General features: G+C 39.8%; 5 protein-coding genes and 2 long non-coding RNA genes across 9 annotated transcripts in view; 5 read left to right on the top strand and 2 right to left on the bottom strand.

Annotated features, from left to right (window-relative positions):
* Positions 1–656, bottom strand: part of LOC104448076 (cucurbitadienol 11-hydroxylase) — a 35554-nt gene extending 34898 nt beyond the window's left edge. For both annotated transcript variants that reach the window (XM_039304353.1, XM_010061860.3), the window contains exons 1-2: positions 348–656; positions 1–242 (exon numbers count right to left, since the gene is read on the bottom strand). The exon at positions 1–242 is cut by the window's left edge and continues 86 nt beyond it. The gene's annotated coding sequence lies outside the window, so the exon portion shown is untranslated. The remainder of the gene's footprint in view (positions 243–347) is intronic.
* Positions 657–1472: 816 nt separating this feature from the next.
* Positions 1473–3823, top strand: LOC120289555. The gene is made up of 2 exons (XR_005547591.1): positions 1473–2349; positions 3606–3823. It is a non-coding gene; the product is annotated as an uncharacterized LOC120289555 (long non-coding RNA).
* A 9303-nt stretch (positions 3824–13126) lies between these two features.
* On the top strand, positions 13127–14089 carry LOC120290025. Of its 2 annotated transcripts, XR_005547900.1 has the most exons (4): positions 13127–13182; positions 13361–13411; positions 13493–13582; positions 13902–14089. It is a non-coding gene; the product is annotated as an uncharacterized LOC120290025 (long non-coding RNA). The 2 variants fall into 2 exon arrangements; XR_005547901.1 differs by lacking the exon at positions 13902–14089 and having other exon boundaries at positions 13493–13867.
* A 4371-nt stretch (positions 14090–18460) lies between these two features.
* Positions 18461–20410, bottom strand: LOC104448075 (protein DOWNSTREAM OF FLC). The gene is given in 3 exon segments (XM_010061859.3): positions 18461–18837; positions 18839–19014; positions 20144–20410. Coding segments are annotated over 3 exon segments (483 nt in total). The 5' UTR covers positions 20301–20410; the 3' UTR covers positions 18461–18687.
* Positions 20411–26280: 5870 nt separating this feature from the next.
* LOC104448074 (probable glucan 1,3-beta-glucosidase A) lies at positions 26281–29760 on the top strand. The gene is given in 10 exon segments (XM_039304477.1): positions 26281–26555; positions 26637–26672; positions 26674–26757; positions 26855–27040; positions 27198–27231; positions 27234–27355; positions 27861–28030; positions 28737–28892; positions 28986–29338; positions 29457–29760. Coding segments are annotated over 10 exon segments (1512 nt in total). The 5' UTR covers positions 26281–26366; the 3' UTR covers positions 29639–29760.
* A 3621-nt stretch (positions 29761–33381) lies between these two features.
* LOC104451239 (probable glucan 1,3-beta-glucosidase A) lies at positions 33382–38003 on the top strand. The gene is made up of 9 exons (XM_039305336.1): positions 33382–33492; positions 33622–33709; positions 33743–33774; positions 34147–34344; positions 34896–35060; positions 36632–36801; positions 36875–37030; positions 37103–37446; positions 37562–38003. Exons 1-9 carry the CDS (start codon positions 33382–33384, stop codon positions 37741–37743), a joined length of 1446 nt encoding a protein of 481 aa, XP_039161270.1. The 3' UTR covers positions 37744–38003.
* A 20041-nt stretch (positions 38004–58044) lies between these two features.
* LOC104451237 (probable glucan 1,3-beta-glucosidase A) lies at positions 58045–62318 on the top strand. Its single transcript, XM_039305335.1, has 8 exons — positions 58045–58209; positions 58320–58469; positions 58764–58961; positions 59493–59657; positions 61196–61365; positions 61447–61602; positions 61675–62021; positions 62137–62318. The coding sequence occupies exons 1-8, from the start codon at positions 58045–58047 to the stop codon at positions 62316–62318; spliced, it is 1533 nt and encodes a 510-aa protein (XP_039161269.1).
* Positions 62319–69981: the final 7663 nt, after the last annotated feature.

Here is a 69981-nt window from a genome sequence, read left to right as displayed (position 1 = left end):
GCAACTTCTCCCTAAGGACCTCCATGCCAAAGTGCTTTAGTACTGTGCTTCGGATATACTTGTGGACGTTCGGGATGTTGGTGCTGGCCTCGCTCTCTTGCGCGAAAAGCTTTGCGTACGTGTCTAGAGCCCATGAGTCAAACAGCTTCCCGTCTTGCTGAAGGACAAAATGGGAGAATTCCGGATCGGCCGAGACTACTATCGCCTGACCTGCCATGCTCGTCCGAAATGTCTTTCCGTACCTGCGTCGAAAGCACAAAGAATAGGGGCATTTCTAGGTATTGTTAAGAACTACGAAATGAAGTCGGCATTTTGATTGGAAATGGCCAATAAAATGGTATGGGTACCTTTGTATTCTCTTCTTGAGAAATGGAAGGAGGTCTAGAGAGTAACTAGGAACCATTAATTGAAGGGTCTCACCGATGAGAGGGAGCCCCCAAGAACCGGGAGGAAGAGAACCGTTGCACCGGGGTTTTCTCCATCGGTAAACCCGGTGAGCGAGCCAAACGATGATCAATGTCGACACACACGTTCCGATCATCCACATCACGTGTTTCTCTGAGAAGACGAGGAAGCAAATGGAGCGGGGAGGGTGATGATCCACACGAGTTATTGTCTCCCTCTTTGTAGAAGTATCTCTCTCCTTTCTAGTGCATGCTTTTGCCAAGTTTGTGTGGCTTTTATATATTTGCACGCGAAGCATGTGTTACGCATCACGAGAAGCTCACCTGAATATAATAATTGCAAGAAGCAGGCACGCAAGTGATGACATATGTGACATTATGAATTTTCGACCCGTCCCGATAAAATAAAATGTGCATCTTGTCAATGCGCCGATGGTCCTTTTTCTCTTACCTGATTACTCACGAGTTAACCAATCTATTAGGTGAAGCTGTTAAGAGATATAAACACGGTAAAATCCCTAAAAGCTATCCGATAGGTTGGATTGGACTAAAATCACATTCGGTCGATTTTAACCACAAAATTGAATTCAGTTTGGGAAATCGAACGTTCGAGCATGTCACGATTCATTTATAGAATGTCGTCTTGTCTTTCGGAGAAATTACATCGAGTTTGGGATTTTTATGGAAAATCACTTCGGACGTCGTAGAAAATTAGTGAAAATTCGGTTTAGCTAATTTGAAGGGAATTTTGACTTCTAAGCCAAGTTACTAGATGATGGGAATTTGTGGAGATGTGTGGGATTTGTCTTCGACGAAATTGGACTTCAAATTTGAGAAATTGAGAATGAAATTGAAGTTTAAATTGGTAAAATTCGGAGCTATGGGAGGACTGCATATATTGGCATCAAATTGGATTAATTGTGGAAATTGATTACAAGAAAGTAATGGGGGACAAGGAGATAGGCTTGTGGACTTTTGGAGAATAGATAATGATGGATTAGATATTGAATTTGATCTTTCTTCCCACTCACCCACGGCTTCTCGAGCAAGCCTCACGCGTCCCTCTCCTTCATCCGTTCGTTCTCTCTCCACGTCGGTCTCTCTCTTTTCTTTCCTTCGAAGACCGTCTTTAGCTTCTGTTTTCATTTTCCTTTTTCCTTTGACGCCGCAGCTTCTCTCTCTCTCTCTCTCTTGCTGCCCTTCTCCTCCACCGTTCGAACTCCAGCACTCATCTCACGCCACCTGCTCCACCATTTTTGGTTTCCCTCGGTCAACTCCAGCAGAATTCTCCAAGTGAAGCCCATTTGTTGACTCCGCAAGCCGCTCCACGCGTCCAAGCATCCCCACCGAACAGCTCAGCCCCACGATCAACTCCCCCTCAATGCTTCTGCTTCAATTTCATTTTTCCTTGCCACGTCCGAACCACTACCACCACCGACTGTCCCCCACATCGTGTCTTCCTTGCGGCTTCCCACCGAATCAACATATCTAGCCCGAAGTTGACTCTAGTAATCCACCGAAGCTGCTTCTTCGTATGCTTCCGTCGACGCCAGCACACGGGTCACCAAGCCAGCGAATTCTTTCGAAGTGGTCCAGTCCACCGAAGTCCCATTTCCATCGAAGACCTGCAGCTCACGCGAACTCAGTCAAGCCCAGCGGCCCATCTCCACTGAGTCGCAAGCTTCAGCCCGTGCAAGTCAATTCCAGCAGCTCAGCCTCCGCAAGCCCAGCCCGCAAGTCCAGAAATTGAGCCCCTGCAGCCCGTGAAATCAGCCCAGCCCATGCGTCTCAGCCCATCACTTAAAGCTCAGCCAAGCCCAGCAGTTGCTGTGGGCTTTACAAGGCCTTTTGGGCCCGGCCCAAGTGTCCATAGACGCCGCCGAAAGTTCGGGTTTCAGCCGCCGTCGCGTCGCCATCACGGTGTTCCGGTCTTCGCTTTTCACAAGTGAGTTTTGCTCACTAATCCCTTATTAGTATGCTAATGATGCTTAGGAGTTGATTAGATTTAATTAAGTGCAATTAGGTGGATAAATTATATTAGAATAATTAAATTAGGGTTACCTATGCATGTTAGGCAAATGATTGGTGTAGTTAGCAAGGAAATAGGCTCTATTATTTATTGAACGAGTCTTGGTAATTTTCCGGGCTCGTCTCAGATTCCAATTAGGCTATAACGGGCCTAAGTTGGATTTATTGCATTTATTTAATAATTTCCGTAATTATTTAATTATTTATTTATTTTCCAGAAAATAAGCTAGGATAGCCGACGACCGAAATTTTATGCTAATCATTGTGGTGTAGTCTGTTTATTTATTTGAGCGTTAATTTGTGCTAAATTGATTTAATGGTGTTTTTAGGATTTTATTCCTAAATTTATCAATTTTGGTAATTGATTGGAAATTAACCAAACGTTAGTTTACAACGCCAAAAATGCTTTGGTGGACCATATAAAATGGTGGAAATTGTGGAAGTAAAATTATGATATTATGACTAAGACCGACTGTGTACCCACACACGGCTATTTTTATCGGATATGATAAAAATGATGAAAATGGTATACTATCTTGGCCTGAGGGCCCTAATCTATCAGCTTTGGGCGAGCATATAAATAGTATATCATAGTATCAACTTTGGATAAGCATATATTATCAGCTTTGGGTGAACATATATAGTATACTATGATGGCCTGGGGGCCATAATCATTCAACTTTGGGCAAGCATATATACAATATACTATATTATTAGCTTTGGGTGAGCATATATTATCAGCATTGAGCGAGCATATATAGTATACTATGATGACCTGGGGGCCTTAATTATTCAGTTTTGGGCAAGCATATATACAGTATACTATATTATCAGCTTTAGGTGAGCTATACTATCCATTTGTAGCTTTGGGTGAGCAATCCTAGACTAAGGTCAGACTTTATAGATATTATTGAATGTACCGACCAAGGAAAGGCTGTGATGACATGAAATCGACTAAGTCGATTGATCGATTATTCAATCTAATTGGGTGAATTGCTGTGACTGACGTATATTTGAAATATATTGATTTGCAGGATAGAACTGAAGCTAAGGTAAGTTCTTTGACTCATGTTGTGCTTAGGCAGCCTAAGGTGTATTGGCTTCCTAATCGAGTCTTAGGAGGTAGAATTTGCTAAGACGTAGTCTTATCTCGGTTGTGGGACAACATTCCAGGTCCCTAGATGGCAAAACCTGAAGAGGAGTACCTAGAGGAGAACCCTGAGGATGATCCAGAGTAGGATCCTGATGATGATTGAGACTCCACTCCTGTCTGATGACTTTTGGCTGTGGAACCTGTTTGAGTAGAACTCGACTTTTTAGTATGGCTTGTATATGTATATATATGACTGAGTTGTATATAAGTATATAAGTGTGTTGATTTTCAGGTTCAAGTTTTTAGTCCTACCTTTCTATCCCATTGCTTTATTGTCTGGGGATTATTATATGCTTCCGCATGCGTATAAAGATAAAAATGATGAAAGGGTTGGTGATGCATCATGGGATGTCGCTATTAATCGACCAATGTGAGGGATGGGTGCGTACTCAAGGATCGGGGCATGATAACCTGACTATGGATAGGGGTAGTACTTTGCGTGTAATCACTGATATTCCATCCATATGGGGATAAACAATACCCTTTAAGATTCTGTAAAATCAAGCTGTTGTCATTGATGGAACATAACTCATACAATGCCACTTATCATACGTGTAATGAGAGAAATCGTTCTAATATGTAAATAACATGTCTGTTGCACGTGATTCATTAAATATCATTTTAAGAAATTGAAGATCTTGGATCCATGTTGTTTTGAAAGTATCGACGAAAACAAGTGATCAAACTACAATATAAATAGAATAAAGAAACGAATCACACGCCAAATCAACATGGTTCGGTTGGTGGACTTATTCCATAGGGAGAGCAACACAAACTTTTATTAAATATCAAGTGATATAATGGAGTTTACAACTATATTCTAGTCACTCAAACATGCTTAGTATTTTTTAGCTCTCGATTAAATCTATGAACTAACACAGTGTTTAATCCCATAATTTCTTATGAAATAATCTCTCAATCTTACAAGAGAATTACATAGATCTTGAAGTTTATATAGGCTAATGTGCCCGATTCCTTTCTTTATCACCAAAACATCTTGAATAACCTTTAGAACTCCACTCTCTAAGGTATATTGACACTTGGTTGGATCCAAAGCACTTAAGAAAATGAGGTTATTGCACTCTAGTCAATGTCTTTACTTTATATCATGCATTCTAATCCTAATATTGCCAACACCCACAATATCATTCTTAATGTTATTCACGAACTACACTTTACCATTATTAAGTAGTAAATTAGTTGCTTTTGGTGTAGCGTGAAATCAATAGCTAGGATCTGTAACTGTAATCCATCTATCAAACAATAAATCCTCAGTGACAGATCATTATAAAGGGACAACATCAGCAATTGCGGCAACATCATTAGTAGACTTTACTCTAATATTCTTACTCCTCTTGTTCTTTATTTTAAGGAAATCTATTCTAAGATGCTTCTTCTTGCCACAACTCCCATAAACCACATCGCTAGTCCTAAACTAACTATGCTTGTTGTGATTTGTATTGCTCCTACTAACATGAGCATTAGTTTTTCCTCTTATTTCACCTACTAAAGTAGCAAACATAGATTCATCAGATTCTCTTATACGGATATCTTCTTTCAGAATTAAATCATGAACCACATCAAATGTCTAGATTGTATCCCAACAAACAATGATAATAGTAATATCCCAACTGTCAAATAATAAAGATAATGTGATTAAAGCATGTATCATATCATCAAATTCAATGTCAACTAAACTCATTTGACGAGCAACAATATTCAATTCATGGATTTGAGTAGCAACCAATGCACTTATGCCCATATTTAAGTAAATGGACGTCACATTAGGTAGACCTTGTTAATTGTAGAGGGCTTCTTGTTTATGCTCAACATGGCATTTATTAGAACTGCAATAGTTTTTTTTTCACGATGTTAAATGTGACATTACAAGCCAACATAAGCTGAATAACACCACTACCTATCTATCTAGCAATTCCCAATCAAGTTGCTTCACCAATCTAGTTTCTCCTTCTACAGGGGTAAGTATAGATTCTTTTAGTACAAATAACACTCGATCTAAATCTTCCAAAACCAAAAAATCATTTTTATTAAATATGTTGATTTTTACTGTTCCTTATTTTGTCGTCATTAATTCATTTCAACTAAGTTAAAGTTTAGCTCTAATATAAATTATTGTGGAAATAAAGAATTGAATAATAAGATTAAAAAAAACATGGAAATAAATAGCACATCAAATCTACGTGATTTGGTTAGTGATCTTCACAAGAAGAGCTGTACAAGATTCCACTATAAATCAAGTAATATGACAGAAACTACAACTGCACTCGAGATATTCTAACACTCTTTGTGTTTCCTAGCTCACAATTAGACCGAATGACTCACATAACATTTAACCTCAAATTCCTTACAAAATAATCTTTCAATCTCATAAAGGAATTACACAAAGCTTATGTTAAAAAATGTCTCGAGTTTGAGTCCAATGCGAAATTACGAATATTCTGAATTGGATATGTTGCGGACATTTGAAATCGAGCAAAGAAGATCCGAAGATCAATTTCCTAAATTTGAATCTGTGTTTGAGAGTTTGACCGCTAAAATAGGAAAGTCAAACTTTCACTTGGATTTGGATTTTGTTTAAAACATACAGATATATATTTTGGATAAAATTGTTTAAGTTAGGAAACTGAATCCTATGAGAAGTTGGAAAAAGAATAGGGTCTCACTTATATATATATGGACTTGTGGCCATGGATGGAAGGAGGTTAAACACTGCGTGCGTTATTGGGTGTAATTGGGGCTTGGAAAACACCGAAGAAGTGTTTGAGTGACTTGAGTGTGTAATCTCCTTGTATCGCTTGATCTATAGTGAAATTTGCTGCTGCTCTCCCCGTGAACGTAGGTCTTTACAACCGAACCACGTAAATCCGGTGTCCGATTTATTTTCTTCTTTTGTCTATATTATTGTTTGATCACTCGTCTTTTCGCAATAAGTGGTATTAGAGCCAAGCTTGGCTAAGTTGAAGCAAATCGATGGTGACAGAAGAAGTAAAAGTGAGAATCAACAGATTTGATGGGAAGGATTTTAGTTTTTGGAAGATGCAGATTGAAGATTATCTTTATCAGATGAAACTGCACTTGCCCTTATCTGGGGAGAAACTAGAGTCGATGAAGCAAGCTGATTAGAATTTGCTAGATAGGCGAGCTATGGGTGTTATTTGGCTGACATTGGCTCATAACGTCGCGTTTAACATCTTGAAGGAGAAGACCACTGCTTATTTGATACAAGCCTTGTTGGATATGTACGAGAAACCCTCTACGATCAACAATGTCTATTTGATGCGACGTCTATTTAATTTGAAGATAAGTGAAGGTGCGTCAATTACAGATCATATCAATGAATTCAATGTGATTGTTAGTCAATTAAGTTTAGTTGAGATTGATTTTAAAAATGAGGTACGTGCTTTGATTCTATTATCCACATTGCTTGATAGTTGGAATACTACTATTACTGCCGTTAGTAATTCCTCCGGGTCAACAAGTTTGACGTTTGATGGGGTTCAAGATTTGATTCTGAGCGAGGATATTTATAGAAGAGAATCTGGCGAACATGTATCTACTGCTTTAGTAGGTGAAAATAGAGGAAGATCTATAACACATGTGGGTAAGAGTAGTACTAATATGAACAAACGTAGTCAATCTAGGACTGCTGATATTGTATGTTGGAGTCGTGGCAAAAGGGGGCATCTTAGAAGGAATTGCCTTAAGCTAAAGAATGAGAAGGGTAAGGAAATTATAGTTGATTCTGCAAATAATGTTGCAGCTATAGTAGATAATACCGATTATGTCTTGTTTGTCACTAATGATTCATTATTTGATGGATGGATTATAAATTCTAGTTGTTCTTTTCATGTCACATCAAATAGAAACTGGTTTATTACTTATCAGTGCATGAGTAGTGGTAAAATCCAATTAGGGAACAACGCTGAGTGTGATGTTATGAGTGTTGGTGATGTTAAAATCAGAATGCATGATGGCATTGTGAGGATATTGACTGGAGTAAGACACGTTCCAAAATTGAAAAAAAAACTTAATTTCCTTGGGTGCCATAGATTCAACTGGTTGCAGGTATTCTTCAAAATGTGGAGTTCTGAAGGTTGTTTGAGGTGCATTGGTGATAATGAAAGGAATCAAGCATGGAGGCCTATATAAACTTTAAGGTGAGACAGAGACAAATTTCGCTATGGAGACATCGGATGCATCTGTTCGAGCGTCTTTTGACTACTCGAGGAAGACCTAGGTGTTTGTGCCAATGCACAAGATGCTGATGTTGGGATCACGTGATTGAGAGCTTTGATTGAGACGGAGACGGTAAGTCAATCAAACATGTGCGGTGACAATAGCATGGAGTTCTCGCTTGGAGCTGGCAAATAAATTTTGCATGAAAGATGGCATAGTGAAACACCGCACTAGTGCCAGTAAATCACAACAATTTGCAGAATTGATGAATAGAATATTACTAGAGATGGCCCGAAAAGTTATCTCTAATGCTGGGTATTGCTAGGAGAATCCTAGCTAATTTGATTAGTACGATAAGCTGCTTGGTGAATAGATCCCCATCAATTGCAATTGAATGGCAGACTCTTGAAGAAGTGTGCTCAGGTTACGTTGCTGGTTATTCTATTATTAAAATGTTTGGTTGCCCGTGTTATTTTCGAGTGAGTGATGGTAAGCTCGATTGAAGGGTAAGGTGCATATTCCATGGCTATGCACAAGGTGAACAGGGCAATCGGTTGTGATGCCCAGATATAAATTCACCTGTTAACAACAAAAAAGTTACCCTTAATGAGTCTCCGGTACTTCGGCTAGGAGTAATTATAGCAGTATTCAAACGGATCTAAATGGTGTTTAGCTTGTGGTGAAGTTGCGACCAGAAACTCCTGAGATGGCGAGTACGAATACTAGGAAAGTAATCGACACGGATGGTGCTTGTAGTGAGGTGAAGCCTATAGAGTCAATGGTTGCCGTAACTGCTGAAATTAAGAAGGTACGTATTCAATCTCTGATAGATATGAATGCAATAATGGTTTTGCTTTATCTACGGTTAAGGAGGTTGTGTCGGAAAATCCTTGCGGAGTAGTTAAAGATGCATGTGAAGTTGGTATTCTAATGAGGTCCTCGGTTATGACGGCTTGAACTTGGATAATATCCATAGCGGTTGAGCCCATCGGGGTTATGGGAAAGTAGCGGCAGAGTTTGATTTTTGCGAAGTGATTGCACTTGGCTCAAACTTCGAGCCAAGGTGGAGATTGTTAAAATATGTCTCGAGTTTAAGCCTAATGTGAAATTACGAATATTCCAAATTGGATATGTTGCGGACATTCGAAATCAAGCAAAGAATATCCGAAGATCAACTTCCCAAATTTGAATCTGCATTTGAGAGTCTGGCCACTAAAATAGGAAAGTCAAACTTTCACTTGGATTTGGATTTTGTTTAAAACATACAGATATATGTTTTGGATAAAATCGTTTAAGTTATGAAACAGAATCCTATAAGAAGTTGGCAAAAGAATAAAGGTCTCACTTATATATATATATATATATATATATATATATATATATATATATATATATATATATATATATATATATAGATTTATGGCCATGGATGGAATGAGATTGATCATGAAGAAGTGTTCTTGAAGCGCCGTCTCGTTGTCGAGTGCTTGGGAGGGATTTTTTCTTTGTCGTTCTTGTTCGTGAATTACATCCAAGAAAATTTAGTGTTCAAGCCAATTAAATATTATGGTAAGATTTGCGTGTAATTCTTTCGTGAGATTGAGAGATTATTTCTTGAGGAATTTCGGGGCTAAACACTGCGTGCGTTATTGGGTGTAATTGGGGCTTGGGAAACACCGAGAAAGTGTTTGAGTGACTTAAATGTGTAATCTTCTTGTATCGCCTGATCTATAGTGAAATTCACTGCTGCTCTCCCCGTAAACGTAAGTCTTTATGACCGAACCACGTAAATCCAGTGTCCGATTTATTTTCTTCTTCTGTCTATATTATTGTTCGATCGCTTACCTTTTCGCAACAGCTTACCCATAAGATTTAATCAACTTCAACACTTTCGAATTGCTTATGGGTATAATTCATGAAAAACAGCCTCTTCGATGCTCTTCACAAAGAAGAATCGCTGCTTATGTAGAAAATATTTAGATAAAGAATAGAAAACCTAGTCAAACTTAGGAAACCTCCATTTAGATCAATTTTCCTTCATCAGCTCAAACTCAAGATATGTCTTCAATAGAGAATTTACAAGATTAGTTCAAACAGACGAGACACTTGAGGATCATTTTTTTTTTTTTTTCTAGTTGATAAATTTGTTCTTGAAACTGATAGTTTCCTACAATACTCTAGGATATGAAGGACCTATTATTTCTCATTCTGAATTAATGAGGTGAAAAGGCTACTTGAAGATCATAAATAACTTCATATTCCTCTTTTTGTATTTATAACAATGCGACCGCCTCCACAACCAGATTTGCAGTCGCAAGAAGTTGACCACAACCGTATCAAGCAACAAGTGCGATGGTGAACGCCACTACCATTAGCCTCTCGCGGGGACCAAAAAATTGCGAGTTGTGGCGGGAAATAGCGATGGTACCACGGATTGGAACCAGGGCAAGGTGTGCAGTGGCTGCAATGACTAGATTGGTGGGAACTGAAATGGAAATTACAACAAGCATGCAAGGAAGAAAAAGAAAAGAAAAAAGGTGTTCGTCCTTGAAATAGATTTTGAAATAAGATGGCGTTCCACGTCAATGATGATGAATATATATTATGGTCGCTTGGCTAACCACACCAACTATGAGATACTCCACTTTACAAAAGCAATACATTGAATCGATTTTACAAAGTCTAGGCACTTAATTAAACCAAAAAAGTATTAAATATCAAATCGCACACCAGCAAAACTACAGGTGTGTATGGTGTTATTATTAAAAAAAAAGCTTAGTATCTCGATGAAATTTGCTACACTATACTTGGATTAATGGAAGTGAAGAGAATTGAAGAAAATAATAACTCGGGGCTGGCTTGATATATATAAGACTAGATTAAAGTAAGTATTATCGTGTCCAATTTTTTTCAATGACATAGCCGTTCAAATTCTAATAAGAGAAAAGCCTAATCCTAATTAACTTGGGTCCATCAGCATTTGCAAAGTCGGTTCTAACATCCAATCATGGGCTTTCAACCTTTGAACTTGCTTGATTCGTAGCAAATGGGATTACAAAAATCAAAGCAGGATAGATTGCGAAACCACTAAAGCCTATTTTCCACAGTGGGAAGTAGAACTGCTCTTAACAATACAAGCTACCAAACGGTGATTCGTGATGTGCATACTCTGCTCAAGTTGGGTGGTTTTAAATATTTGCACTTGAAGCAATACGTGGGTTTTCCTTAAAATGCTCCACCAATAGCAAGAAGTTGATTATTATTATTTTTTTCTACAATTTTTTCTTGAAACGCAAAAATTTTCCAGAACACTCGAGCACACTAGGGACTAGGGGTGAGCGTGGTTCCGGGTAGAACCGGGAACCGGAACCCGAACCGGAGGAGGTTCGGTTCGGTTCCGGTTCTAAGGGGACGGTTCGGTTCCCGAGTTCTCTTTTTCCGGAACCGGCGGTTCCGGTTCGGTTCCGGTTCCCATAGGAACCGGAACCTGAGGAACCGGAACCGGCAAAGTTAAAAAATAAAAAACCTAATTCCTTCCACGCGATTCCCCCCCTCTCCCCGCCCTTCTATTCAACTTTCCCCCTTTCCCTTTCTTTTTCTCTCTCTCTTTTCTCCACTTTTTCCTCCTCACGTCACTTCCTGCCCCCACTTTTTTCTTTTCCTCTCTCTCTCTCTCTCTCTCTCTCTCTTCTCTTTCCCCCTCTCTCGGCCGAACCCCCACCTCTTCTTCTTCTTCTTCCTTCCTCTCGCCGGTTGCTGCTTCACCCACCACCACACCGCCGCCCCACGCCCTACTCACCACCACCTCTTGGCCACCGAGCCCCCACCACCCACTGCTCGTCCAACAAGCCGTCTCACCGTTGAGCCCGACGAGCTATCTTGCCGTCCGCGCCACCGTGAGGCACCGCCGCCGTCCCTAAGCCACCATCACCACCTCTTGCTGTCGCTTGCTAAGCCGTCCGGGCCATCGTTGCTCCGAACCGTCACCACCTCCACCCGAACTGAGTTCTTCCCCCCTTGGCCGTGGGTTGAGCCGCGGCTACCGCCGTCTTCGGTGCGCCGTTCATGCCGCCGTTGGTGCTGTGAGACTCGTGCCCTCGTCGCCGTCGCGCCACCGTCGCCGCGTGCTCGCCGTCGCGAGATCAAGAAGAAGCTGGTGAAGAAGATGAGCGAACAGGCCCATCCCTCACCTGGATTCGCATGCGGACCGACAACACCATCGGGTTCATATCCAATTCCTTCACGTTTTGTCCAAAAAAGCTGTCTTCTTATTTTATTTTATTTTTTTGTGGCCTAATTTTTGTCGCCGAAATCGTTCAGGTACAACGCGGCGCCTTGGCGCGCCGCACCAAGCTAGGGTTCCGAGGTGTTTTCATGGGAGGAGGTGCTTTTGTCCTCATATGTTGTTTCTTATACTTTTAAATTATTTGACGTTCATGGTGACAATATTAGATATATCACTTTTGATTTTTAGAAATATTACTATTGGGATTTTGAGGAAGCCGTATCATATGAAATGCATTATCACGGTTGTCGACTTTTGCTCTAAATCTATGTCTTGGTGTTGTGTGAGTTAGTATTTTCTTGCTTGAAATTATTTTGACTGGCTTAAATGCTGGTCTCTAGGGGGTGCTTTGAAGCCAACGGATATCGAGCCGCTCGGGTTCATGTCACATGCGCGTGGTTTTGCCACCGAAGTTGGCTTTGAATCATGAGAAAATGGAACCAGCCACTGGAGTACTTAGAATTCCTCCAACTTCTTTTTTGAAGGTAATCCATACTTATTTCGATTTACAGTTTTGAAGATTGTTGTTTCTTTGATGTGGTGGATTGTACTTATTGTGGGAATGATAAAAGCATTTAGCAATAGAGGAGAACCTGATTTCATAATAGCTTTATAGCAGCTTACTGTTCAGTTGAGTATTTGAGTTTGATGTTGATTTTGTTGTTTGTCTACTGCTTAGTTTATTTGCCATTAACTTCTAGATGCTCAGTGCTTCTTTTCAAATGCTTTTCTTTGCTTGTGGTGCAGAGTTGTGTAATATGTAAGCAGACTCATGGTTCCTGCACTCAATGCAGCAGATGTCCTACTTATTTTCAAGTTATGTGTGCTGCAAGAGCAGGACACAGCATGGAAGTAAGTCCTTATATAGATATATAATATTTTCATGACTTTTATCGTAACATTGGTAGAATTTCTTGAGCTGGATTTTTTAATCTATTCGACGCTCGCTCTTGCTTTCTTTCTATTTTCTTTGGCGTTGGATTTCAAGGAAGGATATGTTAGATAGATACTCATGTAAGTTTACACTGATTCTATATCTTTGTTTTCAGTTACACTTTGCTGGAGAAGAGCGGGAGTCAAATAACAAAGAAGTTGATATATTGCGCCGATCATAGGTTAGATTGGTTCCCCTTGTCTACATGTTTTAATTCTCTGCTTCAATCTCATGTCCAGAGCTGTTTTGTTAAGTCTATTGCCTAGAAGATTTAACAACTATGATCCATTGACTAAAAACTATATGGTGCATGCTGCCTTGTCCTGGAAAAATATGATTTTACTTGGATGATTATGCAGAAGGTTCGACAGCCAAGAGGTTGATTATAACTATGTCATGGTCATTAACAAGTACGTTTGCTCCTCCAATTTTATCATCGCATTTTGCTTGATGTGTCTTTCATAATGGCTAATATTAAATTACTGTTTCAGAGGACAGAAAAGCATCGAATATGTTTCGGTAAATCTGGTATACATGGATGGGGACCCTTTGCTCCAAGAAATATTCAGGAAGGAGAAATGGTACCTTCTCCTGAAAACTACCTCATTATTTGCATGTTATGCTTTAGTTGGACGGAAATGCTGTATTTGTCATTGTACTTTTCATTTATTCTTGGAAATGGAGGACATGATAAAAAGAGACAAGTACAGCGATTTATATTCTCAAATGTTTTTCGTTTTTTCATTACCATAAAGAGTGGAGTTTAGGAAGTGTGTTTCTTCATGATTTTCCCTCCCAAAGCTTTGTCTCTTTGGCTCATCAGGTTCATTGATTAGCATTGAAATCATGATCTGCATTATCTGTCAGTTTGTCTTCTAAACATGCTGAGACATTGTGCAGCTCTTCAAGATCAGTGAAGAACTTGTAATCGATGCCACAAATAAAGGGAATATAGCTTGGCTAATTAATCATTCGGTAAGTTCCAATAGAAGCATTTTTTTAAAACTAAAAATGAAAAAAAAAAAAAGAACCCGTTGGAACCTGTTGGAACCTGGAACCGACCCCGGAACCTGTGACAGGGTAGGTTCCAGGTTCTTGATTCTCACGGGTAGGTTCCAGGTTCCCAAAAATGAGGAACTGTGCAGAAAAGTAGGTTCCAGGTTCCAAGCGGAACCTGTAAGGAACCGGGAACCGCTCACCCCTACTAGGGACCTTTAGTTTTTCTCGTGCTGCGTTTGCAAGTCAAAAAGACTACTTGAAGATCACCAACGAATTTGCACGTCTCCTTTTGCATATACGACCACACGGGTAATTACGGCCAAGCCCGATCAAATTTGAGGTCGTGTCAAGGAAACCGCCACAATCATTTTTGAGATCTTCGGCCCACTTTTCCGACGTCTTTTTTTGTCTACAGTAAAAAGTGAGTATGGTCGTGTTTTCCGGAAAGCATTGATAATTTCCAGGAGTCTTCCTAATTTTTAGGAGACTTTGTATTGTGTTCGATAGTTGGACAAATATCCGACACACTTAATTACTAGATCTCAGAAAATCGACACGTCTAACACGTGATTCCGACATATATGGGATCAATTTTTAAAAAAATCAGTAAATGAATTGTTAAAATGTAAATATATAAAATAATAAAAGATAATAATAATAAAGAGAGAAATAAGAAAAACCTAATTTAATCTTATCTTTTAACTCTCACTATCCATGACCCAAGATTTTTAGTATAAATTCTAGACTCTTTTTATTGTTATTTATTTTGTGAATTTGAATTAAATTAAGTTGATTTATGTTAGAGTTTTCTATTTTTCAGAAATGATGGGTTAGCGTATCATGTCATTACGCATATCATATATCAAGATCGGTGTTACTTAGGTTTCATGAACCCATTTTTTAGAGTGAGTATGCGGTTGATTCTTCTTTTATCAATTGGTTTCATTTGGATCTATTTTTTAGAAGAAAAAGTTAGCCCATTTGATTTCTGCCCTGGCCAAACAAATAATGTGATTTTGCCACTTGGTCCTTAGATATTTGCTTTTCAAAAGTTGTACAGACAAAACTCATCGATGAAGATTTTGGTTCGAAGTAGGAGAATCATTTTTACCTTCATTTTATCGGTGAAAAGATGAAGATAGATGATCAGTGCAGCTGTCCTCTCTAACTGTTATTATTTGGGTCTCATACCATTCACAAAATATTTGATTTGAGGTCAAATTACTTAATTTACTACAAAAACCTTAAGTGGATTGCACGATGCTACATACTTGCGATATGAGATGTTACGTACGAACGAATGAAAAATGTGCTTGTGCGTGTATAGACGCAGCTAATCATATCCAAACCTGTCGTATTTTCACAAACAAAGTATTAGCTTGGATAATTAAATCAATAGGTCTAAACATATCATTAAGGGGCAATCAAAACGCGGCATGTTTATTATTCGCATATAAATGGGTTTGATCTGTTAATAAAACAAACTTGTCTAAATTAACACAAATACGCTTGCTTTCGTGTAGTGTAAATGAGCTGTGTTGAAAATCGCTATATCCGGCTAACGTAGTTCGATGGATATGCGAAAAATTAGAAAGTCTTCCTAGATGAGATATTGAATGCCCAAATCATACTTGAATATGTAATCTTGTGGAGGACAATGACACTTCTTTACTACTAGATTACCCTAGTAAGTGGTATGGAATCATCTATGTTGAAGATTATATACGATCCAAAAAACTCCTTGATCACCAATGCTCTTCTATTTGCAACATTGCTTTCTGTTTTCTGTGTTGATTCGTTTATTATTAACGTTCATGCTATTAGAGTAGGAAGTGAAGTGTGCTTTATTGCAATTTGACGACAAAAGTCGTAAGCACGCAACTGACGCGATGCTTTTGTTGAAATCCATTACACCCGATAAAGTGACAACTCGAGTAGGGATAAAAAAGGACATGAGAAATTGAACTCGAGATTTGCGAGTTTAGCTTGGAGAGAACTCGATCTATCCAAACCTACAGAAATTATTTAAGACGTACGACGATTCTTTCAAGGAGTGAACATCATATCCTTTTTTTTTCAGGACATCTTCGGCCAACTTATGACGTATTGTTGTCCACCGCAAAAGTAAATTATGGCCGTGTCTCATTTTCGGGCTGAACCAATTTCGAGCGTTTCTGCAGATAATTCTTATTTTATCAATTGGTTTCATTTGGATCCATTTCAAAACTTTTTAGCCCATTGAATTTCTGCTCTGGTCAAACAAATAATGTGATTTTGCCACTTGGTCCTTAAAAAATTCGCTTTTCAAGAAGAAAATTCTAAATCTAGTAAAGTAAATAATGCCATTCTGAGAACCGATTTTTCTTATATTTGCATTATATTAATTTGTTTTACTGGAATTTTTTTACCGTAAGCCAGTAAAAAAAAAAAGTTGTTTCTTGCTCAATTCTATTATGGGAGCCAAACGAACAATAGGAATACCAATGCCCTTTTGTATTTCCATTCTATTTTCCAATTTTTTTTTCGATATGACTCCATTTCTTTGGACCAAACACGCATTTGGGCCTTGTTTGGCGTATTGTTGAAGGATTTGAATTACTTAACTTCACCTATTATTGAGACTGCACCATCACTATTATTACAAAAAAAAGAATATAGCATATTTGATAAATACATTTGAAAAGGTTTTTAGCAAATTGAAACTAAAAATATAATCAAAAATAAACAAATACTTGTGCAAGACGTCGCCAATAATAAACTAGTGGAGGACTTGCAGACCGACACAGTTGATGATGGGGTGGTCCATGATGTTCAAGCCCATCAACCTCCATATGGTCTCTGAGCTTTGTCATGATCGGGGTGTGCGTAGTCCGGGCGGGTGGTTCCCGACCTAGAACTGAGAACCGCCCGCTAAGAACCGATTCCAAAAAATGGGAACCGAGAACCGCCCGCTAGTTGCATGGATCCACCCGGGAACCAGACCGCGCGATCCAGTCCGGTTCCCCGGTGGATCCATAGAACCGGTCCAACCTCCACACCTTCCCCTTTTCGCCTTCAACTGGTTGCGACCCTCGCTCCACTTCCATCTCGGCCACCACTACCATCTTGGCCACCGCCTCCGTCGTCTCCCACTCCTCCCTCAAGACCGACAATGAGGAGGACAATGGGGACGATGAGCCGTTCTTAGACCTAGACAATGGAGACAATGAGCAGAGGAAAAAGGGCGTGGCATTCTGCTCCTTGTGAGCCAGAAAGCTTTCGACTTGAGCTGCATTTGAAAGTTTCCCGACAAAGAACAGATAAAAACATGGTGAACGAGGAAAAAAGAGAGCTTCCAAAACTTACCAGCAAGAGAGAGAATAGAGAGAAGTAAGAAGAAGGAAAGAGGAAGACGCTCCATAATGCCGATGGGGGTTCTTCACGTATGCAACTGCGCACCCCCTTGGATCCCTGCTTCGCTCATTGAAAGCGCATCGCAGTGTCCCCTCACATTGAATTTTTTAATATTAAAAATTTATATATTATTATAATATAACCGGTCCGGTCCGTGGGCGGGTGAGCGGATGTGCCATGAAATCGGAAACCGGACCCAGTACCCACCGATTCCCATAAATTGGGCAGGAACCGGACCGGTTCTCTTAAAACCACCGGTTTCGGGCGGTCCGGGCGGATCCTGATTCTTTTGCACACCCCTAGTCATGATACATCCTTCGGACCTCTGAATTCGAATCACATCCTCAAGTCCTAAGTTTCGACCCCAAAAAAAAAGTCCTAAGTAACGCCACAGAACAGCACCCACCGTAGCCATGGATGTCGTCAGCCTCATGCGACTACAGCTCTGGGGTTGTGCAAGGGGCGCAACATCCGCTACAGCTTATTGACGGGATTGGCAGAACCCGTCATTCTAAAAACCGGCCAAGTGACAAAGTCGGGCTTGATGCCGAGGCAGAGTTTCTTCGCCCTGTGCAACTGTAATTTGGAGTCATACAAGGGGGCAACCTGGTTAGAACCTCAGGTTGATTGATAGATTGAGAATAAGAGAGAGAGAAGAGAGAGAGCAAGTGAAACGAGTGGGCATAGGATGTCATCCGTGTAAGGAGCCTTGACCGCGGGTATTCGGGACAGTGATCGCCAAGCAACGCCTCAGCAATGGGCGGACGTAGGCCATCGTCAGGCATCATTTTCCGTATAGACATGTCTAGATGTCTTGGGAAACAAGACCATAGCGGGTAAAACGTAGGGAGGAAGAAGGAGAAGCCACAGAAGGAGAATACATCTCCGCCCATTGAGATGCGTTCTTATAAGATTCCCATTCTAAAATGTCTAGCTGTGCAAGAATCGCTCCAACCTAAGAAAGATCATTAAGTTGAAATAGAGATGATTCCGCAGCAATTACTGTCGAGGCAGAAATATAGAGTAGGTCCAACGATTCTATCCTCAGGCTCGCATACATCACCATCTGGAAGAAAGAAATCATTCTAGTCTAATCGGAACCAAGCTATCAATGCAAACTTGAATTGATGGAAGAGAACACAGCATCTTTTTAAGTCCAATTCAGCAGAAAACAGAGTTCATATTACTACACGACGAAGATGACGCATCAATCAAGTAATATTCGACTGCAATCACTCCAAGTAATGCTATTATGTAATTAAATTAACAAATAAGAGGCTCCCAGATTGAGGCTCTAGACATCAAAGTCCTGGTATTGCTGAAGGACCTGGGTGCAGCCAGCCAAGGGCTGGTCCATCTCGAATCCCATGTTGTTGGCATATCGGGTGTCGGAAACGATCCCGTTGTAGCGGGTGAGGATGACACGGGCACGGTCACGTCCCTGCGGCCGGCTTCTGGCAATTGAGCTGCGGGCTGCTCAGGAGCATGGCATCGCAAAGCTGGTCCTGGTGGTCCTCTGAGACAAACAGCTTGTAGGTTCCGGTGGAGTCGGTGGTCGCCTCCTGGCTATACAGGAGCTTCATGCTGGTCCTGTCCTTGCATTCCACTTTTACCTTGGCACCTGTTGAATCAGTCCAACAGAAAATGCGGTTCAGCAAAGTAATCTCAAGAGCGACAACAGCCAAATTATGGGATGAGACGCATCCAACATCCACAATATAAGTCCTCATGTAAACTGGAGTCACAATTACAATCATGAGGAGAGTTGTGCAGGCAGGCAGACACCAAATGTCCTCTCATTCTCAACTTGCCAAAAAGCTTTCTTGCATATTCTAACAAGGCCAAAGGATATTGGCCTGGCTTTTCTCCTTCGCAGAATGGACTGCTTAAGAATAAAAAACTACAGACTGCAGCAAGCAATAACAAGATTCGCCAATTGGGTAAATCGATCGCCCCAAAAGATCAAAAGGGGACGCGTTAAGAGGTGCTATTGACAAGTAGTAGGGATTTGCAGTTCCAACTTCCATCTCTTTCCAACTAGCACCCACCGCGGCTCGACAGCCGCCATCGAAGGATCCACGTCCTGATTCAAATGCAGTTGAAAATGCCCAATGACGGTTTTCTTTCTCACTCAGTGAGCATAACCCGAATTCCAGAACTCCCAATCTACACCAGATCTACCCGACTCAAGACGATTTACCGAAGAAACGACTACCGTAAAGCCCTACACACGGTCGAACAAATCGCTGTCTTTCGAACAGTTCCAAGTCGCAAATCTGCAGAAATTTTCCCAAACTACCCTCCCACGCTACACAAAATGCTCAAATCAAACCCTCCTCCACAAGATGAAGCAACTTCACAAGGGCGGTCGAACGAAACGCCGATATTCAAAGTGACGCCACACAACTCAGCCGCTCCTAAAAAGTAGCACTAGCAATCAACTGGGGCGCGCTCACTATTCACGACTCTGCCATCCCCTGCACACTTCACCACACTACACCACAATCGCCACGGACGCAAGACTGCGGCGACCGTACACGCAGATCCTAACGTCCGGCAACCCGATCCGCGCCACATCTACCCCAGATCTAGACGATATACCATTACGCTACAGCAGAGTGACGGCGACAGTAACGGCAGACTGTGACGCTCCGCCTTCCTAAGAGAGACAAAAAAGAAACGGGGGCGGAAAAGGGACGCGCTACTGCTCAAAAGTCGCAAATGGGTCAGGCGAGACGGGGGCGCGTTACCGGCGATGTAGGTGGAGGCGGGGGTCTCGAAACCGGCACGGCAGGTGTCGCAGTAGACCTTCCCCGTCACGGTGAGCGGGTTCCTGGCGGGCCGGGCGGCGACGGCGATCGCCGGGAGCAGGCAGCAGAGGGCGAGCAGGACGGAGAGCCTCGCCATTTTCGTTCTCGAAAAAGATTCAAGCTTTGGGCTCGACGGTGCGGTGGAGAGAGAAATCAGAGGGAGTACGCAGAGGGAAAAAGCGAAGAGAGATGGGGTGATATAGAAGGGCAGAAGATAAAAAGGAAAGAGAGGGGGCACGAAAAGGTAAAGAACCGGGGGATCCGGTGCGGGAAGGTCTACGATGCGCCGGCGCTCGGGATTGTTGTGGGCCGCTCGATTTGAGGACCGGGGTGGGAGAGTCAACGGGCGGGGGAGCGCGGAGGGCGGGATGTGGGGAGGGGCGTGGTGGGGGAGGAGCAGGGGATAATCACGGGGGTCGTGATTGCGCATTGGGTGCTGGGCTGGCAGCTGTCGGTGGTCACATGGGGGAATCATGATAGCGTTGCCAATTTATTAGGAAAGAAATCCGTGAATCGAGCGGGCTCGTGTACGCCGTTAGATGAGATGGGACCCACGGGAACCCGCCTGATCTAACGGTGCGAGCCAGCTGGGATCTCCTGCGCCGGCGCAACAGGCAATGACTGCTCGACTGATGGGAGAGAGAGGAAGCAAAGGAGAGCTGTAATCCAGAAAGCCGCGTTCGGGCGGTGCGCAAAAGCGAGGTTTCAAACCGCGTAAGAGGTTTGAACGAAAGGCGTGGGGCCCATTCCTTTCCTCGTGGGCCAAGCCCAAAAGCGATGGGCTTTCAGCCCAGTGTCGCGATGGTATAATTTTGTTTCACAAATAATATGAACTAGGGGTATGTAAAAGAATTGATCTGCTTTGGATGCCCGAAATCGGATGGAATCGTCAGAACCGATGGTTGCGAGAGGGTGGTCCGACTTGCCCCGATTTATGAACCCGGTGGGTGCCGTCCAGTTCACGAATCTATGAACGGATCCATCCACCCACCTAATTGGATCGGATGATTAATTTTTAATATTAAAAAAATTAAAATTACTAATTAACAAACCTAACATCAAAATGATCAATAAAGTTCTAAGATCCACCATCTCTATCGCATTGTTGGTTGGGGTAGGTGTGTTATCATGAAACTTCCCACCATTAGCTGCGTGTATCCGTCTACTCTACTTTAAATATTCATTTACTCTTTTTTTTTTTCAGATGATTCATCAGCATTCGAATCTCAACTCCTGCCTTTAATTTTAAAAAGTAGCATTTTATCCATCATCTTGCATAGCTTGGTGTCGATGTCATCAACACACACTACTGTCTACTTGTTACTCCTCTCATCTTCAAATTCTAAATCCTCCCTCTGGTGGTTCTTCTTTACCCTAATTCCACTGAGAGGCAAAAGGTCGCTTTCATCCTCCTCCAAGTTAACCATATTCAGTGATTATTTTTCCTTAGACCATGAGTTTACTAGAAACTTTCTAGTATATTACCCGATATGAAGAGTTCTCATTGTGGGATTTAAAAAGTGATATTATTATTGTGAGACCGATTTTATGGATCCACCTAAAAACCAAACCGGACCGGTGGTCGGTTCCGGGTGAATCCATGTAACAAACGGGTGGATTCGATTCCAATTTTTCGAAACCGGTCATTAGCGGGTGGTTCTCGGTTCTAGGTCGGAACCGTTTGCCTGCACCATGCACACCCTAATATGAACATCCTTTTTCCCTAAAATCACTACTTGATCATAGCCAAAAGTAGGACCGTTTCAAAAAATAATTACCTATGTATCGCTTACAAAATTGAATGAAATTAAAATATTTTTATCATACATGAAGATGTTTAGATATAAGTTCTTATTGATGAGGGAGAAATTTTCATTGACTAATTATTATAATTTCCAAGCTATACAAGTGATTGTTGTTAAGAAAATATTTTCCAAACCACTTACTTTTAATGAAACAAACGAAACCCTAAAATTTTCAATTTTTCCCACACCTTTTAATACATTCCTAGATAGCACAAGAAAAGATATTTTGTCTCTTCTTTTTTATTCTTTTTTATATTGTTTTTAGTTTCTGGGAACTACGTTTTCGGTCAAGACGTGTACATGCCCTTATGAGTGGTCATCAGTCTGGCACGAGAGGAATGCGTACTCCTCCCGCTGGCACCTCAAATGGTGGGAAGATTGGAACATGGGGGGCGGCGGAATTGGTGGCGCCTCAAGTGGGCGGAGATCTATAGATAGAGATAGAGCCGGTGTTGGACCGCCGGTGTTGGACCGGCGGTGGCAAGTCCACCACCGCCGGTCCTGCACCCGTTTGACTCTTGTCTTTCCTTTTTGCTCTTTCGGAGCATTTGCATTGAGTGCTGGGCCAGCAGCTGGCGGTGGTCACATGGCGGGAATCATGATAGCGTTGCCAATTCATTAGGACAGAAAATCCATGAATCCAGCGGGCTTATGTACGCCCGTTAGATGAGATGGGACCCATGGGAACCCGCCTGATCTAACGGCGCGAGCCAGCTGGGATCTCGTGCGCCGGGGCAACAGGCAATGACTGCTCGACTGATAGGAGAGAGAGGAAGCAAAGGAGAGCTGTAATCGAGGAAGCCGCGTCCGGACTGTGCGCAGCAGCGGGGTTTCACACCGCGTCAGAGGTTTGAACGAAAGGCGTGGGGCCCATTCCTTTCTTCGTGGGCCAAGCCCAAAAGAGATCGCAATTGTATAATTTTGTTTGGCGAATTATATGAACATCTTTTTCTCCCTAAAAATCACTACTTGATCATAGCCAAAAAGAAAAAAAGGAAAAAAAAGACCATTTCCAAAAATGATCACTCGTGTCGCTTACAAAATTAAATGAAATTAAAATTATTTTTATCATATATGAAGATGTTTGGACATGAATGTTTATAGATGGTGGAGAAATTTCCATTGAACAATTATTATAATTTCCAAACGATATGGCGATTATTATTATCGTGAAATAAACGGAGCCCTAAAATTCTCAATGTTTTTCTACACCTTTTAATACAGTCCTGGATAGCATAAGAAAAGAAATCTTGTTTCTTCTTTTATATTCTTTATTTTTTTTTTATTGTTTTTAGTTTGAGACCTACATTTTCAGTCAAGATGCGTACATGCACTTTTGAGTGGTCGTCGAGGTCACTAATTGCTCTTATGGATTTCGCAACCAAATTACTAAATTATGATTTTGATCATTGAATAGGATTTGGACAACCAACATAGTTTGATTGAGACCCGATTAAATTACTTTCCGAATTTTGATGCCGTCGTTTGTGAAATGTTCCCCCAACGCCATAGCCGTAAGGAAAAACGAAACTTTTGAGGCACATGAAGCACATCGTTATAAGTGTCACAACTTGGCATTTTTAATCAGGGAAATTGTGTACTAGAAATGAAATGATCAAATTCATATAATAATATGTCGATTTCAAGGCAACGCATGAGGTATCACGTTGCGAAGCGTCAGTAGTATTACATTTTTATATCATATGCTCGAATGTGCACCTCGTCTGGACATTTACATCCCCATCAATGAAGCGACCACGATGACTACTGTATGCAAATAAATAATGTAAAAGAATATATATGGAACATGCATTGCCGCGTCATCTCTCCAATATTGAGGATTAACAACTGGTCAACGAAACCCTAATTCCCGGCTGAATACTTCTAGATGGAGAAGCACAGAGTCCAATTGGGATTAACTCCACTAGCACAAATGATTATTTTACTGCATTCTTTTGTGATGTGATTTTTTTTTTTTTAATAGGGTGATATTACCATACCCATACCGACGAATCTCTTGGAATGACGTATACTTTTTTATGGGTAACTAGCAGATGTGCATATGCGCGATGGGTGTGTGCAAGAAGCTAGACATGCGAGAATTCGGCAGAACCGAATTTATTACTAAATATTTTAATTATCAAATAATGAGAAGACATTATTGAACAAAAAAAATACACGGTTTACGAGGAAATATATGTGGAAAGGTACAAATATTCCCAGAATTGATGTCTTTTTCAGGAAGGCTGTTTTTTTATGGAAAAGATCCAAATTAATATTTAGCATGCGACGAGATTATATAAAATTTATAATGTTCTCATTTTCTCATGAATTTAATATTTACAACAGACATTATTAAAGACATTTTAGAAAGCTTAAATGGATTGATGTCCGTTTTACTTCTTATAATAGTATTGATTACCTAAAGGATAGTGGCAAAAGTTTCACGCGGAAATTAAATCGAAGTTAAATGGTGATGTGGTGTTGGCTTAGCATCTTACATGACTTTTAAATATTATTAAATATAAAAATGACAATATTTAAAATTCGAAAAAAATCCAAAATTTAAAAAGAAAACAGAGACCATGGATGCCAAAAACACTAACCCTTTTGCTAGAGCCGGTGGCCACAGTCTGATCACGGCTAGGATCATGTGAACAGGAAAAGATCTCTTGGGCTGGGCAACCCTGATGACGGATGGTCAGGGTTGAGCAAGCCTTGCGAGATCTAGCTTGTCGGGGTGGCGTACGGTTGGATCGATATGGGTCACTCAACCCGAGTTTCATACAACCTAAAAGGTGCCACCACTTCTCTCTCCAGCTCTTCTCCCTTCGTCTGAATCGGAGGCCACCAGGGTGGCGGCAGCGGCAGCGACTATGCCGTGGTTGGCTAGAGGTGGGCAAGCACTTGGTGGGCCTCGTCAGTGCTTTAAGTGGATAAGTGTCTTTCTATTAATTTTTATTTCGACTCATTCAATACAAATTAGTTAGTCATTACTTACGTGGATTTTCATTTCGTTTTCGTTTTTGTATAGAAGAACCAACTTGAATAAAAAGAAATATAGTTTAGAGATCACTTTATCCAAAAAAGAAAAAAGTAGGTATAGGGGATTGAACTAATTGGAACGATACTCTAGCGGTGTCGTTATCCCATTAGCCAAACGTCTCTGACCAATACCATTTTGGCCACATGATGAGATCCAATTTCAAGTTTCCATTACTACAAAAAAGTTAAACCTCGGGTTTATTCATTTCCTTAACTTTCAGAAGGTGCTAATTAAAAAACAATACTCTGTATATTAACATCAATTTACAATCGGGCAATAATGTTAGGCATATGAATGTGGTCGTTGAAATAAGATTTGCTTATTTCGTTAAGATACATGTGGAATGAATGTTAGAGAAGTCTTGAATTGAAGATTTGGTGCGTTGTGGAATAATTAATATGTTCACATCTCATGGGAGGTGGGGTTTGAGCAAGATCTCTCCCTCCCCTTCTTTTTCTCTTTTCATTGGCTAATTCGTTTTTCTATTATCTTATTATTGCTTTCATCTCATTTTGTGGAGCTTTTCTCTTCTGATCTAATCTAGAAGCTCATCTTTCCTGTTTTGAGGATATTTCTTTCCCAATCTAGTCTAGATTTGAGGATTTTGCGTGTATGATTTCGTGTTTTCGCTTCCTCGGGTTTTGTTGCCATACAAGTCCAGTTTCAAAGACAATTATAGGAGTTTTGTGAAGATTTTGCTCTTACAAGTGTAAGGTCCATGCTCGTTCAATCTTGTTTCTTTGAATGGGAATAGTGTTGGGGACGCTAAATTTAGGTGCACACTGGCTTGAAAGATAAAGTTATAGCAATAGATGGAGATCTTAGCGTGTGCTCATAACGAGAAGATAGATTTAGTGATTCAAAATCTCAAAATTATCTTTTAAGGGTGTAACTCCTGACTTTATTCTACTGATTCCTCTTATCATCTAGAGCTTGTTTTGTTTTGAAGATGTTTAGAATTATTTGCAGTTAGATTAGTATGTTTCTATCCTGTACTTCCGTGCAAATAATTGACATGTTACTTTGACCGAAAAAAGATAATTTGAAGTCAAGCCCACATCAAACTCCTTTAAAGTTGCCTTTGCCGACCAGCCGAATTAATTGTTTTGCGTTTCTTTCAAAAGTAGGAAGCGGTCAACTCCTGGCAGCCTGCATGTTCAGCCCATCCTACTGGCCAAACGTTTCTAGACTTCTGACTTCTGACTTCTCTCTCATTACTTTCTATATATTCTCTCCAATTTATCACCCCAATCGTACAGGAGACGAAGATTAAAAAAAAAAAATTAACAGTTACAACAAGAAAGGAACGACGATGTTCTCGAAGGAAGCAAGACAACTTCTCTTGATCTGCATTTTCATGCTATGTTCCGCCCCATTCCTTTCTCATGGGAGGGTCGATCCCAAGTACAAACTGAAAGCAGTCAACCTCGGAGGTTGGTTAGTCACGGAAGGATGGATCAAGCCTTCTCTGTTCGATGGAATCACCAACAAGGACTTCTTGGTACGTGCTTTTCCCTTATTCGCCAAAGTGTTGCGGCCTTTTCGTTTATGTTCGTTCATGAATCTTGCTGCAATATTCTAGGATGGAACTGGGCTTCAGTTCAAATCGGTGACGGTAGGGGAAGTATCTGTGCGCCGAGAGCGGTGGCGGGACCATCATAGTCGCCAACCGCACTGCCGCCTCCGGATGGGAAACCTTCAAGGTGAAAGAGCAGCGTCTAGAGAGGAATTTAGTTGCTCGATCCAAAGTGAAAGCAATGACTGAGGAGACGTGTATACCTTTTGTTTTTGTGACTGCAGTTGTGGAGGATCAACGAGACTCTGATTTTCAACTTCAGGGTCTTCAACAATCAGTTTGTGGGGCTGGACGCGAACGGGGTTGACGTGGTGGCCGTTTCGAGTCCCCGTCTCGACGTTCGAGATAATCAGAATTCAGATGACCCGAGCAGAGTCAAAATCAGAGCTTCCAATGGCCTCTTCTTGCAAGTAATGAGATGCTCCATTCTCAGTTTCAGTTTTCTTGATAATAAATAATGGCAATTTCATTGGGCGATAGCTGGTTGAACATCTAAGATCAAATCAATGTTGAAACTTGAATGAATCATATATTGAGATGGGTGTGCGATACTGGTGGTGGCTGCAGGCGAAGACAGAGGTATCGGTGACGGCCGACTACAAGGGGAGGGCGGATGGGGCGATGACGACCCATCCGTTTTTGTGATGACCTTTTCCGGTGGGTTGCGAGGCGAGTTTCAGGTCACTAACGGCTATGGACCGGAAAAAGCCCCACAAGTCATGAGGGTAAGAAACCAAGAACTAAGGAGCGCCATCATTCTACTCTTCTACTTTTCGCTTAATGACATTTTCCGACCGCTAGCTAAGCTGCTCGTATTTTCCCTTCGGTTACTTATCAAACGCTAAGTTGAATGCTTAGGTTTCCAACTCCCTTTCTTTTTCTTTTTCTTTTTTTATTTTCTCTTGGTCAAAGGACCGACGTGCCTAATTCAGAACAATCCAGCCCGTGCGACCATCTCGTCTTGATACTGACGATTTTTTTTGGATAAATGAGAAGCGAACTTGTCGACTTCTATCAAGATTTGAGCGTTTGACCGTTCCTAAGCACCGTCCAACTAACCGTCCGCGCTCAATTTTCAATACCCAGCAACGGAGGGCTGCTGCCTGTCTACTGCTAGTGGTTGAAATTTCAACTTATTTAATGAATATCGCCGTTGAACTAAAGGATCGCCTTCACATGCTTGAACTTGATTATTGCCTCTCCATATAACCAGTTGTTCTGGATTTTCAGGAGCATTGGAGCACATTCATAGTGGAAGAGGACTTCAAGTTCATATCAACAAATGGGTTGAATGCGGTGAGGATTCCAGTGGGCTGGTGGATAGCGATCGACCCGACTCCTCCGCCGCCTTACGTGGGAGGCTCCTTGGCCGCACTTGACAATGCCTTTTCTTGGGCACAGTACGTCCCACTTTCCTATGAAGCTTCGCACGTCGCATTCGCACTTTCCATTTCCATTTGCAGAGAACATGATTCCGCATTATTGTCACCTTTATCCTCTCCTTTAGCACATTCGATGTTGAATAGGCAACCGAAGATTTTGTCTCGCCATCGAGCGTGGTAGCCCAATGATAAAAGAGTCACGTTGTCTTTCATGAGGTCGGAAGTTTAAAGCCTATTGTAAGCCCAATCTCCGGTCTGCTTGTATTTAAAATATTTGCTAGTTACCCCTTATAGAGGTACTTCCTCGGTTCTGTACTGCCTATAGGACTCTAGGCGAGGGTTTCATATATTTAGGGATGTCCAAGTGTTTATGGCTCAAACCAAATGTTTCTTACCTTTTACCAAAAAAAAAAAAAAAAAGAATGGCACTACACTTTTTAACTCACTCTGAATTGATTACCTATGATATTCTAGAGGAATGAGTGGTACCCACTGCTTCACGATTGGCTAATAAACCGCACTCATCTAGGGTTTATCTCATCCTCACTTTACCCAACAGTAGGTATTTACTACATGGGCGATAGTTGATGCCAAATGTTCCGCTAGACTTGATATAACGCAGTCAATGATGCCCCTTCGTCCTATTATCATGTGCATGTAAAGAAGTTTGAAAAGGGCCTAAATTCCGCACTGACCACCTCTAATGTTTCTGTAATTTTGGTAGGAAATATGGTGTGAACATCATAATCGATCTGCACGCAGCACCAGATTCACAAAATGGGTATGAACACAGCTCATCGAGGGACGGATCTCAGGAATGGGGAGCCACCGATGCTAACATCCAGCAAACAGTAGCTGTCATTGAATTCCTCACTGCTCGGTAAAAACTTTTCCACCCGCTTTCTGTATCAAATGGAATCACATATATCAGGGCGAAGTCAGAAAATCTGGAGTTCCAAATGCCATTTTTCAGGTACGCAAAGAGCCCGAGCCTCTATGCCGTCGAGCTCATCAACGAGCCTCTCTCTCCGGGAGTAGCCCTCGACACCTTGACCAAGTACTACAAGGCTGGATATGATGCGGTGCGCAGGCACTCCCAAACGGCCTATGTAGTGATGTCGAACCGCCTCGGGCCTGCCGATCCCAAAGAGCTCTTCTCTCTGGCCAGTGGCTTGGCCGGGACCGTGGTCGATGTGCACTACTACAATCTGTTCCAGGATATCTTCAACAGCATGACGGTCCAACAGAACATCGATTTCATCTACACTAACAGGACGGCGCAGTTGAACGACATCACCATGGCGAACGGTCCTCTCACCTTTGTGGGTAAGTCCAATGGTGATGCCATTTGTCGATACTTTTCTACGACGAGATAGCTGAAAGCTGAACGGTATGAAATGCTTATAAAACTTTGTTGATGATTTGATTTGCGAATTGGGTGAAGGTGAATGGGTGGCTGAGTGGCAAGTGAGCGGAGCTACGAAGGAAGACTACCAGAGATTCGCAAAGGCACAGCTCGAGGTGTACGGGAGAGCATCGTTCGGATGGGCCTATTGGACCCTCAAGAATGTTAACACCAAGTGGAGTCTGCAGTGGATGATCAACAATGGCTATATAACGCTTTAATCAGTTTACCTATTCGAATTATTTCGGTATTTTCCTACGCATTGACGCTCATATAGTCGATGTTCGTGATGATCACCTCGGTTGGAGCCCATTAAAGTGGAATAAATAGCTTTTACTATTTCTGAATGGTTCATAGCCATAAGCAAGATTGATTGGAGGTCCGAAGAAGAAATTATGGACAAGCAATGATGCGAGGCCAAAACGTAGGCCTCGGTGTTAGATGATGCTTGTAGTCATGATCGCGCCATACTTCGACTAAAAATGATTGCTGCGTTGGGATTACTTTGTGGGCCGACTTAATCGGATCATGTTAAAGCTCAGATTTAACATACATAACGGAACTCGGCAGCATCGTGATGGCGTACTAACTCCTTCAAGGAATCAAAGCTTTGAGCTATTGTTATTTACCACCTGAAAGACTTTCTAACTTTTGACTAGGAGTAATCGGTTCCTAGTCTGGTTCTCATTTTTTGGGATCAGAGACCGGGCCGAATGGTTCTCGAACCAGGAACCAAACCACACTAACCGGTTTGGTCGAATGGAATCGGCCACTTAGCAAAAAAATTAATTTTAATTTAAAAAAAATATTAGAGTTATTACAATTTTAGGGTTTATTGTTATTTTTAAGAAATTAAAAAAATATATTTTTTAAAGAAAAGAGTCTCGGTTCAGTCCATAGGTTCGATTCCCCTCAAGAACAAAGAACCGGTTCCATTTTTATGGAACTAGGAATTGGACCGATATCCCTGAACTAGACCAAATTGGACCAAACTTTGGACTAGCCGGTTTGGTCCGAGCGTTCCGATCCGAGCGATCCAATATGTTCACCCTACTTTTGACACGTTAATGGGTTATAGTAGTAGACTCTTCAACTTGGACTTTTGGGTTATTCGGGAGCTAATTTAAACCAATCTATTGGGTCATATATGGATTACTTAAATTGTGAATAGCCTTTCTTAAATGGGTTAAAAATTTTAAAGGCTAAAATAAATTGGTATATATGGGTTGAGTTTATAACCCATTTTCAAACCACTAGGCTCACCCACACACTCTCTCCCTCTTGAACCTTATAATTAAAAAAAAATCAAAATCATAATTATTTTTAATTTTTTTTTTCTTTCTTCTTTCTTCTTCTTTCTTCCTACTATGGCTAGCCACAACAATGGCTTGCGATCGACTAGGTGAGGGATGAGCTTGTTGTAGGTTGGCAAAGCTCGAGCTCGCTAATCGAGCAAGGGCAAGACCTCACTGACGTTTGGTGAGGCTCTAGCCTTGCTAATTTGTTGAGATTCAAGCTCGCTAGCCTTAGGCAAGCTCCAGCCTCATTGGCCTGTGGTGAGGCTTGAGCTCATTTGTAACTAGTCACGCCCGTTACGTGGCTTGTGATCGGTGAAAAGAAGAAAAAGAAAAAATAATTAAAATTTTGATTTTTAAAAATAAAAAATAAAAATATTAAAAGGAATGCATGGAGGAAAATTAAATCAAAATTTCCATACCAAATGGTGAAAAATATTTTTCAATTTATTTTCACATTTTAAGCAACTATTAGAAAATATTGATATTTTCTAAAAAATGATTTCTTGAACAATATTTTCAGAAAAAAGGAAGCCTCGACTTTTTTTTTTTAATTATAAAATTGTCCACTAAATTTGTATTGTATAAAAGAGTTTTATCAATACCATTTTTTTTTTCCATAAGAAACGAGTTTTCCTATATTTGGTTAAATGGGTTGGGTCGAGTATGAATTGAAAAATTTGTATTATGATAAATGAATCGGAATTAGGTTAAATTGGTCAATTTGGTTCAGACCATCTATGATTTGATCCAAATCCAACCTAATCCATTAATTTGGTAGGTCTACTCAGATCAAATATTCAGTAATGGTGTCAGACCTTAATGACAATTATTCAAGGTTAGCTGCGCTGTTATTATTATTATTATTATTTTTGGGATCAAAATGCTGTTAATTGCAATCATAAGATCAAATATAAAAAAAAAGGTCAGTGTACTTTTACTGTTACACTCCAATTCCCACTAGATGGCGGGGCACTTAATAGTTTGATTCACCAGTACAATGACGTCAACGTAGTTGCTGGCGACTTTCTTGAATCTTTAAAAAAGAAACAATAGTGCAAAATGCAGAAGTGCAGCCAAAATTCTCATCGTATGATCCTATTGATTCGGGTCGTGACCCCAACAATCACGATCCGAACATTGCAAACGCCACAATTTACCCAAACGTCGTGGGCTGATGTGATTGTGTAATTATTTGCGGGCACCCTAACAATATAGAAAAACATCCTCGAATTGTTGAGATGTTTCCATTTTGTACGAAGCGTGTTAGCTTCCCACATGGCAAACATTAATAAATATATTTTTGGTAACAAGTGCTCCAAAAAGTTTCGTCATGTAAAATAACAAGATTTGGGGATAAAACGAAGATTCTCAAAAGCATAGAACCCCTCATCCTTTTCATTTTTGGAGATGAGTGATTCCTTTTTTCTTTGTCATGTCTTGCCCATTTCCTAGAAATTCACCTTTATGAATTATAAAAGAGTTCTTTGAGATATCATATCATGTGGACCCTGTATAATATTCACATTACCCAAAAGCTATTATTTACTCGGCTCATATGTATCGTTCCATAGAAGTATTGCTCAGCAATTAGAGATTTTTCTTTTTTTTAACCAATTAGAGAATGGAGGAGACACAAGAGGCAAGCAACGATATTTTAATAGAATAAAAGGATAAGCATGGAGTGCCCCTGAGATACTTATTAAGTATATTTTTTATAGAAGGGGTCTTGCTAATGAACGCTCCAGAGGCACTTATGAACTATGCTTTGGGAAATATTTTCATTTTTACCGGACTCATGACACATAACATGAAAAACACAGTATATTGGGAATGATAAATTTTCTTTATTGCAATGTTTGACAAGTGCCCCCGTGAAACTTGGAAATAAAATTTTATTTCATATAATACAATTTTGAAGGTACCTTTTCTGCATGACACAATGACAATCAATCTATTGGAAATTGAATTTTCCTTAATTAATTTCTCAATGAGCGTTTCGGTAACACTTTAACAAAACCCTTTTTGAAAGAGAGAACATAATTGGACAGATGAAAGAGTAGCTAGATATACATAAAGAAAGAAAAAAGATAAATGCAATTTTTTTTTTAATAAAATGTATTTTGCTCTCCGTGAGACCTAAGAAACGTTATCATCTTAAGAAGAATATAATTCAACGGCACAGGGACGGGGAAGTTCTGTCGAAGTTTACACGGAAACCATAATAAGCGAGTCAACAAGAAAACCTTAAGCACCAAGGAGACTTGAGAAATGGAAAAAGCTTAGACGACTGCACTGTTACTTTGTGAAGGTCACGAAAAATAAATAGGCAAACGCCTTGTGGCAAAAGTCAATCTTCACGCAGAAGACTCAGCTTTTAAGCTAATTGAGTAGGCAATTGTTGTCTGCCGTAATCATGCAAGCACGCATTGCATCTTTACTTAACCGTTTCGAGATTTTAGTATATGAACATTTCTTGTGCGAGTACCATTGGATATGTTTTAGTGATGTTTAGTGCAAATTTCATGTGTTCCTTTCGGGACAAGAGGTTGCATAACTAATGGCTGCTTTGTTTTATCTTGATTTTCGGATGGGGAAGTAGGCAAGCAGAAGGCGTGGAAGTCATCAGCAAGGGGGTCCAATCAATCGGCAACCATTCCGATCGAGAGATGGAGACTCGTAACACCAAAATAAGAGCGGTGAATCTGGGAGGCTGGCTTGTCACGGAAGGATGGATCAAGCCTTCCCTCTTTGATGCAATCCCCAACAAGGACTTCTTGGTACTCTGCTACACCCACATTCACATGTATTTGCCTTGTTTATCGCTTCATGTTTTCGTTGCTTTTTTGACCGATGATTCGGTTGGTTTGGGAAGTTTTTATGATTCTGAAACAGCGTCTAATGTGTAGGATGGGACTAGCCTTCAGTTGAAGTCGATGATGGTCGGGAAGTATCTCTGTGCCGAGTCTGGAGGAGGAAGCCGGGTAGTTGCCAACGGCATGGGGACTAGTGCAGTTGCCGAAACCCTAGCAGGTTCCGCTTCACATTGGGAGACATTCAGGGTGAGTTAGCTTTAAGCACATAAATAATCTTTTGCTAGGCAAACCCGTGATGTTAGTTTGGTGGTCAAGGAACGAACTTGTGTCTGTGGATTAGATGCACAGTAGACAAGTGCAAATAAATTACATGTTTGGCTCATCTCTTACATAGTTGGGATATGCGTGGAGTTATCTCATGGGCACTTAATATTGGACAACGTTAGGAATGGGAGATATTCTCCTGTCATTAAATTAAAACTCAAGTCGTTCAACTTGGAAATAGCGTTGATATATTCTTCTGTTGACAATAATTTTCCGACTAGGATAGGTGTCATTTTCAGAAAGAAAATCTCGTGCATTAAGCTACAGATGGTTTGCCGTGTTTTGTGGGTGTAGCTTTGGAGAATCAACGAGACGCTCTTCAACTTCAGGGTTGCCAACAAGCAATTCGTCGGCCTGGACTCTGGTGGGGACGGGGTCGATCTGGTGGCTAGTAGTGATTTACCCGAGAGACCAGAAACCTTTGAGATTGTGAGAAACCCAGATGATCCAAGCCGTGTCAGAATCCGAGCTGCCAATGGCTTCTTCTTGCGGGTCGTCAATCTCTTTCCATTCCCTAAATCTTACAGAAGATTGATGATAGGCATACTAAGACAGGTTGAAAAATTATTGCATGAACGTCATGCATGTATTAAAATGTATAAGAACCGTTAGAATTAGTCAAACCCATCTGAGACCCGCCTTCCAGTGCATGTACTAGGTTTCCTAAATAATTACTCAAGACTTGTCTACTAAATTAGATATTGAAAATGGTCCACTTATGTAAAGGTTTATAGTTTATCCTTCAATCTGTAGACCAATTCAGTAGACCAACTTTACTCTTTTACACAATAAAAATTTAGGTAAACACTGGCCGGCTGAAAATTATTCAAACCTTTTCGAAGAAGAAATTGAGAACAACAACAAAAAAGATCAAGAAAATAAAAACTTAATTATATCAAACGTGATGTGAATGAGCTTTTAAATGAGACCTTTTAACAATCGACCAATGGAGACTAAATTTTTGTGAGTACGGGTGCATTAGTGATTGATTAAAGTGCAATGAAGGAAATAAAGTGATTATCGTAATAGAGTTTGTTTTGCAGGTGAGGACAGAGGAACGGGTAACGGCAGATTATCAATGTGACAAGAGCAATGAGTGGGGAGATGAAAATCCCTCTGTGTTTGTGATGAGCTTCACTAAAAGATTGGAGGGTGAGTTCCAACTCACAAATGGTCTTGGACCACAAAAAGCCGCTAAAGTCATGAGGGTATGTAATTATAAAACTCTTATTGGAATATATTAAAGTTCACGCTTCTCGGCTGATCAAATTAACCAAATAACTTTTTCTATGCTTGATTATAGCTTTAACCAAACTCACTCCATGAGAAAAAAAAAATTAATTTTTTTTATTAGTTTGGTATTTTGACTTGTGAACGAGTATTTTTTGAGAAGGAACTAATTTCAACCGGTAGTTATTAGTGTCGCCATATATAGGAGATGTGGTAGTTGTTGCAGTTTCCTAGGTGTCTCGTATGTTGCTCATAGGGTTTTTAGTCCCGACAACGTACTACTCTTAGTTGGCCTTGATAATAGTAAATATTGCCCATGTAAAGTGATACAATTTATATTACAAAATATAGAATGAAAATCTGAATGGGACATCATATGATGCGCACAACCTACTCTTACCAAGCTCAAGTAAATATTTACTAAACTTAGCTAGAGGTGATAGGTTTGGTCATAGGGTCAATATTTATACGCCCCATCATCTTATTTGTTGGAATCTTCACAGTGGAAACATCAATTTGTGATCCGGATATGAGAAATTCTCATTTATAAAATACTACTTGACCTGACGTTTGGGTTCTTTCGTTGTAAATGTCACCCATGCTCGGATTTTCCTTGTCAATTACAACAAAACCGTGGGTCTGTAAAGTATGGCTATTATAAATAACAAAGTTGCAATCATGACAGCACATGGACAGAGCTACCCGTTTATAGACGAGAAATACCTGATCTAAGAATACTGAATTACAAAATTAATTTGTTGATTGGGGTGTCAAATTGTGATTAGGTGTTAAGCATGGTTTACCTATTTAAATGGGTAAGTTTTTCCTGAACTTGGATCTACTGGACCAATTCCATCATGGCTATCCACATAATGAGTTTCATAGGTGGAACCCACAAAACGGATATCTATAATTGATTCTATTCGTTGGACTTGGTTCTACACACAAGAAATTCTCCTATTTAAAGATTTATTTGCAAATTGAGATCACTTAGAGAACCGATTCGGCATGCTAAGTTTAATAACTCTAGCATTGCATTTATTCAACAGCAGAGAATATATATTTTTGAGCAATTATCTGTCCAAAATTTTTGAGCATTCACATTAGTCTGAGCACACTTCTTCTTCTTAAAGGTGACATGCTCTTCTTTATTTTCTTGTATCTTTTGAGCTCGTTATGCGAATCTTTCCACTACCTTTTAGTCACCCCATCTAAACTAAGTGTTAATATTGTATATTTGGGGAAGTCTCAAGAGTGATTAAGATCAATCCAGCAACCAAGAAATATAATAAAAAAAGGGTTTGTTCTCTTGATTTGATTAAAATATAATCCTATTATCTGATTAAATATATTGAAGCAATAATTCTTCGTAGCTTCATCGATCAATCATATATTTATGAAAGAATAAGGCGATCGTACCTATACTAATTCTGTTTGATGGATACATAAAATTATCTTTATAAGAAGAATTTGCGAACACGAGGTCTGCACCAGTGTGTGCATATCTATACCCTAAGAGACTTAAATAAAAGGTATTAATTAATAACAGGATCATTGGAGGACGTTCATAGTGGAAGATGATTTCAAATTCATAGCCGAAAATGGATTGGACGCTGTCAAAATTCCGATAGGTTGGTGGATAGCAAGCGACCCAAATCCTCCGCCACCTTACGTTGGTGGTTCGTTGGCCTTTTTGGACAATGCCTTCTCCTGGGCAGAGTGAGTCTATTGCCATCTCCTCTTCATCTCGTTACATACAATATAACGTATCGACTAAATTTTTCAATTGCAGGAAGTATGGGTTGAAGGTCATAATTGACCTGCGCGCAGCACCTGGTTCCCAAAATGGCTGGGAACGGAGCTCATCAAGAGATGGGTTCCGAGAATGGGGAGACACAGATGACACCATCCTAGCAACCCTCCATGTCATAGAATTCCTTACGTTCCGGTAATTAATTAATCTGTGGTTCACAAACCTTATTCCGAGTACTAGGGTTATCGTTTGATTTCGCCTATGTAGATACGGCAAGAGCCCCAGCCTCTATGCGGTCGACCTTCTGAACGAGCCACTCGCAGAGACGCTTCCTCAAGAGATTGTCAGCAAGTTCTACATCGCTGGTTACAAAGCTGTCCGCAAGCACTCCGCTGCTTATGTGATCATGTCGTGCATGCTGGAAACCTCCAGCGGGGAGCTACTGCTCCCCGACGCAAATAGCCTGGACAGGACAGTTGTGGATATGCAATGCTATTTTCTGTGCGACACAGAATTGGACACCATCCAAGATACCCTTCCTTTCTTTTACGAAGGCTGGTTTGCCCAATTGGAAAGTCTTGCTACATCAAATGGACCTCTCATTTTTGTGGGTAAGTCCAAACCTGTAACAAAATTGTCATGGCATTGATGCCATATATGTACTAATTTTCGCGTGTACATGTATATATAAGAAGTGTGGATCGATGATGTAATGTGAAATTGCAGGTGAATGGGTAGCGGAGTGGGGACCGAATGGAGCAACAGAAGAGGAGAACCAAGAGTATGTGGAGGCTCAACTGAAAGCATACGAAAGAGCCACGTTTGGATGGGCGTATTGGACTCTCAAGTGCGCAGAAGATCATTGGAGCTTGGAATGGATGATCAAGAATGGGTACTTTAAGCTTTAGATATTACCTATATATATATATATATAAGTCCATGCACTTTTTAATATATTGTAAGTTGTAAGCTCTTATTATCTTTCATCAAGTAAACTTTTAGCCATCTTTGAATGAAAAAGCTGTCTAGGCAAGCTTTAAGGCACATGCGACACACCTTATAGCCCTTATAGCATCCGTGAAGATTTTTAGTTAGGTAGTGGTAATCATGAGACTCTCATGACTTATAATAGATTTATTTTACTATAACATAGTTGCAAAAATCTATTGTTCCATGCCCAGGAATTTTTATTTTTTTCGTGATAGTAAATTTCAATAAGTATTGATAAGTGTTAAAAAAAGTTGGTAAAAAATACGATTGGTTTACTTTTTCCAAACTAACATATTGGTAACTTATTGATAATTGTAAATTTATCAAATTGTTTATTAACTTATCATCTTTAATTCCTATAATTTGCCGTTGCTTTGATTTACTTAATGTTATGTCAAATTATTAACCTACAAATCTAACTTTATCTAAATGACCAACAAGTTGTTTCCTATAATGTAGTTACAAAATTCTACTGTTCCATGCCCAGGAAAATTTTAATAAGTATTGGTAAGTGTCGAAGAAATTATTGGTAAAAAGGATGATCGATTTAATGAAAGAGACAAAAGAAGCCCATACCTTTTCTCTGATACATGAAGAGCTCTCCCAAGCTCTTCATCTCTTCTCCATCTCGGTCAAAGTCATCGTTGTTCTCCTTTCTTCGGAGAATGAAGCCAGAGAAGCTGGTCATTTTCTTCTTTCTTTACGCGCGTTCACATGGCCAAGCAATGTGCAGGGAGTGTATCAGCAAATGCTGGTACGAAGAAAAAACAAAGACGTCCACCATATTCCTCTCTTTTCATTTTTTATTCCCCATGCTGATACCATAGCATTTAAAGTCCGCGCTTCGCCTGTGCGGTAGAGAGCGGATCAGATTTTCTGCACGGATTCAAACTCAAAATATATTTTAAGTCTTTAAGGCACCTAACCACATACTTTGCAACAGGTAAAGGTGCCCTATAGTATAGCCTGAAGATGGTAGCTATATTGTTTGTCATTCCCTGTCCTTTCACCAAGGAAAAAAGAGAGAAAGAACCTAAGCTTGACTCACTGTGAATTAATTACCTATGATACTCCAAAGGAGTGAAAGTGAAGCCCATCGCTTCACGTTTGGCAATTAAACTGAACTCGTCTATGGTTTATTTCATCCTCATGTTACATAAGAATAAGCACATGCTCCGTGGGTGATAGTTGATACCACATCTTTTGGTGGGCTTGATATAACCGAGTGAATCATGCCTTCTTTTCGTTAGGCTTGATACCACATCTACACGCCGCACCAGTTCCACAAAATGGGTACGAACACGGCTCGTCAAGGGACCGATCTCAGGAACGGGGAGCCACTCGGTAAATACTCCCACTCACCTTTGGTATCAAATGCAATCGTATATGTTAGAGCAAAGTCAGGAACCTGAATTTCCAAATGCCATTTTTCGGGTACACGAAGAGCCTCTCTCTCCAGGGGGAGCCCTCGATGCCTTGATCAAGTGCTCCATGGCCGGATACTACGCGGCACGCAGGCACTCCCGATGGCCTACGTAGTGATGTTGAACAGCCTTGGGCCCTCCGGTCCCAAAGAGCTCTTCCTGTTGGCCAGTGGCTTGGCCGGGACCGTGGTCGACGGGCGCTACTACTATCTGTTCTCAGATATCTTTGACCACCTGACCCTCCAACAGAATATCGATTTTCATCCACACTAACAGGACAGCGCAGCAGTTGAACAAAATTACCATCGCAAACAGTCCTCTTACCTCTGTGGGTGAGTCCAACGGTGAGGCCATCGATCGATATTTTTTTTAAGAGGAGAAAGCTCAAAACCGAACGGTTTGAAATGGTTACCGGACTTTGTTGCTGATTTGATATGCGAATGGGGTGAAGGTGAATGGGTGGCTGAGGGGTAAGTGAGTGGAGCTAAGAAAGAAAATTTCCAAAAATGTGCAAAGCCCGAGCTTGAGGTGTATGGAAGAGCAACGTTAGGATGGACCTATTAAACCCACAATAATGTCGACACCAAGTGGAGTCGGCAGTGGATGTTCGACGATGGATATATGCCTTTTAATCAGTATACCTACTCGAATCATTTCGGTATTTTCCCATGTGTTTGCACTCAAATAGTCAAATTTCGTAATGATCAAGTGTTGACCTCGGTCAGAGCGCCTCAAGTGGAATAGACAGCTTTTACTGTTTCTAATTGGCTTGATTGGAGGAATGTAGAAGAGACTATGAACAGGCAATTGCAAGGCCAAGGACGGAAGCTTCGGTGTCGGACGGTGCTCTCTACTGAAATTACACTGTACTTTTGACTGAAAACGAGTGCGGCGATGGGCGCTCTTTAAAATTTGGATTTCCTTTTGGGCTAATTTGATTGGATCATGCCATGTCAAATTAAGATCTAATTTACGTATTTGGACTTGGCAATGCCGTGACGAAGGGTCAATCCCTTCGCCATGTCAAAGCTTTTGAGCCATGTTATGAGCATACTTGGTGCGAGGATGTCTGTTGTCTTATATGAAAAGATTTTTCAAGTTTTGACGGGTTGGTGGGCTACATTGATACACTCTTCAACTTCAGACTTTCGGAATGGAATCCGTGGGAGCTAAGCAACTATTGCTTCAAATCAAATATTCGGAAATGAGTATAAAGCCCTAATGAAAATTATTTGAGGGTAACTATGCTGTTCGTCTTTTTCACGAGTTTGCCAATTATAAAATGAAGGAAACTAAAGGTGATTTTTGGGAAATCAAGCGACGAAGAAAAAGCTTCTCCATTTTTATTTTTTTTCTGCTTTTTCTTGGCGACATTTCTTCTTGTTTTCGCCCGACCTATCTCCCTGTCTCGACACCGCCATTTGAACAGCTACTCTGCCGTTGGTAAGCTCAAGATGCTTCTGTACTTTTTTAACCACATTTTCTGTTGAAGTTCGTTTCTTTCGAAACTATATAAATACTCATCGGTAAGCTGCCCCGCGGCTACTACGGGAACGAGTTCGTGCTCAGGTGCGCTCCGGCCACCGTGAGGAACCTCGTCGGGAGCAACCCGGCCAATGCGATGAAGCTGGCGCAGGCGGCCAAGTCGCTCGTCGAGAGGCGCTACCTGAGGTCGACGCTGGAGACGCTGGAGCACAAGGCGGCGAAGACGGACCTGAACGCCAGCCTGGTGATATCACGGTGGGCGAAGCCGGGGCTCGAGGACGTCGACTTCGGGGAGGGCAAAGCGGCGTTCATAGGGCCGCTGACCGGCGACATGTACTGCCTGTTCCTGCCGGTCGTGGAAGAGCCTCACGCGGTGCGGGTGCTGGTGTCGATGCCATGGAGAAGCGACCGAGGAAGAGACAATTGAATAAAGACGCGTGAATTTTTTTTTTTTTTTTTTAATTTCATTCGACAAATTTCTTTTGCTCGGTCTTTTTATTTGATTGGGAAGAAGTTTGGCTAGCCGATGGGCCGATAGCGACGGGCACGTGCGTAGGTTGCTCCTAGCTCATTATCCCATTACCCTTTTGCGATTTCTTTGTTGGAGACTAATGGAGCTTTCAAAAAAATTATGTGGGCATCGGCGGGAAAATGTGCTACGTGATTTATATTAAATGTTGCTTCAGGAAATGTCACATGCGACCAACCGATGCTGCTCAGTGTTAACCTGCTTGATTCAAAATAATAAGGGAGAATGAGAGAAGATGTGCTCTTTTTCTTTTTCTTTTTTTTTTCTTTTCTGGATTCATTCATGAAAATTGTCAACCACTCGCTAGCAATGGTAATAATGCCACTTGATAGTTTTTTAATAGTGCATTAACGAGTTTACTACATGGAGGCTCGTCTTTCTTTTTCCTTTTCTTTTTCTAATATCATTACGGTCGACTTGTGGCATAGCTCCTGAGCTTTTCGGGCGCTTTTGGGGTGCGCATGACAAAATTTCTGGACAGAAATTGATTTACGGCCAGAAATTGATTTACGGCGAAAATTGATTTCTCAATTTTTATTTCAGAAACTTAGCTTCGATTTCTTCTTCAAATCTATTTATAGAATAGAAATGCTTTTGAAATAGAGAAATCAAATGCATTACCAAACGGTTGCTCCAAACTCATTTAAAAAAAACAGAGAAATCAAAAAACAGAAATTTTATCATGCGCAGCCTTGGTCGCGCATCCAAGTCATTCAGTTGGCCTTCGGCCTCTGGATACCTCGATTCGTCTGTAGTGCAGGTTTGGTCGTGCGGTGGATTAAGATAGCCATACCTCTTTACTTGGCCCACTACTTACTCACGGTCCTAAATGGGGAAATTGGGAAAAAAAAATACAAACCCTAGGAGTCGCAGTTAATAAAAAAAAGAAAAAAGAAAAAGGAAACGAACAAAAATCCAATGGGCAGCCGGACAAGCAAGTTGTGCCCTTTTCCTAGGCAAATGTGAGATGCGGACTCATTTCCTTTTTCTTTACCACCTCTTTTCCATGTCCTGCAAATTTCACATTTATAACTCGTGAAAAAAAAAATCTTACACGGGCCGGGAATTTATGAGCCCAGTAAATATGTGGGCTGTTGCATCGTGTGGACCGTGCATACGGAACACATTATTAAAAAGCTGTCATCACTGAGCTCATATATACTCGCTCCACGGTAGTATTGCTCACCAAATTAGAAACTGGAGGAAACGGGAGGGCAGGCAACGACAAGTTAAATGGAAAGGAAATTTTTTTTATAGAATAAAAGCAGAAGCATGGATTGTCCCTAAGATTCTTATTTAAATATGCTATATTTAGAAGCGATCTTGCCGATGAACTCTCTCAGGACACTTAGTAACTATAATTAAGGAAACATATTCCCAAAACATGAAAAAAAAGGGTATGTTTGAAATGATATTTTTTCTTTATTGCAATGTTTAAACACTTGTTAATATAATTCTATTTTTTTTTTTGATCAGCAAACATCATCACTTGATTTACTATTTAATATTAGGGAAAGTTACACTCAGAGCGTCAGTGCATAGAAGATCAAATAAAGCAGGGGGGATTAGCAATCCAGTTCTGGGGTAGGATGTTGGTTCGGCATGCCTTCGCTATCCAATCCGCGGATCGATTCGTGCTCCTATTGCAGTGGGCCATGGATAGGCCCGGCAGATGACTGAGTTGTGCTCGGGCCCGGTTCACGAGCGGTTGCAGTTCCCAAGTCAGTTCAGTCGAAGTCTTCAACGTGTGCACTAAAGGCAAACAGTCAGAATGTACTTGAGGAGAGAGAAATCCGCGGCTTTTGACAAATTTTAGGGTTTCTTCCATCGCGATCGCACGCTTGAAGAGACGAAGTGGCCTCGACTATCTTCGCAAATCCGTCGACGAGGAACCCCTTGTGATCTCTGCAAACATCGGCGATGGTTGCTCTGTGTCGGGGAAGTTCTCTTGTTTCGCTCAGTGCTTCGTTTCTGTCCAGATTTGGTTCGAAAGATGCGTCGAGGTTGATTCGAATTGATCCTGGAGGAGGTGGACACCAGGCTTCAGATAAGACTTCAATATTGTTCTTGCTTTTTGGTTTTTTGTTTAGATCTATGAAGCTTTCTGCGAACGCCTCTGCTCTGGCTATTGTTTCTTGCGATCTTAGGATTTGATGGTTGAAGATGCTCCGATTTCTTTCCTTCTAGATACTCCATAGTACGACCGTTATGTGGTTAAAATTTCCCGAGGTGACTGGGTTCTGTTTTATGCTACAGATCCAATCTTCAAATCAGGTGAGTCCAAACCTGGATATCCGTAGATGCAGAGGGGCTGACTTCCAAACCTTGGCTGTCCATGAGCAGAGGAGGAGAGTGTGTTCTAGTGTTTCTACTTCCAGTTTGCACAGGGGGCATAACGGAGAAGGTACGATCCTTCGGTAGTGTAGATTTTCCATAGTTGCTAGGGCATTGTTGCATGCGTTCCGGAGGAAAATTTTTATTTTGGGTGGGGTTGTGGAGTGCCAAATAAATTTCCAGAGAGATCGGGATTGGCTGTGTAAGATGATGTTGCTTGTGTGTTCTGTGATGAGACAGAGACGTTACGGAATGTGAAATAACCGCTTTTTACTGAATAATTGCCTGATTTTGTGTGCATCCATACCGGTTGATCCTCTTCATCAGGTAAGCCAATGGGTGTGGCTAGAATTTCCCGTACCGTTCTTTCGTCAAACATAGAATGTAGAAGAGGCTCATTCCATGTTCCCGTGCTGGATTAATGATATCGATACTTTTAAGGTTCATGGTTTGATGCTTGGCCTCCTATTATGCCGCTTTTTAACCACCTCTCTCTCGTTCCGATTGATGTTTTTTTTTTTTTTTTTTTCTATTTCCTATCCGGTTCATCACCTGAGGAGCAACTGAATCCCTTGCCTTGATGAGGCTTTGCCATCCCCACGAGGGCCGTGATCCTCTGCCAGCATGCCAAAAATCTCCATGTGAGTAGTAAAGGCCTTTCAATAATTGAGTTACCAGTAAGTCTGGATTTGTGATTATTCGCCACATCTGTTTTACTATCATTGCTGTATTGAAAGTCTGTAGATCCTTGAAACCCATGCCCCCTTCACTCTTCCTGGTTTTTATCAAATCCCACTTCTTCCAGTGAATGCTAGCCTTTTTCTCATTGCTTTTCCACCAAAACGCTGCAACTTTTCTCTCGATTGCTTTACAAATCGATGTAGGAATTTTAAAGATTGACATGGCATATTGTGGGATTGCTTGAATTACTGCTTTTAGAAGTATTTCATTTCCTGCTTTTGATAACATTTTTTCCTTCCAGCTATCCAGTTTGGAGTTGACCTGTGCTAGGATCCATGCGAACATGTCTTTCTTGGATTGCTCCCAGTCTGAAGGTATGCCCAAATACTTACCTGTCTTTGTAATTTTTGGTACTCGAAGTGTTGATGCCATGTTTCTCTTTAGAGCTGTAGGGCATCCTTTATTGAAATAGATGCCTGATTTGTTGAGATTTATTACCTGGCCAGAGGCAAAACAGTATTGATTTAAGATACCAGCCAAGTTCTGACATTCAACAATTGTTCCATGCAGGAAGAAGATAGAGTCATCGGCAAATAGTAGATGAGACAGGGTAGGGCAGTGGTTGTTCAACTTGATTCCAGTAAGTGAACCTTCCTGTACAGCTTTCTTCATTAGAATGGAGAGCACATTGGCGACGATGATAAAGAGGTAAGGTGAGAGGGGGTCTCCTTGGCGCAATCCACGAGTAGGTTTGAAGGAAGGTAAAGGCTCTCCATTTAAGTTTATGCTTTGAAGATACTTGTGCTCACGCATTGCATGATCCTCGAATCCGAAGTCACGAAGCCTAATTTTGTTAGACAAGCCTGTAGAAAGTCCCACTTGATGCAATCGTACGCCTTTTGCATGTCTAGTTTTAAGACTGCTTGAAATTTTTTCTTCCTGTTACTGGTTCGCAGCCTATGTAGCACCTCCTGAACCATCAGTATGTTATCCTGAATCTGCCTGCCTCCCACAAAGGCACTCTGTTCCTCTGCAATGATGTGTGGTAGAATTGGTTTGAGCCTGTTTGTGAGTACTTTGGAAAATTCTATTTAAAACAATGCAATTTTGAAGATTCTTTTCGTGCATAACACAACGGAAATCAATGCTTAGAAGCTGTGAAATCTCCTTAATTAGTTTCTTATTGAGCCTTGCAGTAACATTCTTTAATAGAATCAACATTATTGGACGAATGAAAGAGTAGTTAGATCTGTGTAAAATTTCGTTGAAATTGTTTTGTCTCCCTAAGATTTCAGAAACATTATTATCTCAAGAATAACATATTTCAACGTGTAGGGGACCGGGAAGTTTCTAAGTGTCTTCCTAACTCGAAGCTTCCGGACACCCACATTGAGTCTGAAAATAATATTTTAAGAAAAGCATTCACGCAAATATCAAATTCACCACGCCAAAAATATAAATAAACGAATGGAATTCTTCGAAAAATAGACTGGTGGATTGTGGATTGGGGTGAGTCACTGTACTCATACTCCCACCTCGCAAGCACGCACATCATCTCTGCATCGCCATTTTGACATCTTATGCCACAAACATTTCCTCTCTCCTTCCTTTCGCCGATGGCGGCCCTCGCCCCGGCCGTGGGCATCGCCGGGGAGCTAACAAGGAGGGCAAGCCCGGTGAGGGCTTCCCTCACCGGATCGCTTCTCTCGTCGGATCGGCGAGACCGACCTCGCCTAGGCTACGGTGGCAAAGTTATGGGTTTTTATATTTGATGGGTCTACTTAAGCCTATCCGCCTATATTGGGCCAAAACTCGACCCATAAGTGAAGGGCCCATAAAAGAGTACAGTTATTGTAAAAAAAAGAAAAAAAAAAGAGGGGGAATATTTGAGTGGTTGTGATATATGAACAGTTATGATATCTGAGCAATTGTGTTATCTAAGTTTGCGTTTTAGAAAAGAGAAAGACATTTTCTCTGTTTTTCTACGTTCTCTCGGTTTTTCCCTAAGAAATAGTACGCTCATTTTCACGAACAGAATCAGGGCTTCTAAGAATTCCTCATAAAACTATGATGATGGTGCTTAATCTGTGAAAACTAAGGTATATCCGACTACGTGATATACTTTTTGATTAGTGTAACATGTTTTTCTGGGCACGTTTTCCACGTTCATTTTCAATGTTTGATTGAGTATCATATCGTTTTTAGGAATTTGTTTCCCTTCATTGGTATCAAAGGGATGTTGTTCATGTTTCTTGATCATTGTTGATATTTATAAATTGCTTTTGGTTAAAATTTCGTGAGATGCTGCCGCCAGACGTTAAAGGACAAAAGTCCCAACACCCTGTACTGTACCCCCCCTCTTTGATTTTCCGTAAAATGCAACTTGTTTATGATAGTGTAGGGTCGTAGTTCTCGTCATGACGAGAAAAATGACGGCTCGTCGCCGGGGCCATTGGACGCGTCGCCACTCGTGGCCGAAGATTCGGCGTTGTCGGCACGTGCAACGCATGCGCACGGCAAGTGCTGGCGTGTGCTACACACGTGCCTGCATATTTTTTACCGATTAGCCCCTGTTTTCTCAAGAATATTACGTTTTTGCCATTGATGATTGTTTTTACGATTATACCTTTATTGTTCAACGTTATTACTATTTTGCCCCTAGCTAACCTGTTAACCTGACCCATTGACCAGTTGACTCGACCTGATCATCCGTTGATCGTTGACTAGAGTTGACCACCGTTAACCAGAGTTGATTTGTGTTGACCATTGTTGACTGGTTGTTGACTGGCGTTGACTGACCCAAAAAAATGGAAAATTATGTTTTTCCATTTTATTCATTGTGGATTATAAGTAATCTCTTTTGTTGTGCATTTATTGCAGGAACCATGATGCATTTTGTACGCATGCCTATATTTCGGAGAACGGACAAAGAAAATGCGAGACTTGAAGGGTTAAAAACAAAATTAGCTAATTATTGGTGGAATGACGGTGATGTAGTATTACACGTGGTTAGTGTAAATCAAATCATACAAGAAATTATATGGAATGGTTATCCTATGTCAGATTTTGAGAATGTGCTGGCCCTAATGAACACTTTTCCACCTGAATGGCAAGTAGTGTTGGATCATTTATGAGAGGTCAACATAGTCCCGGATTATAGGAGGCTTGCAATAGCTTTTGTAAGAGAATACTATAAAATCGAGTTAACTAAAACTTTAACCATTGGGTTGAGTATCACATGGCACAAAATGAATGCGCCTTGGAAGAGCCATAAGAGCTCTCCAAAGGTCTTTTCGTGGTTGACTAATGTACCTTCAAAATTCTCAAAGAATTTTACTAAGAGATTAAAAAAGACTTTCCCAGTTGATGAGATAAATGAGATTATTTGGGTTTAATTATTTATTTTTCTTAGATTAGTTTGAGATATTTTAGGTGTAAATATCTCTTTCTATGTTGATATTTTTCCTCTGAATATATTATTTATTGTAAATGACATATTTAATTATTGAAAGTTCAATATTATCTATCGTTGGAAATTAGTATGCTAATTTACAATTCTTTGTGGGAAGTTTAAGAAAGTTTTAGTGACTTTACTGAACTTATTTTTGCATGAACGATTATGTTAATGATAATTTCAAGTTAGAATTTTGGATGATGATTGGAAACATAGTGACCTTTTGATTCTGAAACATTATTTGAAATTATTCATTAATATGATAAGTTTATGCAAAATTGATGTATAAATGATAAGCATTAATAATTCGTGTATATGTGTTTGATGTGTTCAGATCCAATGGCTTCAACAACTAAGAGTATAATTGCTAAGTTGAACAAAGAAGAGAAATTGAACAGTAAGAATTGTGAAATATTGAATATGAAAATTCAATATATGCTTGAAAAGCAAGAAACGCTAAAAGCTCTTAACCATGTTATGGAGGAACTTGAGAATGCTGTGCGCCACCTTGAGCTAGCAGAGAACCGCCTAAAGGCATTTGAGCGGGAAACAAATATTTGCTGTGCTGGTTCTAGCTTAGAAGGGGCTTTGAGCTCTAAGTGCAAGCGCATTGATTCATTCAAAAGGTGGAAATGTGAGGGATCAAGTCATTCTAACAAGAAACTAAAATTTAACTAACATAAGAGAGGAAAACAATCTCAAGTGAAGAGAATTTTAAGGGTGAAATGTTATAATTATGATCAGAAGGGTCACTATGCTCGTGACTGTCGTGAGTCAAAGAAGGTAGACACCCCTTATACTTTTAAAAACTTTGCTTATGTATCAAGTTTTGTATTCTTAATTGAATCTAATCATTTGTGGACTATAGATTTGGGAGCAACAAATCATGTAGCAAAGGATAGAGAATTCTTCGTGGAATTTCAACGAGTACCGACTTGAATTAAATGGATTTATGTAGAAAACAACTCTAAAGTTAAAGTAAAATGAATTTACACCTACCAATTAAATATGCGTAGTAAAAGCACCTTATTCCTACATGATGTATTATATGCTCCAGATATTCGTCGGAATTTAGTGTCTGTTTTAGTGTTGGTAAAGCTTGGTTTTAGTATGAACTTCCACAATAATGGTGTGGATTTATATTTGAATACAAACTACTATGGTTGTGGTTATTTTCTAGATGGTTTTATTATATTGAATGTTGACTGTGGTAATATCAATGTTTGTTATTCCCTTTTCATATTTTCTAATTCATATGATAATGATGTGAATGTATCGTATGCTAGACTTGGTCATATTGGTTGTCGCGACCTACCCGGGGGAGGGAGCGGAGTTTAGGGTATTTGCTTTTAAGGGCGGGCCTAAGGCCCATAATTAGACACGAGCTCCCAAGCCCCATACCCGTGACGTTGAGATATTCTTAAGAAATTTTGCATAAAAGGAGTCGTCACTAGCCTATTGGGGTCGGCTAGAAACCAAGTGAGGCATGGGAGCGTGCCTCACTTCCCTACGCAACCAGAGAGTCTAGGATCGGGGACTTGATTACACTAATTAACTAATTAGTGCCCTTTTGGTACCTAATCTTGTTCATTTTAAAAGAAAATGATTTTTGTCAAGCAGTCTTGATTGATTTTATACATATCCACTAACATGTGATGTGATCATACGGGTGTACAATCATTAAAATAACAATTAGCAACTAAGGAAAGCGATTAAATAAATTGCATGAAAGAGCAAAAATTCAACACCAAGGAAAAGATATATACCAATCCTAACTAAATTAAAGAAGCCAAAATCAGCATATCAATATTATGCATTCAAACGCATTTGTCCCTAAGGACAATTGAAACCTTAAGATAAAGCTCTAAAGGCTTAATCAAACTTAGATATGCTTCCGAATTGAAAGGTTTCCTATTTTTAGGAGAAAATTACTCCAAAGCTTAATTTCAACCTTTTCAAGGAAATTTTTTTTAGATTTTTCTTTTCTTTTAAAAAAGGAATTTTCGAATTCTCCAAAAAAAAACTGGATTTTTGCAATTTTTTTTATTTTTTTAAGAAAAATCGAATTTTTAAAATATTTTCTGGGTTTTTTAATTTTCGGAATCTTTTTGAATTTTATAATTTTTAGAAATTTTCGGTTTTTTCTTTTTGAAAATTTTTGATATATTTTAATATTTAATATTATTATATTCAGGAAAACAAGTCTAGACAGGATAAAACCGATCCGACCTACTAGCCCAATCCGACGACCCAAACTTACTCTAAAAAAGACAAAACCTATTTAAAAAAAAAAAAAAAAAACTTTTTTTGCCTTTAAAAAAAATAATAATGTTTTAAAAAAAATTTAATTATTTTTTTTTGTCTTTCCCTATTTTGTCTTTTCTACTGCCCTCCCCCTTTCGACGACTCCTCTGCACAAGCCAACATTTGCTTTCCTTTTCTCTTTTTTTTTTTTTTTTTGCTGCACTTTTACTTCTCTTGCTTTTTCTTTTGTTTTTTTTTGTTTTATTTTTTTTTCCCTTTGGTCTTCTCCTCCGCGTGCTTTCTTCTTCGTGCATCTTCTTCTTCCCCGACGTCTTCATGAACCCCTTTCCATCCGACAATTTCCCCCACCAAACCAGTGCCAACGAACGTCATAACTTGCAAAGGTTCACCGGTGTTTGGACCATTATGGCCCGTTGGTCATACCGCTCGACCGGCGGCGACCGCTACCGACCACCTTTTCCGACGACCGATAACCCGTTCACCGGAACAAAGAAAACCCTCACTCTCCCGACTACGCATGATTATTTCACGAAGGCCACACCAAAACACAATAACCATACGAACAAGAAACATGATTCAGCAGCTACATATGTAAGCAAGGATCGATTATAAGCTAAAACAAGAACTGACTTTTCGGATATCTCTGAGGCATTTTGTCGAACAGTTGGAGGTGCAGTACCAAATTTCAAGGTTTTTTGGCTCGATCGAGCCTTGAACGTGCCTTGGGGGTCTCGAACACAACATACAAGGAACATGGGAACGAAACGCAAGGGCGACGAGGGCCAGAGCTTGCGCGAGCCGGACGGCCGCGAGCTCCAGCTCGGTGCGCCTAAAATGGAACAAGGAGGAGCCGAACCTACCTGGTCAGCTCGAGGATGTCGCCGGGAAGGTCTTCGGACAAGCCCGTGCGTGACTGAACCGCTCACGGTTGCTCGTACCGCTCTCTCAGTTCGCCGGCTCTCTCCGCTCGATTCAAGCTTCTCACCCTCGGCCTTTCTGTCTTTCCCTCTTTCGGTTTTTCTTTTTCGGTTTCTCTCTGTCTCTCCGTGCTCCCCTAGGCTCCTCCTCAGCTCTCTCGGTTTCTCACAGTTCCAGAAGAAGAAGGTCAAGAAGCGGGATCTCGAGCACTTCTCTTGCTCCAGCTCTCACTCTCCAGGACTTCTCTCGCCCCAAGCTCTCTCTCCGTTCTATTCCTTCCTTCCCTTGTGGAGTTCTTCTTTCTTTTCTTTTTCTGCAGGTATTCCGAGCGAAGACCTCCTGCCGTGCCAGCTGGTCGATCGGTCTACTTCCCTGACCCGCGGATCGCGTCGAAAGCCCTGCCATGCCGATCCTCTGCCTTGCCTCCTCTTTTCTTCCCGTTTCTTTCCTTTTTGCGCTCTTTTTTTTTTTTTTTTTTTTTTTTTTCTGCAGGAACCTGCGCGAAGACTACGGCCAAGCCAGTTGCCGGCCGGGTGCTCCCAACCCGCGGATCATGCTGCTCGCCTGCCCCTTGCGATCTCCTGCTCCTCTTTGTCTCCGCTGTTGTTTCTTCTTTTTTGCAGGTTTGAGCTCAAGAGAGAGAAGACAGATGGGATGGGCCGCGAAGGAGGAAAAGATGCCGGGCTGGGCCTAGGCCCATGCGAGGGTAAAAGAAGAGGAAGGAAGGGGGCAGGCCGGGCCATGGCTGGATTCGGCCCGACCTAACCTCTAGACGTTTTTTTTTTTTGTTTTTTTTTTAATGTTTTGTTTTGTTTTCCTTTACTTTTTTTTTTTGTTTTGTTGTTTTTTTTTTTAGTGACTAATTTCTAATTCTGTACACGATTAAGTCCTAAATAAAATGACGAAATTTAGGTGTCAACATTGGCCAACAATGTATGAATAAGCTAGCCAAAAATGACTTATTAGGTAATATTGAAAAAGTCGATTTGCCTATATGCGAGCATTGCTTGGTAGGGAAAATAACAACGAAACCATTTAGAAAATGTAAAAGAGCTGATTTTCCTTTACAATTAATCTATTCGACATCTGTGATTTAGTGAATATAAAAGGAAGGCATGAGATTGTTTATTTCATTACATTTATAAATAATTATACTTGATTCGGACATGTCTATATAAATCTGAAGCATTGAGTTGTTTTAAAAAATTTATGAGCTTGGTAGAAAATTTATTAGATAAGAAAATAAAAGTATTGAGATTCGATCGGAGTCGAAAATATTTATCTAATAAGTTCAATCCTAATGACAAATATTCGAGGGTAGCTGCGCTGTTAATTTTTCATTTTTCATTTTTTGATCAAAACGCTGTTAATTCTCCAGTCATAAAATAAAATATAAAAAAGGTTAGGGTGCTTTTCCTGTTACACTCCATTTCCCAGTAGATGGGAGGTGGACTTAATAGTTTGGTTCACCAGTACAGTGACGTCCGCGTAGTTGCTGATGACTTTCTAGAATCTTAAAAAAAGAAACAATAGTGCAAAATGCGGCAGTGCAGCCAAAATTCTCATCGCATGATCCTATTGATTCAGATCGTGACCCCAACAATCATGATACGAACATTGCAAATGCCACGATTTACCCTAACGTCATGGGCTGATGTGATTGTGCAATTATTTATGGGCACCCCCTAACGATATGAAAAAACATCCTCCGATTGTCAAGATGTTTCCATTTTGTACGAAGCGTGTTGGCTTCCCAAATGGCAAACCTTTATAAATATTTTTCTGCTAACAGGTGCTTTAAATAGTTTGGCCATGTAAAATTACAAGATTTCAGGACAAAACAAAGATTTTCAAAAGCATAGAACCCCTCATCCTTTTCATTTTTGGAGACAAGAGTTCTCCTTTTTCTTTGCCACATCTTGCCCATTTTCTAGAAATTTCACATTTATGAATTATAAAAGAGTCCTTTGAGTGGACCCTCTATAGGATTCACATTACCCAAAGACTATTATTTACTGGGTTTTTTTTTTTTTTTTGGACGAGTATTATTTACTGGGTTCATATACATCATTCTATAGAAGTATTGCTTACGAATTAGAGACTTTTTTTTTTTTTTTTTGGCCAATTAGAGACCTGAGGAGAAAAAAAAAAAAAAAAGGCAAGCGACGAGAAGTTAAATCAAAAGATTAGATTCTAATAGAATAAAGGATAAACATGGAGTGCCCTTGAGATACTAATTAAGTATATTTTATATAGAACGGGTTTTGCTAGTGAACTACCTAGAGGCACTTATGAACTATATTTAAGGAAATATTTTCATTTTTATTGGACTTACTACACATGCATGAAAGACACAATATATTGGAAATGATAAATTTTCTTTAAGAAGGTGAATGGGTGGCCAAGTGGCAAGGGAGTGGAGCTACGAAGGAAGACTACCAGAGATTCGCAAAGGCACAGCTTGAGGTGTATGGAAGGGCGACGTTCGGATGGGCCTATTGGAGTCTGCAGTGGATGATCAACAATGGCTATATACAGCTTAAATCAGTTTACCTATTCGAATAATTTCGGTATTTTCCTACGCATTTACGCTCATATAGTGGATGTTCGTGATAATCAACTGTTGACCTTGGTCGGAGCCCATTAAAGTGGAATAAATAGCTTTTACTGTTTCTGAATGGCTTATGGCCATCGGCAAGATTGATTGGAGGTGTATGTAGAAGAAATTATGAACAGGCAAAGCAAGGCCAAGAAAGTAGGCCGTGTGGGATGGTGCTTAGATTTCCTTTTGGAACAATTTGATTGGATCATGTTAAGGTCTAACATACGTAATGAGACTTAACAGCCCCATGAAAACGGGACCACTCCTTCACAATGTCAAAGTTTTGAGCCACGTTATAAACACACCAGTGCCCTGGAAATTTGCTTCCTTGGGAAAGGCTTCTTGACTTTTAGCACGCCGGTGCGTTTTAATGACTTTTCAACCTCGAACTTTCGAGCTCCATGTGAACTAACTAGCCATTACTAAAAAAGAATGCTCATGTGACTAACTTTAATCCACTATGAGATTAACAGCCGTTTTGGAAAAAAAATAAGTGACAGATAATTAGAAATTATTATGAAGTGTATTTTTTTTAAAGGTTTTATGGCTTACAAAATGCTATTATTTTTACAGTGACCTAACAACTGTAATTTTAGAACAACTGTTACTCAAATCATATATTTCATTACGGGTGTTGGACCTTTATGGCAATTATTTGAAGGTAGCTGGAGTTGTCCATCTTTCCGCACCAGTTTGCTGATGATAAAATCGAAAAAGGTAGGAAAATTGTTCAATCCATCTTAAATCGATTGTACAAATGTCAATTTAGTCCTAAACTTTTCAATTTTTCCAATTTATTATTAAATCTTTGTGCGAAATTTCAATATAATCATTCTATCAAACTTTCGTCGAAAATCGCTAATGTAACAATTTAGCCATCATCAATCGTTTACGTGACACACTATTATGTCAAGGATTTTTAGTGAAAATTGATTAGTAGGATTACATTGGACATTTGCATTAAAGTTTATGACAAAACTGGTGAAATTGAAAATTTTAGAATAAAATTGACATATGCATAGTGAATTTAGGATTGAATAGATAATTTTCCCCAAAAAAGAAAAGGCTAAGGTATTTTTACTATTACAATCTAAATTCCACGTGTGGCATGTGATGTATAGTTTGGTTCATAAGTAGAGTGAAGTGAATACAATTGATGATGTCTTTCCAGAATTAATGATTGCTAAGATGTTACCATTTGGAACGAAACCTGCTCTTCCATGACTAGGATGACTTTTGTCTGTTCTAATCTAGTAAAGTCTTTTCTTAATGTCGTCAAAAGCATTCAATCCCCCCCCTCTTTTTTTTTTTTTTTTTTTTAACACTTCTTGCTCATTTCCTAGAAAAGAAAGAACAAAACAATTATTAAAAAATATCCCCGTCAACGTTGGCCATGTCATATAGGGCAATATATGTCTACAATAACAATTTTTATTTTAAAAATGTTTATGACTAAATTTACATAATTAAAATGTTTAAAGACCAAATTGGTACAAGACAATAGTTTTATGATTTTTATTTTTATAATTTTTGCGAATTATTTAAGGGTAATTGGGCTGTTAGGGCCCGTTTGGTTCGACTTTGGAGAAATGTCTTTGGCCAAATGCAAATATCTTTAGGATAAAGGGGTTTTCGGGAATGCTCGATCGTTTGGCAAATTACGCATTAGAAAGTTGCTTGTGCAAAAATACCGTTTGGCAAAACTTATTCCAAATGGGCTTTTTGCTTTTAATTTTTTTTTTAAATCTGAAAATCGAATCCGACGGCGGCGGTGGTGCCGGGCGGCTAGATTTGGCTGTCCGCGACCAGATCTAGCGGCCCGAGGTCATAGAAGCCAGATCTGGTGGCTCGAGGTCCACGCGACCTCGAGCGACGCGGACCTCGGGTGGCGTCGGCGGTTCCGAGTGAACCCGGGCGACGAACCGCCGATGCCGCCACGAGGTCCCCGCGACCTCGGGCGACGCCACCCCGGGTCCGCGCCGCCTAGGTCGTGCATCACGGCACCCCAGGACGGTGGTCATCGGCGATGCGCAACCCTCGGGCGGTAGCGGCGGTGGCTACCGAAGAAGCCTGGTGGCCGGGAAGAAGAAGAAGAAGACGAGAAGAAGAAGAAGACAATGGGGAAGAAAAATGATGAACAATAACCATGGCATTTCCCAAATGCCGAATGCCGAATGCTGCCCCTCCCCAGCTTTGAGCATTGAGCATTCCAAATGCTCATATTTAGGTAAAGGAGTTTCTAAAAAATTTGCCAAACACTAAAATTTTTCTCCAATGGGCTTTGGGAGCCCAAAGCCCCTTGCGAATGCCTAATCAAACGGCCCCTTAGTTTGCCAACCGTATAATAAGGAAAAAGAAGAAGGTAAAGGTACTTTACTGTTATACTTCGATTTCACATTGGATGATGGGGGACTGACGGGTTGATTCACAAGTACAATGACGTGAACGTAATTGCTGGTGATTTTCTAGGATCTTGGGCTGATGTGATTGTGTAAGTATTTGTGGACACCCAAATAATATGGAAAAAACATCCTCGGTTTGTTCCATTTTGTGCGAAGCGTGTGATTCCTAAACAGCAAACATAAATAAATATTATTTTGGTAACAGGAGCTTCAAATATTTTGGCCATGTGATTACAAGAGTAGGGGACCAAAAATGAAAATTGTCAAAAGCATCGGATCCCTCGTTCTTTCTTTTCCTTTTTGGAGACTAGTGATCCCTTTTTACCTTTACCCGGTCTTGCCCATTTCCTAGAAATTTCACATTTATAAATTATGAATCTAATATTTATGAGCTCAATGAATTTGGGCTGTCACATCGATGGACACTTTATAGGATTCACATTATTCGAAGGCTGTTATCAAATATGTTCATGTATATCGTTCCACAGAATTATTGCTCACAAATTAAAGAATTGTTTTTTTTTCCAACTAATTAGAAATTGGAGGAGACAATAAACGGGCAAGCAACAACAAATTAAATTGAAAGGAAAATATTTTAATAGAATAAAAGGATAAGCATGGAGTGCCATTGACATACTTATTAATTATATTTTATTTAGAAGAACTCTTTGAAGGCACTAATTAACTACATTTAAGGAAAATATTTCATTTTTATTGGACTCATTACACGTAACATGAAAAGCACTGTATATTGAAATGATAAATTTTCTTTTCTGCAATGTTGTTGTTATAGATATATTTAATAAAACACAATTTTGAAGGTACTTCTTGTGCATAACATAGTGAAAATCAATTTATTGAAACTTATGAAATTTCCTTAACTACTTTCTTAATAGGAAAAGTATTAAAAAGTTTTAAACCTATTACATTAGTGTCAATTTAATCATAAACATTTTAATTATGCCAATTTAGTCCTAAACATATTTATATAGTGCCAATTTAGTTCTTTCAGCTAATTATTGCCAGATATTATTAACATGAACACTAGCCTGTCTAGGTAACATGATCAACGCTCATGTGAATATTTTTAAATAATATTTTAATAATATTTTAATTTTTCTTTTTCCCTTTCTTTTTTCTCTCTTTTATTCTTCTCCTCTTTTTGATGGTCAGTGGGGCTGGTCACACCTAAACGAGGGTGGCCCTTGCCGCCATAGGCAAGTGTTGGACTCCCTCGGTGAGGGTGGCCTTGTCGATACTCACCCTTGCCCCAACGAGGTCGACTCTTGCCTAAGGTGGCGAGGGCCACCCTTGCTCAAGTGAGGCTAGCCCTTGCCAGCCACTGGAAAGAGGAGGAGAAAAAGAGAGAAAAAGAAAGGAAAGTGAAAAAAAAGAAAAATTTCAATAAGTATTAAAATATATTCATGTTAGTGTCGACTATGCCATATAGGTCGATTGATAACCACGTCAGCAATATCCGACAAAATTAATCGGAAGGATTGAATTAGCATTATGTTAAAATGTTTTAAATTAAATGGAGATTATTAAAAATTTTAGGATTAAACTGACACAAATACAATAGGTTTAAGACTTCTTTTTTTTTTTTTTTTTTTGACAATTCTGCCTTTTAAAATGAGCACAGAAAAGAAGGTAAATGTAAAATTTCGTTAAATGTATTTCATTCTCCGTGAGAGCTAAGACACGTTATCATCTTCAGAGAAAATGAATTCAACGGGCGAGGGACGGGAAGTTTCTGAGTTGAAGTTACGCGGCAATCCATGCTAGGCGAGTCCGCACGAAAAGTCTAAGAGAAATGCACCAAGTCAACCAGAGAAATAGACCAGATCACTAAGTGTGAATAGACAAGCGGCTTGTGCCAACAGGCAGACGACTTAGGCTTCAAGCTAATTACGTGAGCGACTGAATTCTGCCCTAGTCATGCAAGCACGCATTGCAGCTTTACTTAACCATTTCGAAATTTAAATATATGAACATTTCTTACACGAGTACTCTGGGATATGACTTAGTGCGAACTTTATGTGTTCCTTCTGAGGCAATCGGTTGCATAACTGCCTGCTGCCTCTTTTATCTTGATTTTGAGCAGGGAAGTTGAAAAACAGAAGCCATGGAAGTCATCAGCAATGGGATCCGATCAAGCCGCAGCCATTCCGGTCACCAGATGGAGAATCGCAACCCGAAAATAAGAGCAGTCAATCTGGGAGGCTGGCTGGTCACGGAAGGATGGATCAAGCCTTCCCTCTTTGATGCAGTCCCCAACAAGGACTTCTTGGTACTTTGCTATACACACTAATCACCTCAGTGTTCTCGTTGCTTCTTTTAACCGATGATTCGTTCGGTGTCGACGATTTTTCTGGTTCTGGAACCATGTATAATGTGTAGGATGGGACCGGACTGCAGTTCAAATCGATGATGGTCGGCAAGTATCTCTGCGCCGAGTTTGGAGGAGGGCGCCGACTAGTCGCCAACAGCACAGGGACTCCTGCTGGGCGTTGCCCAGCAGGTTCCGGCCCCCAATGGGAGACATTCAGGGTGAGTCAGCTTTAAGAAGATAAAATATTAAAATAACAATTGACTGTGCAAACCCGCGATGTAAGTTCGGCGAACTTGCGTTCCACGGTACCCAAGTGCAAATGAGTAATATTTTTCGGCTACCACCATCCGAATTTTCGGCTCAGGTATTGTATTGTCATCGATGTCATTGGAGTTATCTCACGGGGACACGGGGACTAACATCGAACAGCGTTGGGGACGGAGCCAATGCGATTACGATAACTGGCTTGTTACTTTTACGTAAATAATTCTACCAGTGCTTTGTACTTGTAGCTGTGGAGAATCAACGAGAGACTCTTCAACTTTAGGGTCGCCAACAAGCAATTCGTCGGCCTTGACTCTGGTGGGGATGGTGTCGATCTGGTGGCCACTCGCGATTCGCCGGGAACCCTAGAAACCTTTGAGATCGTGAGGAACACAGATGATCCAAGCCGGGTCAGAATCAAAGCTTCCAATCGCTGCTTCTTACAGGTCAGCAATCTCTTCCCCTTCCCTACATCTTTTAGAAGAATAACCACAAATAACCTAAGACGGCAAGAAATTATTGGACGAGCATCATACATATACTGAGATGTACCTGCACCGTGAGAACTAGTGAAACCCATATCGCCCCCGCTCCTCCTCCTCCCCGCCCAGATTTATTCTAGCGCATGTGTAACGTCCACCAAATAATTGCTCGAGACTAGTCTACTTAAATGGATGTTAAAAATAGTCCATTTAATTAAAAGGCCATCTTGATTACGATTCTAGTCCATCGCATCCGTCATAAACATATTGAGTAAATAAATGTTATCCCTTACATAGTAACGTGTTAAGTAAAGACTAGCGAAGTGAAAACTTTTCGAAATTTATTTGAAGCAGAGATTGAGAGAAACAACAAAAATATTAATAAGATAACACTTCATAGCATCAAGTGATGCGCAGCGCATAAGATCTTCTAACAAATGATCAATGGGGACTTAATATACAATAAAAAGAGAGTGATTAGAATGTGTTTTGCAGGTAAAGACAGAGGAACGAGTGACAGCTGATTATCAATGCGACGAGAGCAATGTGTGGAGAGATGAAGACCCATCTGTGTTTGTGATGAGCTTCACTAAAAGATTGGAAGGCGAGTTTCAAGTCACCAATGGTCTTGGACCACAAAAAGCCCCAGAAGTCATGAGGGTACGTAATTATAAAACTCATATGTGAATATAGTCAAAGTTTGCACTTCTCAAATTGATAATTAATCAAATTATTTTTTTTATTGCCAAATTATAGCTTTAACTAAACTCATTCCATTGTATTTATTTATTTATAATCTTTTTGGTATTTTGGCTTGCGAACGAGTTTTCTTTTTAAAGGAACAAATTCTAACCGGTGTTTATTAATATCTGTCAGAAATAGGAGATGCAGCAGCTGCTAGAGTTTCCTATGACTCTCCTATGCTCCTCATAGGGTCTTCATTCCCGACAGCATAGTAATCTTACTTAGCATATATTGCTATGTAAAATGATGGAATATATAATACAAAATGACATCATATGATTTGCACAACCTACTCTTACCAAGCTCAAGTAACTAATTACTGAACTTAGCTAGAGGTGAAACGCTTGGACATAGTGTCAATACTTATATGCCGCATCAACTTACTTGTTGGAATCTTCGCAATGGAAACAGCAATTTGTGATCCTGCTGCGAGAAATTCTCATTTACGTAATCTTGACCTGACGTGTTGGGTTCTTTCATGGTACATGTCAAGTATAGCGAAACCATGGGTCTGTATGCCTATTGTCTGTAAAAAGTAGCAATCATGGCAACGCATGGACACAGCTACCCGTTTATAGACGAGAAATACCTGATCTAAGAAGACTGATTTATAAAATTAATTTGTTAATTAGGGTGCCAAATTGGGATTAGTTGTTGAATATGATTTTCCTATTTACATGGGTAAGTTTTGCTTGAACTTGGATCTACCGGACCAATTCTATTATGGCCGTCCATGTTATGAGTTTTATATGTGGAACTCACAAAACGGACACCTATAATTGACTTTATTCATTGGACTCAGTTTCATATACAAGATATTACCCTATTCAAAGGCTTACTTGCAATTTGACATATAACTAAGTAAACTGATTCGATATGCTAGTTAATAACTCTAGCATCGCACTTTTCCAATAGCAAAAAATAAATTTTCCTAAGCAATTATCTGTCCAAAATTTTTAAGCATTTTCATATTAGTCTGAGTACGCTTCTTCTCCTTTTATTTGTTTTATTAAGAGTGTAACCATGACAGGCTTTTCTTTCTTTTCTTTTCTCTCTTGAGCTCGTTATGCGGACCTCTCCATTCCCTTTTAGTCACTCCATCTAAACTAAGTGTTAATATAGTTTACTCGGGGAAGTCTCAAGAGTGATTAAGATCACTTCAGCAACCAAAAGATACTATAAAAAAAAAAGGTTTATGCTCTTGATTTGATTAAAAGATAATTCTCTTATTTGATTAAATAACATTCTTCTATCAAAGCAATAATTCTTCTTCACTTCATTATTCAATCAAATATTTACAAAAGAATAAGTCAATTGTACCTATTACATTTCTGTTTGGTGGATATATAATATTTTAAAGTATAAGAAGATACCGCTACGAACACAGGTTATGCACTAGTGTGTGCATATCTATAATCTTGTAGACTTCAATAAAAGGTATTAATTGATTATAGGAACATTGGAGCACGTTCATAGTGGAAGATGATTTCAAGTTTGTAGCTGAGAATGGATTGAACGCGGTGAGAATTCCCGTGGGTTGGTGGATAGCAAGCGGCCCAAATCCTCCACGCCCTTACGTCGGTGGTTCCTTGGCCTATCTAGACAATGCCTTCTCTTGGGCAGAGTGAGTCTGCTGCCATCTTCTCTTCATCTTGTTACGCACAAATGCAGTATATAACGTATCAACTACGTTTATTACTTGCAGGAAGTATGGGTTGAAGGTGATAATTGACCTGCGTGCAGCACCTGGTTCCCAAAATGGCTGGGAACGCAGCTCGTCAAGAGATGGGTTCTGCGAATGGGGAGACACATATGACACCATTCAACAAACCCTCCATGTCATAGAATTCCTAACTTCGCGGTAATTAATTAACCTGTGGTTCACAAACCTTAGTCCGAGTACTAGGGTTATCATTCAATTTTGCCTATGTAGATACACCAAGAGCCCGAGCTTTTATGCGGTCGACCTTCTGAACGAGCCACTCGCGGAGACACTCCCTCAGGAGACTGTCAGCAAGTACTACATTGCCGGGCACAATGCTGTCCGCAAGCACTCCTCCTCTGCTTATGTGATCATGTCGTGCATGCTGGAAACCTCCAGCAAGGAGCTGCTGCTCCCCGACGCTACCAGCCTGGACAGGACAGTTGTGGATATGCAATGCTATTTTCTGTGCGACACAGAATTGGACACCATCCAAGATACCCTTCCTTTATTTTACGAAGATTGGTTTGCCCAATTGGAAAGTCTCGCTACATCAAATGGACCTCTCATTTTTGTGGGTAAGTCCAAACCTATACCAAAATTTTCATGGCATTGATGCCATATATGTACTAATTTTTGCGTGTACATGTATATATAAGAAGTGTGAACCTATGATGTAATGTGAAATTGCAGGTGAATGGGCAGCGGAGTGGGGACCGAATGGAGCAACAAAAGAGGAGAACCAAGAGTATGTGGAGGCTCAACTGGAAGCATACGGAAAAGCCACGTTTGGATGGGCGTATTGGACTCTCAAGTGCGAAGAAGATTTTTGGAGCTTGGAATGGATGATGAAGAATGGGTACATTAAGCTTTAGATATTCTCCCTCCCTCCTCTCCTCTCTCTCTCTCTCTCTCTCTCTCTCTCTCTCTCTAAGTCTATGCACTTTTTAATATATTGTAAGTTGTAAGCTCTGATTATCTTTCATCAAGTAAACCTTTAGTCATCTTTGAATGCAAAAACTGTCTAGGCAAGCTCTGGAGCACATGCGACCCACCTTATAGACCTTGTAGCTTCCATGAAGATTTTTGGTTACATAGTGATAATCATGAGACTCTCATGACTTATAACAGATTTATTTTACTATAATGTAGTTGCAAAATTCTATTATTCCATGTTTGGGAAAATAGATTTTGATGATAAACTTTAATAAGTATAGGTAATTGTCAAAAATTATTGGGGGAAAAAATGATTGGCGTACTTTTTCCAGCTAACATGTTGGTAACTTATTAGTAATAATAAAATCATCATTTTGTTTATTAACTTATCAACTTTTATTTCTATAATTTGTCGTTGCTTCGAGTTACTTAATTTTATGTCGAATTATTAACCTATAAATCCAAACTTTAGGTCTAAATGACCAACAAGTTTTTTCCTTTAATGTAGTTGCAAAATTCTACTGTTCCACGCCCAGAACATTAGATTTTTTTTTTCCGCGATGGCAAATTTTAATAAATATTGGTAAGTGTCAAGAATTTATTGATAAAAAAAGCCGGTCGATTTAATGAAAGGGACAAAAGATACCCATACCTTTTTCTCTTTGATGCACGAATAGCTCTCCTTAGCTCTTCGTCTCTTCTCCTTCTCAGTCAAAGTCAGCAATGACGGCTGATGATCAGTCATCGTTGTTCTCCATTCTTCGGAGAACGAATCCAGGGAAGCTGCTCGTTTTCTTCTTATTTTCATCTCTTTCCATTTATTGTTCCGCATGCCGATACCATAGCATGTAATGTGCATGCTTCCAGTCAGCATATATTTCTTCACTTGCGGCAGACGGGTCGAGTCCTATATTTAAATTCGAAACATACTTTAATAATATTTATGGCTCTAAATCAAATATTTTTTGTAATACGTGAAGGTGCCCTATAGTATTGCCCAAAAATGGTAATAGTGTTGTTCATTCCCTGTCTTTTCACCCATGCCCAAAAAGAAGAAAGAACCTAAGCTTTCGTCTCACTCTGAATTTATTACCTATGATACTCTAGAGGAGTGAAAGTGGAGGCCATTGTTTCACGTTTGACAAATAAAGTCAACTCGTCCATGGTTTCCCGTATGTTACCTAAAAGTAAGCATATGCTACATGGGTGACAGTTGATACCCAATCTTTCTGTAGGCTCTATATAAGCGAGTCAATCATTTTTTTTTATTTATCCTTATCATCCTCTTCATGCAAACGGGTTCAAATGAGCCTTAAATACATTAGACCAGATACATGGAGGAAAAATTGTATTGAATTATATGATCTTGTATACAAATACATTGACCTATTTATAGTGTAAGAATGAGACCAAAAAAAGGAAACAATAGACAAGGATTTCTAATTTCTATTTACTGAACTAATTCAGGATTAATTGAATCAATTAGAATCATAATCAAGGTCGAGGGCACAATCAGAATCTTCAATAATATCCAATCGTATTTCCAACATCCATTACAATCACCCCCGTATGAGATTCAATCTCGGTGCTCTATCTACACAACATAGATCAATGACAACATGAAGTTCGCACAATTCTCTCTCATAAGTCTTGCATTGACCGCACTTAATATTTCCGTAATATTGGTACGAAAACTGGTGTGAAGATTATGATAAATCTGCACGCAGCACTGGGTTCACAAAGTGGGTACGAACACAGCTCGTCAAGGGACGGATCTCAGGAATGGGGAGCCTCTTGGCAAATACTCCCACTCACTTTTTGTATCAAATGCAATCATTTATGTTAGAGCAAAGTCAGGAACCTTATGACCGAAAAAAAAAACAGTCATGTACCTGAGTTTCCAAATGCCATTTCTCAGATACGCGAAGAGCGTCTCTCCAGGAGTAGCCCTCGATGCCTTGAGCAAGTACTCCAAGGCCAGATACGATGCGGTGCACCGGCACTTCCCAACGGCCTATGTAGCGATGTCAAACCACCACAGGCGCTCCGATCCCAAAGAGCTCTTCCCACGGGCCAGCGGCTTGGCCGGGACCGTGGTCAACGTGTATTGCCACAATCTATTCTCGGATATCTTTGACCACCTGACCATCCAACAGAATATTGATTTCATCTACACTAACAGGACAGCGTAGCTGAACAAAATTACCATGGCAAATAGTCCTCTCACCTTTGTGGGTAAGTCCAACGGTGATGCCACTGATCGATTTTCTTTTCTTTTTTTCATGACGATTAAGCGCAAAAGCGAACGGTTTGAAATGATTACCAAACTTCCTTGTTGATTTGATTTGCGAATTGGGTGAAGGTGAATGAGTGGCTGAGGGGAAAGTGAGTGGAGCTAAGAAAGAAAATTACCAGAGATGTGCAAAGGCCGAGCTTGAGGCGTATGGAAGAGCAAACGCTAGGATGATCTACAATGTCAATATAAAGCTTTAGTCAGTTTACCTATTCAAATTATATCGGCATTTTCCTATACATTTTCACTCTTATAGTCAATTTCGTAATGATCAACTGTTGACCTCGGTCTCCGGAGACCCAAAAAGAAACTGTTGACCTCGGTCAGAGCGCCTTCAAGTGGAATAAATAGCTTATTTTACTGTTTCTAATTGGCTTGACTGGAGGGATGTGGAAGAAATTATGAACAGGCGAGCGCGAGGCCAAGGACGGAAGCTTCGGTGTCGGACGGTGGTCGTTACTGAAATTGCACTATCCTCCCGACTAAAAATGAGTGCGGCGATGGGCGCTTATGAAAATTGGATTTACTTTCGGGCCAATTTGATTGGATCATGTCATGTCAAAGTAATATCTAACTTACGTAACCCGAAAGGTCAATTCCTTCGCCGTGTCAAAGCTTTTGAGCCGTGTTATAAGCAGAGCTGGTGCCATTTTCTTTTGAAGTCTTGAAGTCTTGATTGCTCCTGATGTTCCCATTTTGTACGAAGGGTGCAAATTCCACGAACTCATGGTTACTTTTGACCAGTCCACACTAGTGAAAATCTTTTCAGATCTTGTCGATTAGTGAGGGCAAGACGTGCTTTAGGTGCCCAAATATTTATAATTTTTTTTTTGTAACAGTTGCTTCGAATAATTTGGCATGCCATACAAATTTATTAGGAAAACTATCTAATCAATTCTAAATCTATTATCCAAATATTTATTCAATACTAATTTCTTTAATTTTATCAATTTAGTTTTTTAATCGTTTCGGTCAATTCTCGCCAGAAACCACTAGCATGGAAATGCTCCATTGATAATTTCTGACGAAAGTTACAATAAAATTCCATAGAAAAATTAGGGGTTAAATTAATAAAATTAAAAAGTTTATAATTGACTTGGTTTCGATAGCTGATAGAATATTCCCCAAAAAATTATTTGACGGCAAGAGTACGGGATAAACGGACGCTTCTCAAGAGCATGGAATCCCTCTTTTTGACTTTTTGTAGACTAGTGATCCTCTTTTTCTTCACCACGCGTCGCCCATTTCCTAGAAATTTCACGTATTAAAATTCAAAAGATCCTCACACAGTCTAGGTGTTAAGGAGCTCCATGGATTTGAGCCGTCGCATTGGGTGGATCCTTCGTCGGGTTTGTTGACTTGCTGACTTGACTTGGGCGTAAGAGAAGGACAACATGCTAAGGAAAAGTGTATGAAAACCTATTTATTTGGAAGAAATCTTTCGACGAGTGCCATTGAAATATATATTAAGTATACTATATTTAGATGAGCCTTATTAATGAGTTTTCTCGGGGCACTTATAATTAGGAGTGAATATAGTTTCAATGTAGGATCGGAGACCAAAGAACTAAATTAGTTGAAACCAATTCAATTTTGGGTTCTAGGGAGAAATTGTCTGATTTCCAATTTTACTTTTATAGGAACCAAGAAGTGAGAACTAGAATTGAAACTCGGAATTGGACTGGGAACCCTAAAATCCATAACTATCTTCCTTGACTCACTTGTCTTTCCTTTCTACTTCTCATCTTCTTCTTTATATTGTAATTCCTTTTTATATATATTAAGTGAGCGAATCTTTTATATAATCTTTTTTAGATATGGATTGTCTTAATAAAGTGAATATCATCTATACATAACATGAAAATACAATGCATTGGGAATGATAAAATTTTCTTCGTTGTAGTGTTTAACAAGTGCTTCCATCACACTTGTTGATGACATTTAATTAAGAGTAATTCGGTCTTTGAGGTACTTTATGTGCATAACATAAGGACAATAAATACATTGGAAATTGTGGAATCCGCTTAATTATTTGCTTTAACAAAATTCTATTTAAAGAAGAAAATATAACTAGAGGTATAAATAATCGTTAGATCTAGTTTTGTCAAATAGGTGGTCGGCTTGGGTTTGGGTCAGGTTGAAAATATTTCGACCTAAATTGATATGTTTTAAGCCATATCCGACTCAACTCATCACATTTATTAAATATAACTAACTTATATAATAATTTAGTCTATCAAATATTAGTTTAGAAATGAGTTTATAACCTATTTTAATGGTCTAGTTACATTTATGCAAAAAACCATAAAAATAAAATTGTGGGATCTATTGTTCATGGGAAGAATTAATAAACATTGCTGTCTGAAGGAGAAAGGACATCAACGTGCAAGTGACGAGGAAGTTGCTGAAATGTTGAGCTAAGTCAAGCTCAAATGAAACCATATTACGGGGGTCAAAGTCAAGAAGAAAATCCCAAGAAAAGCATTCACGCTTATACCAAATGCACTACTAAGACCAGAGACTTAGAAAAAGCATTCACGTTGATACCAAATGCACCACTTAGACCAGAGACTTAAGTATAAGAGTCAATATCATGAAAATCTCAAATTAAATATACTTATGAAAAATTTATTTCAAATTAATTTTTTGATCACAAAAAATCCAAAACCGGTATACCTTTGACAAGTTTATTCCAAATTAGTATATTTATAACAAATTTACCATCTGTTAATTTTCGTTAAATTTTACTGTTAAATTACTGAGTTAAATGACATATGCTAGTTGACTGGTGTACCAATTTGAGATTTATTTTCCGTTTGTCATAGTTGTATCGGTTTTGTGATTTTTTTGTGATATTAATCCAATTTAACAAAGGGTATATCTGTCACAAAGATATACCAATTTTGGTTTTTGGTGATAAAAAAAAACTAATTTAAAGATAAATTTGTCACAAGTATATTAGTTTAGGATTTTTGAGGTCATTTAGGGTAAATTTATCATAGGTGTATTGGTTTGGGATTTTTCGTGATCAAAAAATTAGTTTAAGATAAATTTGTCAAATGTGTACTAATTTGACTTTTTTGTGATATTAATCATAAATATAAATGGGAAGATGATACAAAAAAGAAGAAGATAAGTGTATTAAAAGTCCTAAAAACTTGTCACGAAAGTAAAATGGAATCCTTAAATTTTCAAAAAGTGCAATCAAGTCATAAAACCTGTCATAAAATGCAATTAGTCCTAAAACTTTCAAAAAGTATAATCAAGTCTTAAAACTTATTACGAAAGTGTAATTGTGTTCTAAAATTTTCAAAAAGCGTTATCAAATGAATGACTTGATTTGATCAATTTGACAAATTTTAGGATTTTATTGCATTTTTTGAAAGTTTTAGGACTAAATTACGCTTTCGTGACGAGTTTTAGGACTTCCAATACACTTTATAAAAAAAAAAAAAAAAAGACAAATGGTTTGGAGCAAAATATCTCATACGCGGCAGACAACTCAGCTTTTAAGCTAATTGAGTGGGCGACCGAACTCATACCCCATCTTGCACGCACGCCTTCGCATCTTTGCTTGACCATTTCGAAATTCTATGACATGAACATTTCTTACACGAGTACTGTTGGATATGTTTCGGTCGTGTTAGTGCAAATATTTTGTGTTCCTTTTGGAACAGTTGGATGCATAACTAACTGCTATTCTTGTTTTGTCTTGATTATGAACAAGGAAGTATGAAAACAGATGCCATGGAAGTCATCAGCAATGGGGACCAATCAACTCGCATCCATTCCGGTCAAGAGACGGAGAGTCGGAGCCCAAAAATAAGAGCAGTTAATCTGGGGGGCTGGCTGGTCACGGAAGGATGGATCAAGCCTACCCTCTTTGATGCTATTAACACCCAAAAATATCTGATATTTAGTTATTATCAATATGCAATGATTATTCGGAGAAGAATATGAAATACATGCATTTTTTATCATCTGAGGAGCAAGGCAGTTAGATAGGTATAGAAAGCTCCATTGTCTTTCTTGATATTATTTGGTCTATGCGATCTAATAGTTGAATGGATATCGATATGAAATACACACATCATTGCATTCTTATCAAAATGGACAAAGTGAAGACAAATGCTTGATAGTTATTAGACCAAGAGGTCGTCGATGAGTGTGCTGCCGTGGAGAACAGTTACAAGGTTCAGGCATGTGGACAAGTGAAGACAAATGCTTGATATTTATTAGACCAAGAGGTCGTCAATGAGTGTGCCGAATTAGGAGCAGTTACAAGGCTATTTTGAAGTCGTGGCCGCTATTTTGAGGGATAGCAATTACAAGATTCAGGGCGTAGAGAACAATTATTAGGCCAGAGTCGTTGATGAGTGCGCGGCCAGAGGTTGTGGCTTCTATTTTGAAGGACAACAATTGCAAGGCTCATGCACATGGAGATCCACTTAGGAAGATCGTAGATAATAGTCAACCAACGTGGGGAGTTTGATAACTGCTTTGAGCAGGAGACTCGCCAACGTGGGAATATGGGCCTGAATTTTCGGAGCCGTGGAAGCACGGTTACAAGCATGAAGGAGCTGCTTCCGGATGATTACGATAGAAGGCCTATAAATATCAAGTTCTCATCAACTTGACAATCAAAATGTAATTTTTTATTATCTAAAATTTTCTGCACTTTATTTTTTCTTAGTTATAGCTTTCCAACACGTGTCATTGATTAAATTCCGACGCATATTTTTATCTCGATGCTTCATCGTCGATCCAATTCCGGCATGCATCTCTATCATGAGTGTTACGCCATCGATTAAATTCCGGCTTTACATCTTTGCACGTTCTTGAGCTTTATCGTCGATTAAATTCCGACACAGTTCGTGCACGTTTATTTCTATGGAAATGGTTGTATTTTCAAGCCTTGTTGTTGATTGAATTCCGGCACGATTTGTACGTACAATTTGGTTCGAAGTTCAATGTAAATGTTTGCCATTATTTCTTACCCACCTAAATAGTACCTGTCCGGAGTCACTACAAAACCGTCTCCTCTCATCAAAAGCCAAACAATGACTTTCCAAAAAGATGTTTCGTCGTGGATTAGATTATGGCGAAATACATGCAATCCCGAACAGGGACTTCTCGGTACTGTGCCCCACGTAATTGCCTCAGTGTTTACGTTGCTTTATTAACCGATGATTTATTTGGTTTCGACAGTTTTCCTGATCCGAAAGTGGGTATAACGTGTAGGATGGGACTAGACCTCAGTTCAAATCGAGAACAGTTGAGAAGTATCTCTGTGCCAAGTCTGGCGGAGG

The sequence above is a fragment of the Eucalyptus grandis genome, chromosome 11 (assembly GCF_016545825.1).
Source record: "Eucalyptus grandis isolate ANBG69807.140 chromosome 11, ASM1654582v1, whole genome shotgun sequence".
In the NCBI taxonomy this organism is placed as follows: Eukaryota; Viridiplantae; Streptophyta; class Magnoliopsida; order Myrtales; family Myrtaceae; genus Eucalyptus; species Eucalyptus grandis.
Note: the sequence above shows the minus strand (reverse complement) of the source record. Positions and strands in the feature narration are given on the sequence as shown.

Coding starts and splice junctions, on each gene's coding strand:
- LOC104451239 (XM_039305336.1), top strand. CDS start 33,382: ATGGAGACTCGTAACACCAAAATAAGAGCGGTGAATCTGGGAGGCTGG. Junction 33,710..33,742: donor AAGCCGGGTAGTTGCCAACG/GCATGGGGACTA, acceptor CCGAAACCCTAG/CAGGTTCCGCTTCACATTGG. Junction 37,031..37,102: donor ATAGAATTCCTTACGTTCCG/GTAATTAATTAA, acceptor TCGCCTATGTAG/ATACGGCAAGAGCCCCAGCC.
- LOC104451237 (XM_039305335.1), top strand. CDS start 58,045: ATGGAAGTCATCAGCAATGGGATCCGATCAAGCCGCAGCCATTCCGGT. Junction 58,210..58,319: donor TCCCCAACAAGGACTTCTTG/GTACTTTGCTAT, acceptor TATAATGTGTAG/GATGGGACCGGACTGCAGTT. Junction 62,022..62,136: donor TGGACCTCTCATTTTTGTGG/GTAAGTCCAAAC, acceptor GTGAAATTGCAG/GTGAATGGGCAGCGGAGTGG.